The sequence below is a fragment of the Suricata suricatta genome, chromosome 17 (assembly GCF_006229205.1).
Source record: "Suricata suricatta isolate VVHF042 chromosome 17, meerkat_22Aug2017_6uvM2_HiC, whole genome shotgun sequence".
NCBI classification, from domain to species: Eukaryota; Metazoa; Chordata; class Mammalia; order Carnivora; family Herpestidae; genus Suricata; species Suricata suricatta.
Window position 1 is genome coordinate 33290609 of NC_043716.1, and position 66869 is coordinate 33357477.

At 54.8% G+C, this 66869-nt stretch overlaps 4 protein-coding genes and 3 long non-coding RNA genes across 13 annotated transcripts in view; 2 read left to right on the top strand and 5 right to left on the bottom strand.

The window, feature by feature from the left end:
- The window catches only part of LOC115281803, a 5570-nt gene extending 1082 nt beyond the window's left edge, over positions 1 to 4488 (top strand). Inside the window, exons 1-4 of one of the 3 annotated variants that reach the window (XR_003904408.1) lie at positions 1388 to 1444; positions 1900 to 1959; positions 3235 to 3428; positions 4198 to 4488. This is a non-coding gene — a long non-coding RNA (uncharacterized LOC115281803). Of the gene's footprint in view, positions 1 to 1374; positions 1445 to 1899; positions 1960 to 3234; positions 3429 to 4197 lie in introns of those variants that run through there. The other 2 variants (XR_003904410.1, XR_003904409.1) reach the window with 2 other exon arrangements.
- A 302-nt stretch (positions 4489 to 4790) lies between these two features.
- Positions 4791 to 12003, bottom strand: SPATA20 (spermatogenesis associated 20). Its single transcript, XM_029927826.1, has 16 exons — positions 11870 to 12003; positions 11552 to 11731; positions 11382 to 11446; positions 11074 to 11228; positions 10816 to 10959; positions 10484 to 10685; positions 10004 to 10134; positions 9808 to 9912; positions 9525 to 9599; positions 9219 to 9428; positions 8944 to 9136; positions 8474 to 8642; positions 7952 to 8163; positions 6432 to 6631; positions 5293 to 5373; positions 4791 to 5131 (listed from the first exon to the last, which is right to left on the bottom strand). Exons 1-16 carry the CDS (start codon positions 11944 to 11946, stop codon positions 4961 to 4963), a joined length of 2370 nt encoding a protein of 789 aa, XP_029783686.1. The 5' UTR covers positions 11947 to 12003; the 3' UTR covers positions 4791 to 4960.
- Positions 12004 to 15530: 3527 nt separating this feature from the next.
- On the bottom strand, positions 15531 to 26455 carry EPN3 (epsin 3). 5 transcript variants are annotated; one of them, XM_029928021.1, is made up of 10 exons: positions 26194 to 26455; positions 22378 to 23054; positions 21128 to 21246; positions 20424 to 20504; positions 20027 to 20155; positions 19075 to 19162; positions 18317 to 18586; positions 18021 to 18137; positions 17656 to 17886; positions 15531 to 17444 (listed from the first exon to the last, which is right to left on the bottom strand). In XM_029928021.1, the coding sequence occupies exons 2-10, from the start codon at positions 22913 to 22915 to the stop codon at positions 17110 to 17112; spliced, it is 1908 nt and encodes a 635-aa protein (XP_029783881.1). In that variant the 5' UTR covers positions 22916 to 23054; positions 26194 to 26455; the 3' UTR covers positions 15531 to 17109. The 5 variants fall into 5 exon arrangements, with proteins under 5 accessions (XP_029783881.1, XP_029783883.1, XP_029783882.1 ...); XM_029928023.1 differs by lacking the exon at positions 26194 to 26455 and adding an exon at positions 26144 to 26171; XM_029928022.1 differs by lacking the exon at positions 26194 to 26455 and adding an exon at positions 24868 to 24982.
- A 1276-nt stretch (positions 26456 to 27731) lies between these two features.
- On the bottom strand, positions 27732 to 47808 carry MYCBPAP (MYCBP associated protein). The gene is made up of 19 exons (XM_029928020.1): positions 47712 to 47808; positions 40827 to 40954; positions 39620 to 39776; positions 39372 to 39475; positions 37767 to 37956; positions 37385 to 37500; positions 36668 to 36818; positions 35616 to 35731; positions 35418 to 35533; positions 34878 to 34989; positions 34197 to 34386; positions 33531 to 33718; positions 32430 to 32576; positions 31561 to 31977; positions 31083 to 31204; positions 30340 to 30455; positions 29793 to 29941; positions 29440 to 29610; positions 27732 to 27910 (listed from the first exon to the last, which is right to left on the bottom strand). Exons 1-19 carry the CDS (start codon positions 47752 to 47754, stop codon positions 27809 to 27811), a joined length of 2835 nt encoding a protein of 944 aa, XP_029783880.1. The 5' UTR covers positions 47755 to 47808; the 3' UTR covers positions 27732 to 27808.
- On the top strand, positions 33426 to 34593 carry LOC115282169. The gene is made up of 2 exons (XR_003904535.1): positions 33426 to 33684; positions 34243 to 34593. It is a non-coding gene; the product is annotated as an uncharacterized LOC115282169 (long non-coding RNA).
- Positions 47809 to 62223: 14415 nt separating the features above from the next.
- On the bottom strand, positions 62224 to 63608 carry LOC115281805. Its single transcript, XR_003904412.1, has 2 exons — positions 63565 to 63608; positions 62224 to 62480 (listed from the first exon to the last, which is right to left on the bottom strand). It is a non-coding gene; the product is annotated as an uncharacterized LOC115281805 (long non-coding RNA).
- A 1389-nt stretch (positions 63609 to 64997) lies between these two features.
- The window catches only part of RSAD1 (radical S-adenosyl methionine domain containing 1), a 7517-nt gene continuing 5645 nt past the window's right edge, over positions 64998 to 66869 (bottom strand). Inside the window, exons 8-10 of the mRNA XM_029927008.1 lie at positions 66661 to 66715; positions 66224 to 66327; positions 64998 to 66032 (exon numbers count right to left, since the gene is read on the bottom strand). Coding sequence (XP_029782868.1) covers positions 65924 to 66032; positions 66224 to 66327; positions 66661 to 66715 — 268 coding nt within the window. The 3' untranslated portion in view covers positions 64998 to 65923. The remainder of the gene's footprint in view (positions 66033 to 66223; positions 66328 to 66660; positions 66716 to 66869) is intronic.

Below are 66869 nucleotides of genomic sequence, written 5' to 3' on the forward strand. Positions count from 1 at the left end.
CGAGGAGCCCGGCGCACACCACAGCTGGATCCCTCACTCCAACTTCAAGCCTCGGCCCCGCCTCTCCCCAGCCAGCCTCGCAGCCAATCGCTGCGCGCCGCCGGTCCTGAGCCCCGCGCCCATTGGCGGGCAGCCGTGGCAGTGCGGGCGGGGGCGCCGGGGGAGAGAACCACAGCTGGAATCCGGTTCCCACCCCAAAGCCCAGGCCCGCCCCTCTCCCCTCCCCTTGCCCCTGGGTCCGCTCCTGAAGGCCAGAGCCAATTAGATGGCTACCCAGACCGAACCCATTTTCCTATTGGCCGCTGGGGTCTCTGGGACTCCCCTGGAGGGAGCCCCGGGGAATCAGAGTATTAGGCGCCGGGTCCCGGGATGGCGCTGCGGGGCCCCGGGGCATCCTTTGTCCGAGACCCCTGACTGGGACCACAGCCGGAGGGCGGGGCTCAGCTCTGGGCGGGCCTGGAGCAGAAGAGAGGCTGGCTGCCGGGGCTCTGGCTTGTGACCAGGGTCCCAGAGCGAAACCCTGAGTGTCCACCTGATTAGTCGCCTTACCCTAGTGTCGAGCCTGGAAGCGGGACTGAAGAAGGGGAGTATCGGAGCAGGCTGTCCCGGGGGTGGGGGCTTCAGGCTGGAGGGGGGCGGTCTTGGAGAAATGGGCGGAGCCTAGGAAAGTCTGGGGCAAGTAAGGTCTAGGCGTGGTTTCCACCAACCTCCTTGTAGACCCCTCTCCCAGGGCCACTTCTGCGCCTTTGACCCTGACCTTCCAACGCTAACCCGCCGACCCTGACTTCACATCAACACTCCTGAGCTTCATCCTCTCTGCCCCTAGGGGTCCTCTGGGGGGCGGGAGGGGGAGGGGCGCTCGAGCTCTAACACGTGACCGAACAGGTCAAGCTGGTCCCAGAGCCCAGGCTCCCAAGATCAGCAGAGGAGCAGAAAGAAGCTCCTGCGAGGGGACCAGCGGGGGCCTCGGGTGTGTGGGTCGGAGTGGAAGCACCGAGCCGGGCTTTGGTGGCTCTCGGCCTGGAAGGTCTCACCAACCCCCCTGCCCCGTGTCTCAGTTTTTCCCTCCCGAGTTCCAGTACGGCTGGGGAGCCGGCCGCAGCACAGGAGCGTCATGTGGCTGCTCTTGCACACCTTGGCTACCGGGAGCGGGTCCTCTAGTGTCTGCGGCTCTCCACTCTCGAACACGCATGTGTGCCCCGGGGGGCCTCGCCCCGCCCCGCCCCGCCCGCGCGAGTCCCTGGCCTCAGTCAGCTCCAGCTCCCTTTCATCGCCAGCGTCGCCCCAAAAGTCTGTAGGTGCCTGGGGCGGGGGGGGGGGGCGGAGAGCGCTGCAGGAGCGCCGGGCGCCGGAGCGAAGTGGGGCGGGGAGGGCATCGAGAATTAGACGTCTGGAAGCACTTCCCCACCTTTGAGAAGGTGGACACGGCAGCGGGACCGAGAAGGTCAGTCAGTGCTGGGTCCCGGGACTTCGGGGCGCTGACGCCACTGCGGAGAAGCAGAGGCGTGGACGGGATGACCTCCGGTCTCCGCTCCCCTGACTCCCAAGGCTGAGCCACCCGAGCAGCCCCCGCGCGCCTCCGGCCTCCGGGCCGCCACGGGGTGGGTGTCTCGGCTCCCTCGAGGGCGGGTTGCAGCGAGTGCAGGGGGGAGGGCCAAGGGGTTGCAGCCTCCCGGGTTGCCCTTTCTCCAAATCCGGGCACCGACTTCTGTAAATGAGGCCGAGCTCATTTGCATTGCATGCTAATGAGCAGATCCCTTAAGTGCCTTTCCCTCCTGGCGGGAGTCTCTGCTCTCATTCCGCGTGTACCGCGCCAGGCTTGAACTCTCAGCGGTCTTCTGGGAGAGGGGCCTATTTATGGTTCACTCCACGTGTCTGACACCTTCATCCCTCCCGCAGGTCCACAGTCTGCCGGGTCTGCCTGCCTTTCCCCCACAGCGTCAAGAAGCCCCAGGGCTGGTAGGGACTTTATTCATCCCCTCTTTGCAGAGGGTACAAAGAGCCCAGAGAGGCTTGCCAAGCCCAATGGTCAAGTTTCCCAGTGGTCAGCAGGCCCCACACCTCCAGCCGTCATCCAGGCCACCCGTCTCTGGGCTGAACTCTGCTCTAGAACATACCCAGAAAGGTGGCACAGGGTGTGGGGCAGGCACACATTTACCTCCCTGGCCTCAGGACCTGGGGTGACCTGCCCCCCAAAGCATCCTGATCCCCGGGTGGGGACACCAGCGAACTCTGCCTCAGGTGCTCTCTTAGCCTGAGTGGGTAAGGGGAGAAGGGAGGCAGGACCTAAAGGGGGTGAAACCATCTTTAACTCCTACCTTCCAAGGCTCAGTCCCACCATCACCTCCTCAGAACGGCCTTTTTCGGCAAGTATTGCAGTGCTTACTAAGTGCCAAGGTGCTGAGGACACAGTACAAACTCAGACGAGAATCTAGAACCTTGAAGCCTTCACCCAGACTTGGATTATAGGTTTATGTTTACAGTAATGAAACGATTGTCCCCCCTCTAGGCTCTACGGTTCCCCCAGAGCAAGAGTTATGTCCATTTTGCTCACCAGAGCCTGGTCCCGTGTCTGGCACTAGTAGGTACTTAGTCACTCTTTGTTCGATGAATAACCTTAGGCAGGGAGGATAGGAGAAGGACAAGAAATTCCTTTTCTTGGGCCTCAGTTTCCTAACAAAGAAGTTAGGCCTAAGTGTGTCTAAGATCTCCTTTGGGTTGGAGGGGGAGCCTTCATATAGGACCTGCTCTGCCAGCCCCACCAACCCTCTCCCCTTTACACCTCCCGCATAGCCTGGCTGGCTCCCGCAGGAACTGAGCTAATCTTCCCATCTGTGATGCACTCTGCTCAGCGATGATACATCATCCTATGTAGTCACCTCACAGCCTTGGGAGTTGGGTGGTGGTTGTCCCATTTTTTCGATAAGAAAACTGAGACTCAGGGAGATGAAATTATGTCAGTGACTTCTCAAACTGTGAGGCCCTGTCTCCAGTGGCCCTGGCCCACAGTTCTTCCAGAACAGCTCTGCTGGCTGAGCAAGGAGCGGACGCAAGAGGGACCAGCAAAGGGTCTGCAGCAAAGAGGGACCAGCAAAGGGAGGGGAGGCTGCAGACTTTAAAAATCCCGTATCTGAGCAAGACTTATGTTCAGCTTTGTCCTAGTCAGAAAATGCTAGCTCTCCTGGGAGCCCTAACCCTTTAAGGCCCTAACTCCTTCCTTTGAACCTATTACAGAATCCCTTTCTCAAGCACATGCCTGGTACCAGGGGAAGGGAACTGAGGACACACACAGTCAAGCGAAGACTGGCTAGAGAGGTAGGAGACACCAAACGCACCCCCTTTCACAGCTGTGCCTGCACCTCCTGGAGGAAAAGGAAGGCTTGGCGGTTTTTATTGTACCCTGAAGACCCCAGAAGGAACCAGATGTGGTGAGTGGTCACAGATCCGTCCGTTACCCTCCCTGGGCCTTGGATATCTGACCATAAAAGGCCAAAGGGACCTGCCTTACCACCTTATGCGTCTGGGTCAATAAGACAGAGACAGAGGGTTTTGCAAACTGCCCAGACTTTCCAGAGCCAGGCCTGGGGCTGCCAAAAAGGCCACCTGTGCTTCACCAGGTTCCACCCTCCCTCCTCACTGCCCCCCAGACCCGGCTCCGTCAGCCCAGTCCTCAGACTTCCTGGCCAACGCTGAGCAGGCTCTAGCCAGAAAAGGGCCAGCTGACCTTGTTGGCCAGAGCCCTAATCCCCTCCAGATGGGCCGCAATGGCTTGTATCAAGGGCCCAGCTGCCCAGCCAAAGCTGACCCCAGTCCCACTGAGCATGTGTGGCTGGGTGCGACCATGTACAGACCTTGCAGCGACAATCCAGTCTCCCACTCCTCCCCGCTGCTGAGATCCCCACAAACAGTGGCCCCATTCCAGTCTCATCTTTCACAGCCTCCTCTGTCTGGCTGTACTGGGTGGCTCTGGGGCTGCCTCTGGGGCTGCCGTGGTGCCCAGGCTCCCAGACCCCTGAAGAGTGTGGGGAGGGAGAAGCTCCACCCCCTTTCCCCATCTCCCGCTGCCCCTGCCCTTCCCCAAGTGCCATTCCCATTGCCTTCACCGCCATGGGAGCTAGGAAGCTAGATGTGGTTTCTGGGGTCTGTGAAGATGTGGATGCCAAGGACAGGAATTGTGATCATCTCCCAACCATGAAGGGACAGGAGGAGGCTGCAGAAAAGTGCCAGCCTTCCATGCAGCAGAAAGGAATCAGATTTGGAGAATGACTTCCAGCCCAACAGATGTTCCAAATGAAAGAGGACTCTCCGTGAACTGGTTGGTGTGAAAGCAGGGGCGTGGACAATATGACCTCCTGCAGGAAGGGCCCCATACTGGTAAGGCTGGGGGGCTGGGTGGACACCCCCAAAATGAGCATCCCTGGTCCTAAGAATGGCAGCTCCCATGATGTACCAGAGCATATGCAAATGTTACCATTCCTTGAAAAATAAAGGCTCATGTAAAGCATCCCCTTCCTCTTCCCTAGCTTAAAACAGGAGACAATGGGAAGAAAGAGAGCAGGCCCCTTTCTTAACCCCACTGAGGGCAAGGACTAGCCCCTTCCCCTCCAGGACAAGTCCACACCCCAACCCCACCCCTGGTGGTCGTTACAGGCCCCCTTCCCTCGGTTTCAGTCAAGCTGCAATGACCGTGGATGGGGCAGCATCAGCCTCTCAAGGTGAAGAAGGAATTCGAGAAGGCAGAGGGCTCAGCTAGAGGCCCATCTCTCCCAAGCAAGGCCGAGGCCCTGAGATTACCATGGGACGCTGTTAGGTTTATTCCAGGGTGAGTGGGTGCCCATGGCAGGCCAGTGAGGATGTCCGGGGATGGCCACAGGGTGTGTGTGTGAGGCCCTGCTGGGCCTGAGTCTCTGGTCAGCGGGAAAGCTCTCCCTTCTGCCCCAGCCTGAGGTGGGCGAGCCAGTCACTGATGCAGCAGTTTCCGTAACTCACAGGGCTCGGTGATGGGCATGGAGCAGGCCTGATTCTCACACACGTAGGCCGTGGCCCGGTCTTCCAGCCGTCGCAGGGTATTCAGGAAGGGCAGCTGACGGGACAGGAAGCTGGAGGGGTCCCCGTTGGCCAGGATCAGCACCTGTGATAGCAGCAGAGTAGACGGTGACCTGGGGGCACTGGGACACCGGGAGGGCCCACCAGCGGGCTTCCCCTTCCAGGCCTACAGAAGAGGGGATATTGGAGAGCCATGTGGGGGTGGCAGGCTGGGGTCTGGGGGGAGCCGGGCTCACAGTCTCGAACCTTGTTAGGAACATAGGTGGAGTGGACACACTGCAACAGAGCCTTGGTGTCCTTGGCCTGGGGGTCTCCACAGATCACGATCTGGCCGGAACAGAGAGGTTAACTCCAGGGTCAGGTGCAAGGAGCTGGATCCGGACCTACCACAGCTTTCCGATCCTCCTTCCACCTCATACTCTATCCCCAGAAAGGAATGGGGGCTCAGCTCGGTATCCTCCAGACCCACTGCTGGGAGGCTGCCTCAGAGTCACTGTCACTCAGAGTGACAGTGCTGCACATAGCGGTAGAGATACAAACAGAGAGATGCACCCCTAAGCAGAGACGCCAGAACGTACACACACACACACAGACACACACACACATACACAGGGCTTGATATAGCGGAAGACAATAAATGCAAAGAGATCCATGCACAAGGAGACACAGGGCTGTCACATATACTCACAGCAGATACCCCCATACAGGCAGATGCCACACATTCAAATACCAGACATTCACACACACATACACACACACACACACACACACACACACACACACACGGGCAGAGAGATATAGGCAAACGTGCAAATATAAGCAGGCAACCCTGAATATGGGGCATCTGTGTGCAGACAGGCAAACACATACTGGTGAACACTCTCACCAGCCCACACTCGGCAGGCATGCAGACACACAGTCACACTCCTCCAGGGTCACACTCCTCCAGAGGGGTGCATACAGCAATGCGAATGGGGACATGCCTGCAGATAAACGTATAACTGCACTCACACTGGTAGACCCGACTGCACAGAGACACAGAGGCACACAGAGAAACCCCTCACCAACCACAGGGACCCATATTTAGCCCCTGCCTCCTGCCCTGCCTACTCTGAGAGCCCCAATAACACAGAGGCACTTGCCCATGCCAGAGGCCTGGCTCCCCGATGCATACTCACACAGGTACCTCCGCCGCCTAAAGCAGCCCGTATAGATATTATCCCTGGAGACATGTGCACACACACTCTTAGATGGCCACACACTCACAGACCTGAGCTCTGGGGGACAGCTCCAGGAGCCCCACCCCATGCCCCCGACCCCCACTGCAGCCCCCGATCCCCTCCCTCCAAGGGTCCTAACGCAGGTGCCCACACCCCCACACACACCTGCTTGAGGGTCTGCTGATGGGCTGAGAGGGCGCGGACCATCTCGGGCAAGGCCACTGGGACACGGCGCATGCGCTGGGAGAAGGCCGTTAACAAGCACACACACTTGTCCATCCAGTCCTTGTGGCCCGTGAAACCGTGAAGACGAAGCAGGTTGTGAGCCGACACGGAGTTGGCGCTGGGCTCCGAGCCATCCTGATCTGCAGGGCGCAGAGGGGGTGGGGGTCATGAGGGGGGAGGTCGCTGGGTCCCAGGACCCTGCCCCAGGACTGTGACCAAGGTGGTGGGGGATGGGGATGGGAAGCAGAAGAGTCCACCCCCCGCCCAGTCCTGCCCCAGCTCTGAGAGTAAGGCCACCACCAGCTGCTGGTATTTGGCTCAGCCACCTGCCCCAGGCTGCACTGTCTGTCCCCACCCCGCCTCCATCTTACTGTGGACTCTCCAATCCAGTCACTGAGCTGCTCAAGCCAGAGCACCATCACCTTACCCCCCCGCCTCTCGCTCACCCTCCCACTTCTAATCCACCCCAAGTCCACTGGGTCTGCAGCCAGAGTAGACCTGAATCCCACCACTTCTCCCCATCTCACACTTCCCGCTTGTCCAAGGCCTTTGCCAGCCCTTGAGGAACTGAATGCCACTAACAGTCTCCTAACTGGTCACCGTTTCCACCTTCAGTCAGAATGTCATTCCGAGACCTCACCAGACCAGATCACAGCCCACTTAAAGCCCTCCAGAGGTGTCCATGACTTGCCATGCCTGTAAGACCCTGCAGGGAACCAGCTTTGCCCACGTGGGCACACCTCGCCTCTGCCTCTATCCGGTCCTCCAGCCTCCTGGCCTCTCGTAGTCCTTGGCTAAAGGACACCTTTTCCAGGTTTGATCTGACCTCCCCTTAGCTGGGTCAGGCCCCACTGTTCTCTCCCCAGGTCCCTTTGTTCATTCAGCTCACATTTATGGAGACTCTACAACATGCTAGATCCGCGCACACACACAATAAAAGGAAAGGTCTCACTCCCAAGATGCTTACATTTGAGTCGGGGCACAGAGACCATGGACAGACATGTCCGGTGACGGTGAGCGCTACTGAAAAGGAAGGAGCCAGGCACCTATTTCTTTAATGGCACTCACGCTCAACCACCCATCTGCGCATGCACCTTTGTATTAGTTATTACTGTCGATTAGTTGTTTCCCCGGCTACCTGGGATTTCACGAGGATAGGGACCAGGCAGGCCTTGGCTGATACATGAATCGAAGCGTGGCAATTACTGCTGCCAAGTGCATTCGCCTAATAGCTAAATTCATCTCTTTAGCCACCCTGTAAGTACCAATGTTAAGCTGTTTCACATATCAAGAAGCCGAGGCTCTGGAATTTAATGAGACCAACTCAAAGTCAGTTGGGTAATGAGTGGTAGAGATGTGAACACATGCTGGCTCTTTACGACCACCCTGTGCTCGTGCCCCCCGCAGGGCATGCCAAGCCCTTCCTGGGTCCCCAGCCCAGCTCCACGCCCACCACTGACCGTCCTTCAGTCGCAGGGGCAGACTGGCCCCCCGCTCGGCCTCGCTGCAGAAGTAACCACCGCCTTGGGAATCCCAGAAGAGTCTGTCCTGGGTGTCCTGCAGCCTCAGAGCCCACTCGAGCCACGAGCTCTCCTGCGAGGCCTCGTATAGGTCCAAGAGGCCCCGCACCACAAAGGCATAGTCCTCTAGGAAGCCCCAGCAGGGCGGGTTGCTGCAGGGAGGGGTGGGGGGAGGTGGGGACAGACATTAGGGAAGAGGCTGGGGACAGGCCCAGGGAGACAGGGGCTTTCCCAGAAGAGGCCCTTTGCACACATCCTTTCACTTAACCCTCAGAATCAACCTCTTCATTGGGTACCATTAGCCCATTTTCTGGATGAGTAACTGAGCCCAGGGAAGTTAAGAGCTCACAGTGCACAGATAGCAGAATCAGGGTGGGGGGCTCACAGGAGTTGAGGAGAGGGGCAGAGATCGGCCTGGGATGCCCAGGGAGATAAGCCTTAGCGGGCTGCCTGGCCCCCGACCTGTGCTCCACGGTCCCCCCGGAGCCCGCATAGCACGTCCGCATCAGGCGGCCGCTGGCCACGTCAAACATATGCCGCTTCAGGAACTTGGCACCACTGGTGGCATAGTTGATCAGCCTCTCCAGGCCCAGGACAGCTCCAGTCACAGCGAAGCCAGATACCATCAGTCCTGGAGGGAGGAGACACCGGTGGTTGTGAGAAGCTAGCCGGGAGCCTCCCAGGTATGTCCACCCTGACCCTTGAGCCCTGACCTCTCTGGAGCAAGCGGGTGAATGGGTAAGAGCTTCTGGCCCCTGTGTGTGACGTCGGGGGGGGGGGTCCCTTAAGCTCTCCAAGCCTCGGTTCACTCACTGGTAAAGTGAGGACGAAACACAGCATAAAGGGGGAACTGATTTCTAGCAGGTGCCTGACACACAGGAGGGGCCTTGTAGAGAGAGGGCGACCCTGTAAATGGGACCAGGTCGCCCCACCGTTCCAGGCGGCCAGCATCTTGCTGTCCGGGTGCGGCTTCGGACGATGTTTCCGGGCCTGTAACAGCTTCTCCAGCCCCGAGTTGAGCAAGGTGCGCACAGCATCCACGTCCAGGCCGAAGCGGGCGGCGGTCAGTTCCAGCGAATACCGGACGGTCAGCACATTCTGGCCCTGCAGCTCCCCCTTGGGGTCCTGGGGAAAATGGCCCTCGTGAGAGGGCGTCCCCTTGCCCGCCTGGCTTTAGGACCCCTCCCCCAACCCCAAGCATCCCCACCTGGCTGGGGCTGATGTTGCCTGTCTCCGTGAGCCCGTAGTGCTTGATGAGGAGCTGGCCCGAGGTGAGGGGCTCAGTGGCACCCAGCACAGGCTCAGGAAGCAGCTGCTGGATCTCTTTGACCGTCCACACATAAAAGGCACCCTCTTTGGGCCGCATGCCCCGCGCTGGGGGTGAGTCTGCATCCTCTGCGCTGCAGAAACCTCCAGACTGTGGGGAGAGGAGATTTGGCTGGCCCTGGCCCTTAGGGCATGGGGGCCCGGAGTCCTCCCGCAGCCCGGCCCACCTGCCTCGGTGGACACACACCCGATGGGCCAGGTTCCGAGCCACGTACTGCAGGATGCCTCTGGCTACATCCGAGTAGAACTCATCACCGGAGATCTGCGTGGGGAGGGAGGAGACTGTAAACAGTGCCCGGCCACCACCACCTGGGGACAGAGAGGACAGTCAACATCGTCCCAGGAGGGTGGGGAGGGAGCCTGGGCATATGGGAATTAAGAATGAAGTTGAGGAGGAGCCCCAAGTCCCCGAGAAAGCCCTGAGAGGGGCAGCCGGAGGGAGGTGGACAGGCTAGGTGGTCGGGAGTCACCTGGAAGGCCTGTGAGTAGGCCACCGCGAGCTGCGCCTGGTCGTACAGCATCTTCTCGAAGTGAGGGATGTGCCACTGGCGGTCCGTGGAGTAGCGATGGAAGCCCTGTGGTAGGAGGGACACAGGGCTGGCGGCCAAGCCCAGCCCCGCCCACCCCCGCCGCTGCCCCCTCCCGGGGATGCCTGATCCCCCTCACCTGTCCCACGTGGTCTCGGATGCCCCCGTTAGCCATCATTTTGAGGGTGTGCAAGGCCATCTGCTGGGCCCGAGAGCCATCCTGGGTGAGTCGATGGCCGAGCCAGTAGGAGAACAGGAAACTGAGGATCACTGTGGACACCAAATGCACTCGGGTGAGGGGGCGGGGGACACACAGGGCAGGGATCTGGGCGATCAGAGAGCTGGCCAGGCTGGCGTGAGGAGTTCACTCAACAGGTGAGGAGGTCAACGGACAGCACGGATGAGCAAAGACCGTTATCCAGGGCAGTGTCACGGCGCTGCCGCTAAGGCCACAAGCGAGGTCCTCACTGGGTAGCTAGTGACAGGCTGGGGTAAGGAGGTCGCTGGCCACTCAGGACAGTGGGAAGTTAATGGCCAAGCCAGAGGTCAGAAGCTGATGACCAGGACAGGTACCAGAAAGCTGGGAAGGGGAGGGGGCAGGCACGGCAGGGACACTGACCCGGCGTGGGGAACTTGGGGGACTCAGCGAAGCCACCGTACTCTTCATCGTAGCTCTCGTCCAGCTGCTGGAAGCAGCGGCTGTTCATGGTGGCGGCGGAGGGTGGCAGTTGGCGGTCCCCCGTGCTGATTTCTGAGCGGGCCAGGAGGGCTGTGGTGACACGCTGGCTGTTTTCCAGCAGGGTGTTCTTGTTCTGTTTCCACTGTGGGAGGGCAGGGGCAGACCTGGAGGTCAGTGTGCGGTGGGGAGGGGGCGGGTGGGCCTTGTTTCCTTGCCCTTGACAGCCCCCTCCGTCCCCATCCCCCTCCACTCCCTGGGGAGCCTATACCCACCTGCTCCCGTATCCTCAGCAGCAACGTGCGGAAGCCAATTCGGATCAAGCCATCCTCAGGGGGAAAGTAGGTGCCCCCCACAAAGGGCTGGAGGTTAGGAGTCAACCACACATTCATGGGCCAGCCCCCACCGCTGCTGGTGGCCTAGCAGAGAGAGAGAGGGTGGGAGTGAGGGGGGCAGCCGGTCCCCTGCGCGGGGACAACCTCCCCCCCACTCCCGCCGCCACTGCCCGCCTGATTCGTGGACAGACCACTCACTTGTATGAAGGTCATATACGTCTTGTCCACATCTGGCCGCTCCTCCCGGTCCACTTTCACGCTGACAAAATCCTCATTGAGCAGGCGGCTGATCTCCTCATTCTGGAAGGACTCCTCCTCCATCATGTGGCACCAGTGGCAGGTGGAGTACCCCACTGGGAGAGGCCGTGGTGGGCCAGGCAGGGGAGGGGGGACCAGTGAGTGGCTGGAGGGCTCCTGGGAGGCCCCAGGCCCAGAGGACCCTTCTTTCCCTGCCCCAGTCCACTACCAATCTCTTCCTCCCATCCCAGGGAAGGTGGCTGTGTTACCTGAAAGGAAAATGGGCTTGTTTTCTTTCCTGGCCTTGTCAAAAGCTTCCTGTCCCCAGGGGTACCTAGGCGGGGCAGGGCTGGGCATCACTCACTGACCTCCAGGTTGGGAGGAGGGGTTGAGGGCCCAGCTGCCCCCCCGGGAGAAGGGCATCCGGAGCGGTACTCACCAGTCCACAGGGTTGTAGGCATGTTGTAGGAGGTACGGTGACTTCTCATTGATCAGGCGGTTGGGGACCTTCTGGGGTGTGGATGGGGAGCAGCTGGTTCGGCTTCCCTTCCCTCCAACAGGCATGGGCACTGAATTGCTGACCGTCACACTTCGGTCCTTGTCTCGGGAGGAGCTGCCCCTGGCACAGGCAGGTGGGGTGAGTGAGGGCTTTCCCACTCACCTCCTCCCTAGGTCTTCCCCAGAGGCCCGCCCAACGCCACCCCGCCCTCTGGCACCTCTCCCCCACACCGAACCCCCTGCTCCCAGCCTGACCCACCTTTCCGAACCACGGGGGAGACCGCGGGCTTTTTGCTCCCCCTTGTGTTTTTGGGGAGGTGAAGGAAAGTGATTCATTGGGGGCTCCCTGCCAGGTTAGTCCCCCCCAACCTTTCAGACCTGGTGGTGGGAAGGCTGATGACTGTGAGGTCAAGGTGAGTCACAATGGACAGAATGGTCCTTCAGCCTCCATTCTTTCCCCCCAACAGGGCCCCTCCCCAGGGAGGCTGAGCCAGAGGGGTCTCTCTGGCAGGCTTGGCTTGGTGGTCTGGGCAGGAGGCTGCATGCTCCTGGTGGCTGGACTGGGCAATAACTGGATCAGGGACCAGCCCCTGTGAGGGACAACCAGAGGAAAATTGCTCCAGGGGACCCTCTCATTCAACATCCACGCCCTGGACAATTCCATGAGGCCAGACTCCTAGAACCTCTAGGGAGTCAGTAACAGGCTCAGATCTCATAGGGCTCAGCCTGGGAGCCTGGTGCCCGGCGGTGGGGTTGCGGGGCAGACCTAAATGACAGGCCCCCGAAACCATGAGGACTGTGGCAGATCAGCCCAGGGTGCTGCTAGATAAGGACCCATGGCCCAGCACTGGGATTCAAGGAAGGCTTCCTGGAGGTGGTGTCTCAAGAGACCTAAGGGAGCGAGCCCTGCAGTCGGAAGGGACTGAAAGGAGTAGAGGGAAGGAGGTCATTACTGCCTGGACCAGGTCTCGAGCGCAAACTCTGTGGGGTGGAGTTCGGGAGGAGGAGAAGGTAGGGGCGGCTGGGCAGGCACTGGGGAACCCGCGCAGTGACTACCGGCCCAGGGCCGCAGCAACCCACTCACCCGCCCGTACCTGGGGCTTGCGGCGAGGCCCGCCAGAGCGCAGTGCAGCAGGAGGCCGCAGCCCAGCCAAGTCCGGGCGCCCAGTATGGCTGCTCCCGGCCAAGGCCAGGACGCTGCGGACTGCGAGGGGCGGGCCCGGGCACCCACCGAGCCGCAGGCGCGTCTTCGCGGAGACTCCTGGCCGCGTGGCTGGTCTCCGCGCGCCGCCCGGTGGCCGAACTTGGAACTGCAGACCGGACAGTCCGGGCTTGGGAGGACCAGAGTCTGTACACAAAATCGGGCAGACTTAGCTAGAATAACCCTCATGAGGAGAACATGGACGGTTGTGAGGATGCCAGAGCCTCAGGTCATTTTGCCAAACTGCTCGTTTGACAAATGAGAAACGAGGCATGGCTTGCCCAGGGCCACCTGGCCAGTGAGCTTTGGCTCTGCCTCTCCACCTCAAGCATGCGCTCAAATCCCACCCACCCACTCCAAGAAGTCTTCCCTGAGTAACGACGTGCCAACTTCGTGTCCTGTCATGTACTTTACACACTTGTCTCATTTGCTACATTTCGCCAATATTTATGAGTGCCTACTGCCTGCCAGGCACTCTGCTTAGGTACAGTGGTGGGTGGAGAGAGACCAGGATCCAGCCCTTGGGTTGCTCACAGTCTGTTGAAGGAGACGGAAGCTAATCTGACAGCCATACACATGAATGTACAACCACCCACTGTAAGAAGTGCAATGACTAAGTCTAATGAGGAGCCCGGTCTGGTGGGAGAGGCTTCCCTGAGAAAATCACAAGAGGATGGGGTGGGGAGAGGGAGTGGGGGAGAGTGCTGGGGAAGCAGGAGGAACATGTGCAAAGGCCCTGTGGCATAGTGGTGAGTTAGGGCTGAGGAACTACGGAAGGTCAGCCTGGCTGCAGGGCAGAGAGCAAAGGGAAGAGAGATAGTAGGTGACATTGTGAGGCTGGAGGAGGGCAAGCATCCAGGTCTTGGAGGGACTCCAGAACTGTGAGTAAGACTTTTGGTTGTTGATGAAACAAGAAAGATGTTGAAGGGCCTTGGTCAGGGGAGTGATCTTGCACTTTGGAAAGGTCCCTCGGGCTTCCTAGTGGAGAATAAATTGGAAAAGGGGCAAGAGCGGAATCGGGATTGGTTAGGAGGTCACAGCAGGACCCAGGGAAGATGGCAGAGGTCTGCACCAGGTGGAGGTGGATTTAGTGAGAAGAGTCTTTGAGGTTTGTAGAGGAGGAAACATCCTCAAAATTGGCAGTGAGGGCGAAAAGTATCAAGAGTGGTGTGCAGAGAAGGGATTATGCTGGGTGAGGAGGCCATTGCTGAGGAGGGGTCACTGAGAGCCTCAGGTGGGGATCTGTGAGGTCATTTTTGGATGTGTTGGTCTGAGGTGCCCTTGGGACTCGTGTGTGGAGATAACACGGCACTGGAACACAGGGGAGAGGTCAGTGGGAGGGATCGGGGTGTTCGTTGTGGAGACAGTACGGGCAAGGAAGGGACCATTTGGAGAGGAGCAAAGGGAGAGAAGCAGGCTCAGGCCTGAACTCAGGAGTGCCCCCGTGAAAGAGGAGCACTAAAGGGTCAAGAAAACACCAGGAGAGGGCAGTGTCCCAAAGGCAAAGGAACAGGAGGGAGGATCCTCCGGGTTGGATTATGGAAATAAAGGTCTATTGGCTTCAGCATCATGGAGGCCATTGGGTAGACTTGGCAGACAGGGTTCCAATGAGGCAGGGCTGACAGCAAAAGTCAACTGGAGTGGGTTAGGAGGACCGGAAAGAAAGGGGACATAGCGGGGCACCTGGGTGGCACAGTCAGTTGAGCTTCCGACTTCGGCTCAGGTCATAATCTTGAGTTCCAGCCCCGCATCAGCTTGCCACTGTCAGCACGGAGCTCATTTTGGATCCTCTGTCCCCCCTCCCTCTGCCCCTTCTCCACTTGTGCTCTCTTTCTCTCTCTCTCTCAAAATACAAACATTTAAAACAAGAAAGGAGACACAGGGAGGTAGCATGGGCGTTTGATAGGAGGGGAAAGATTCTCATGATGGATGAGGCTGATTATGATACATATCAAGGGGAAGGATTTGGTTGAGAGAAGGCAATTGATGATGTCAAGGTTGGGGTCATGGCAGAGAGGCTGGCAAGCTGGAGGGTATGGTGGATGCCAAGGAATGAGATTAAGATCAGAGAACAGGAAGCCTGCCTTGAATGGGGAGGAATTTGGGGTGACCACAAGCCCAAAAATGTGACCATGGGTGGGAGGTCAAGGTCAACCTCCTGAATAATAGAGTCTCATGGGGTTAAGCAAGATCTGGATGAGAAGACAGTGAGCCAAGACTGAAGCATGATGAGAATGAGGCAGGGCACAGCCCCAGGCAGAGAGGTGGCAGGACAGCCAGGTGGCTTGAGCCTCCAAGAAGGAAGGCTCTCATTAAAGAAAAATGGTCCTGTGGTAGCTACAAGGAACAAGGCTACCAATCTCTTCTTTGTAGGGGTCAAGCAGGACCCCCTGGGGGTCCTCAGGAAAGTAAAGTCCACAGGGAGAGTAGGTTTAGATGAAAAGGAGGGCCCAGGTAGGGAAGGGGTGACAGGTGGGACAGTGGCCAAGAATGATGGAGACCTCCCAGGTGGAGGCGTGCATGCCAGAAGACAGACGGACTCGGCACCGCCCGGCAAGGCCAGGAATGAGGGGTATGATGGACTCATTGCTCAGGCTGTCTCTCTGAAGAGGGTAGGCCCTGGGCCAAACGGACACTGGCTTGGGAGGAGCCACAGAGCACCCTCATAAGGAAGGAATTCTTATTCCCATCTGACAAGTAAGGAAACGGAGGCACAGAGTCATAGAGAGGTTAAGTAATTTACTCAAGGTCAGGGAGCATAACCACTTATTACTAAGTGATTATGATTATTAAGTGCAAATCTTGGAGCACAGTTTTGACTCTATAGGTCTGACTCCTAGTAGGTGCTCTTGTCCATCACGCCTGTAACAGCCACAGTAGACCTCCCTCCCTCCCTCTAAAAAAGACACCAAAACCAAAACACTGCAGCTTCTCTCCCTGCATTTCCCTTCCACTTAAGAAAAAGAGCAGCATCCTGTCCGCCCCCTGCCCCCCCCCCGCACTTTTCTTCTGGCCTATGGAAGGCCATTTTCCCTCTGTGACCCCAAAATGAGTGGAGGCCAGTAGCAGGCAACTTGCAGGGCCAGACCCTGAACACTGAGGACGAATCAGTGTCCAGTGGTCCAGTGGTGGGAGAGCATTGAATGGAGGAATGGGGGTGACCAAGTTGGCCCCAGGATGAGGCACCAGGCCCTGCCCTTCCCCTTGGTACCCCGCATAAGCCTTCAGGAGGGGTCAGGCTCTCTCAGTATGGCTGAGATTGAATTTCTTGCCCTGGTGAAGAGGGGGAGAGGGTAGACCTAGATTTAGGGTGACTGATTCAGTAAAACAAAAGGACATGAGGGCTCCTGGCTTGTCTCCCCACTGAGTTCTGAGCTCCTGAAGGCCGTGGGTTTAGCAATCCTTGGGTCCCTCCCAGGCGAGCCCACCACTTTGTTCTGGGCAGTCAGTATTTTGCAAATGAAACCTGGGGTCCAGCCTGGGGTGCTCAGGGCTGTGGAGCCAGACAGTCTGAATCCCAGCCTCAGTGTGGGTTAGCTTTGTGACTTTGAGCATGCCACTTAATCTCTCTGAGCCTGTCTCCTCACCTCTAAAGTGAGAGCAGGACCTAGGCTTGTAACTTGGTTTAATGCCCTTCTGCCCTCATTTTGAAATTCTTAATTTGGAACAAGGGCCCTGCATTTTCATTTTGCACTGGCCCCCACAAATTACGTAGCCAGTCTTGAATGGGAATAGTATTATCTACCTCCGACGGCTGTTGCAAGGATTAAATTAAATAATCTGTCTAAAGTGCTTAGCACAGAGTGCGCGATGCATGGGAAAAACTGCCTATTGTTCCCTACCATTAGATCATCCCCAGTGCTGATCTGGAGTAAACGAATGAAATGAGATACTGAGCCAAAGCCAGGTGAGCATCTGGAAGCGAAGGTGCCGGACCGAGGGGATTGTCCGGGAAGTGCGGGCATTTTTGTGCCCCACATAGCGGAGCACTTGTCCCCTCGGCTGTGATTTGCGCTGTGGCCCCGACACAGACACCACGCCTCGAAACAGTCCACTGGGTGGGAGCTGAGGACATGGGCGTGGTCTCGGCCCCGGGAAGTCCTTAGAGTCAAGGTCCCAGAGCTGCGTAGGGTTGACTGGGGTCAGTTGGAGCGTCCGGGCGGGACTGGGGGCGGAGTCAGCCCTTCCGTCCTTCCCGGGGGCGGGTCCCGGGGTGACAGCCCCGCCCCGCGCCTGGGGGCAGGGGTAGATGGGGCCTCGCGCATGCGCCGGCCAGCCGGGGCAGGGCGGGGCTGCGCTCAGAGGAAGGGGTTGGTGCCGGGATTAGGGGGCGGCTGGAGCGGCCCGGCGGAGCCCGACGTGGGCAGCAGTGGCTGTGGCAGGCTCGCGGGCGGCGGCGTGAAGGCCCCGGCCTGTGGGAAGACGCTGACAGAGGCGGGGAGGGTCACGCCGGCTGGCACGCTGCTGAGCGGGAGAGGCAGGGAGGCGCTGTAGGTCATGGAGCCCAAGGGCGCCCCGACCGGCCCGCCGGCCGCCAAGCCTAGCGCGGGCGACCCGGTGCGCATCTGGTTCAGGGTTGGCCTGGCCTGCTCGCCCCTACCGAACGGGTTGGTGGGGGATGGAGCGCTGAGACCTGCGGGAGGAGAGTGGATGGGGAGCTTGGAGTGCGCCAGGGGACAGAGCCCTAAGCGGAGGGGGGGGGGGAGACAGAGGCACGATCTAGGGTCCCAGAAATAGGGAAGAAAGAAGAGTAAGATTTTTAGGGCAGGTGCTGGGCTCTGAAAGGAGTGGAGAGAGAAGGGGCCCCCAGTGCTGCGACCCGGCAGGGATGAGGGGTGTCCTACCTGTCAGAAAAGGGTTTCTCGTCTTTGCAGCCTGGGGCGCCTTGACTAATGAGTCAAGGTTGACCAAGGAGGAGGCCGAAGGGCCAAGGAAAGACTCAGGAGTCCGGCAGGCGCGGGCCTCCTTACTGGGCTGGGTTAACCCTTCCTCAAGTACACCCAGGTCAAAGGCATCTGGTTCCTTGGTGCCATTTTGCTTAGAACTGGGAATGGGGTCTCCAAACAGGTCCAGCTCTGGAACAGAAATGGTTGAACTCATTGGTTAGGGACAGAGAGTGGTCACAATGTGGGAAGAAGGCGGGACAGAGGCCACCTCTGGGCAGGTCCCTCATTCCCAAGAGCTTCATCATCCAGTGCCTCCTGCTTACCCACAGGACTGCTGGGCTTCTCAGAGGGCAGGGTCTGGGCACCCTCCGACCCCTCCTTGGTCTCTGTGGATGCTGGAGGTTTGGCAAATGGGTCAAAAGGTGAGGTACCACCTAGAGCTAGTCAAGGAGAAAGAGGAAGATGAGATGGGCTGGCAAAAAGGTCAGGCACTGGTCTGAGCCCTATTAGGCAAGCAGCCGTCTTAACACAGACAGGATGTGCTGCCCTTTGGCACTGGAGGGAGGGGACCCAGAAGTCCTCCCAGGCCCCCACCCCCACCCTCTGGCCCTCTGCGTACCAGGTGCATTGGAGGTCTCCACTGAGGCTCCCCAAGGGTCAGCTCCAGTGTTGGGGAGTTGGTGATGGGGGGAGTTCTGTGCCCAGAGGTTTGTGGATGGGGGTCTGGCAGGCAGCACTGGGGTCCGGCCCCAGGGCTCAGAGGAGGAGAGCATAGGGGGCAAGTCCCAGGGCTGGCTTCTCGACAGGGCACTTCCTGAGGGGACAGGAGACCAGGGATCTGCAGAAGGCCCCCAGGAGGAGCCACTGGGCTCTGTGTTCGGCCTGAGACCTAAAAGGGGAACAGTACAGACATGACCCCAGGCCCGCCTTTACACCCAGCCCAGGGCCCTTCCCAGCTACCCAGACCAAGTTGGGAGGCCAAAGGTCCCATTTCACAGATGGGATGCTGACTCAGGACCACCCAGTGAGCTGGAGCCCATATTCGACAAGTTCTGCCAGGAGCGTGGAGTTCTGGGCATGGGCAGCTCAGGCCATCTTCCCAGTCAGGGCAGGGATGGGCTGGGGGCAGGAAAGCCAAGGTGTCGGGGAAGGGGGTGAGGGGGAGAACATCTCTGAGTTTTCCATGAGCTGGGCTCTTCCGATGTGATCTCCCATCCCTCACTACAACCCCATGTCCCAGAGGAAGCTGAGGCTCAGAGAGGGGAGTGTCTTGCCCATTGGCCCTCAGCTGTGGAGAGGGGGGTACCAGCAAGTGGCTGGAAAGGAAGAGGCTTTCTGGGGCCAGCCTGGAAACCTCCTGCAGCCCTGCGTGCCCACCTGGGATGTCCCATGGATCGGCAGAGCAGTGTGTGGAGGCCGGGGCCGGGGCGGGTGCGAAGATGTCTGCCAAGTCCAGGATGGAAGACTGCGGAGGGGGAGAGGCAGCTTTCGCTCAGAAGTGGGTGAGAGCAGAAGGGCGGTCCCTGGCCTGTCTTCCTCGGTCCAGCTCGTTCTCTCCTTTATTCACTTCACAGACATCTACTAATGATCCCTCATCTCTGTACAGTGCTTTGCAGTTCAACCCTGTGCAGTAGGTTAGTGGTGTGTCCATTTTATAGATGCACCAGCTGAGGCTCAGGAGAGGGGAAGTGATTTGCATGAAGTCGCAGAGCTGGGATAAACCCAGGCCTGCCTGACCCCTTCTTCAGTCATCCTGCTCCCCAGCCCATCGGTGGTAAAAGACAAGTCTGCCTTTGTAAGTCAGAAACTAGCCATAGTGAGCATGGGCAGAAAGGGGATAGAGACATTCTCGCTCCATGCACAGCTTTCGAGGGTGGCCTTGTTCCCAGAAGCTACCCACTCCCCTATTCTTGGAAAGTAAATATGTGAGCCCAAGATATTGTCAGTACCATGTGCCTGAGCCCACCTCCCCCATCCCGATCTGGATCCGCAGTATCACGTAATCCTAGAATACCAGGGGTGGAGGTGCCCAACTACAGGAGGAAACTGAGGCCACAGCAGTGATGTGCCCCAACTCAAAGTAAATGACAGCAAGTCCAGAACCCAAATCCAGCGGCAGAGGGGAGGGGATCGGGATTCTTTGTATCGCACTGTGCTCTCAGCTCAGTCATCAGCCCATGTGGTCTGGCCCGGGGGCTGCTGCACCCCCTCTCTCCCTATTTTCATTGAATAGATGCTTAAACAGTGCTTACTATATATGAAGTTCAGTGCAAATATCAACTCAGTTCTCCCAGGCTCAGTCAGCCCCTGCAGCCCAGCCCCTCCCTACCTGGCTGGTTTTCAGCTTCTCCTCCTCCTTTCTGTCTTCTCTCTCCAGTTCTTTGTCTTGCCAACACCGGACTGTAGCCCCAGTACCATTGGCCACAGGAGAGTCATCTCCCCGCCAGGACCTCACCTCCTGCGGAAGGCACAGGGGAGTGAGGACCGCATGAGCAGCCCAGGCTGGACTTGAGGGGACCGGAGCTGGAGTCGAGAAGAGTGCAGCGAGAGAGGTTAGGCACAGCAGGACCACTGGGTCCAGCGGGCGGAGCCTGGTTAGTGCCTGTGTAGCACCTGCACCCGTCTGCATCTGCACCAGCACCTACATCTGCACCTGCACCTGCACCAGCACCAGCACCAGCACCTACATCTGCACCAGCACCTGCACGGGAGGCTTGGCCTGCTACCTTCTCATGCTCCTGCCGGCTCAGGCGCAGAGCCAGCTGCAGCTGCAAGTCCTCATCCCTGTGGGAGGCTGGGGGGACAGGCTGCAAAGGAGAAGAAAGGGGTGAACTGGGCCCAATGCTCTCACTCCTACGTGGGGGCAAGAGAGGTGGATGGAGAAGGGCCCACCCTGAGTGGATGTGAGCATCCTGACCCCAAGGCATCAAGGTGTGTATGGCCTCCTCCCTGCCTGGATCTGTGGCGCGGTTTCCAAAATCAAGGAGATTGATCCTTGGCTTCTGGATCCCCTGAGCATCCCCAGGCCCTGCTGTGCGAGGCCCAGCTGCTTCCTGCCCAGGCTACCTGGATCCACAGAGGTGATGGCAGAGAGGATGATAACGGGGGCTGTGGCAACTGATGGCAGGAGTTGTGGGAGCAGCGTATCTCTGGGTCTCCCAGGAATGCGTCTGTCAGCACACTCACCGCTTTGCCTTCCAGGGGGCCTCGGTGTGCCCGTAAGACACACATGCACCCTCAGCCCCCTCGGTATTCACTGCCCTTTGCAGGCCCAGCTGGAGGGGTCTGCAGGCAGGGAGGTGGTCACTGCCAGGACAGTCCCAGGGGCACGAACAGGCCCTGTGCTGTCCCAGAGTAGAGGAGCCTAGGAGTCCAGGGTGTGGGGCAGCAGTTCCCTCACCAGCGCCCCCCGCCCCCCGGGGGTCCTCACCTTCTCAGCCTCCTCGCGGCTCATGGCCAGGGCCAGCTGCAGCTGCAGCTCCTCTTCTCCTGACGTCTGGGGCCGGGCCTGTTCCAAGTCTGACGTGTAGCGGGGGGAGGAGGACGAGGCTGCAAGACCATGGACCTTCGGCCATCGTGGCTTCTGTGCCACGCCCCTCGCCTGCCCCCTCCCCCACCACAACCAGGAAGCTCTAAGGCTCAGAGGGGGAAACTGAGAAAGGAAACGACTGGCAGCCGGGGCTCCAGGGGGCCTGGCAATGTGCTTGGCACTCTGTGTGAGGCTTCCCATGCCACCCCCAGTAGAGACTCCAGTCCCTCCTTTACAGACGTGCCAATAGCTGAGGGTTGCCCGGCCCAGGTCCTGAGGTACAACTTGAAGCCAGGTCCCCTGACTCTGGCTCCCGAACTCTTTCAGTGGGGGGCTCCATCCTGCCTGGGGTCATGTGAAGTGGGAGGGGGAGAGTTCCAGTCAATCAAGGCCACGGCTGTCAAAGCCCTCGGCACACTGTCAAGGGCTTTATGAAAGGAGGACCATCCCGAGTCCCCCTCAGATCCAGGAAGCCCATGCTGGGGCAGGGAAGAGAGTCCCAGAACTGCTCTGCAGGGGCGCAGGGTGCGGGGGCTCAGTCAGTTGAGTGTCCAACTCTTGATTTCAGCTCAGGTCATGATCTCATGGTTCGTGGGATTGAGCCCTGTGTTGGGCTCTGCGCTGACAGCACGGAGCCTGCTTGGAATTCTCTTTCTCTGCCTCTTCCCCGCTCACATTTCTCTCTTTCTTTCTCTCAAAAAAAAACCAAACTGCAGCACCCCATTTTCAGGGACAGTGCCCTTGAGCAGGGGGTCATGAGGAATGCCGCTGATGGAGCGCACCTTGTGCCCTGTGTCTGGGCACAGGGCCAAGGGCGTTCCTGAGCCCCATCTCATTGATTCTCACATCCAACACCTGAAGGATTTTCCCTGCCTCACAGATGAGGAAGCAGAGATTCAGACAGGCGGCCGTCTAGATCCTTCACTCCAAAGGGACAGAATAAGGAACGCTGCTGGACACCCGAAGCCTGAGCGTCTGCCACCACCCCAGCCCCCCAGGCACAGTCCCACTGTCGTCTATGCTAACTTGTGGGGCACCTGCTGTACCAGGCGTCCTGCCTTCTGCCATCGGTCACCTTCCTGAATGCCCAAGGCACCCCCCTGACCTCGGGCTGCCTCCTGACCCCAGCCACAGCCCCGGAGCCCACTCACAGTTGTAGGAGGATGGGGAACCGTGGCGACGGCTCAGGCCCAGCTGCCCACTGCCAATGCCCATGCCCTCCAGTGCCATGCGCTCCTTGGTCTTGAGGGCGTGGGTCCGCTCCTGCCGGAGGCGCTCCTCGTCCCTGAGCAAGGCCATCACTTGCTTGACCTTCTCACGCACGTTGACGCCCTGGTCCTTGCCGTCGCGGTCGATGTACTGGAAGTCCTTGAGCGTCTGGATGGTGTAGAGGTTCTCGCGGCACTGGTGGGCCACCCGCTCGGAGCCCGTCTTGAGCAGGTAGTCCAGCAGTGTCAGCGCCTTGTACACGTGCCGCCAGTTCTTGCCACTGTCGTTGAGCCGCCGCCACAGCATGCCCATGACTTCTGCGAAGGCCACCGTGTTGAAGGTCAGGTCGGCAATCTCCGACATGAGCGAGCTGGGCGGGCCCCACGGGTCATTGCTGGTGGCCTCGCGCACCTTGATCTCCGCCTCCGAGTAGTTGTGCACGATGTTCTTCACCTGGCGCCGCAGTGCTGAGGTCGTCATGGCCGGGGGCTTGGAGAGGGGCAGCCCCCGCCCCAGCCGGAGGTGAAGGGCCGAGGGCCACCGTCTCCAGGTCACAGTCTCCAGGGATGGGCCACCGAGCTCTCAGCAGGGCAGCTGCGTCCTTGGGGTCCACATGAGTCTGAGGAAGAGAGGGACCGGAACTCAGGACCTTGGGGGCAGTGGTCCCCCTCGGCAGCCATTCAGCCACGGAATGAAGGCCTGGCCAGGGGTCCCCGCTGCCAGGAACAGCCACTCACAGCGCTGATTCTTATGTTTCTTATCTTACATATTATTCTCGCAGCTTTGCGTGCTCATTGCCATTTTACAGTTACACGACAAAGACGAGATATGATGATTATTATCTCCATTCACAGACCAGGAGGTGAGGTAGAGAGAAGGAGTTCACAGAGCTGGTGCGAGCCGGGAGGAACCCAGGCAGCCTCGCTCCCCAGCCCTCGCCCTTGGCGGGAGACAGGAAATGCCTGCTGACCTCCCTCCTGTTTGCCTACATCTCCCATTTCGGCCAGGATCTAGCTTAGGACCTATCGCTTCAGCTCCTTGGTCCCCACTCATTTCTCACATCATTAATTTGTGCAGCTTAATTCATTCAGCACCTAGTACTTGGGCCCTTTGTTGAGCCCAACACTGTGCCAGACACAGAGCGCAAGTCCTGGAATGCACACATCCAGATGCAGGGCACAGACGATCCAGCCTACCATGGACTTGAGTAGGAACACCTAAGCTAGGAAAATCAGGGGAGACTTCCTGGTGGAGGCGACAGCCTGAGATCTGAAGGGGAGGGTGAGGAGGAGCAAAGCCTCAGGGCAAGGAAGGACAGATCAGAGGGAATACTTGAGCAGGGCCAGAAGACCAGAGAGGGAGATGAAGCAGGAAGAGGGTGTTTCCCTCTCTCAAAGAGACCTAGCCTCCGCCACCCCTGTCGTACTCACACACACACACACACACACAAGAGCACTAAGGCCAGGGAGGGGGCGCGGCCTGCCCACCATCTCACACTGTGGGTGACAGAGCTGGGACTAACACCGAGGTCTCTAGAAGACAATCCAATACTCACTGTCAGGGCTACTGGTTTTGCAATTAATTCATCTGATTGCTTTATTGTTTCAGTTTTACCACCAGCATGTAAGCTCCCTGAAGGCAAGACTGCTCTGGGCTCCCCACACCAGAGGCCCTGGGTACAGGGTAGTTCCCTGATACCCCAGCGGAGAGGGAATCCAGCCCCTACCCTCCCCACAGCGTCAGGACCAAGCCGTCCGGGGAAAGCAAACCCAGGCTCAAGACTGAACAATGTTCTTCCAGGGTCCTTCCAGAAACCAAACCCAGAATCCCGCTGCCACGGCTGTTGCTCTGGAATGGGTATGCGCACGCGCACACACACACACACGCGCTCGCACACACCAGGCTGGACCCACAGAACCTCCCACACCACCTGGGAACCCCCACCCCACATACATACTGGGACTCGACAGGAGTCAGAAGCTGCCTGCGCTGCTCTCCCCCAATCCGGGCTTTCCCTCTACGCAGCCCTGCCAACCCTGGGCTCAGTTCAAAGCAGCCAGCAGGCCTTGGCAGGAATCTCCAGGGCCCAGGTGCCTGGGAGAGCTTGGGCCCCGAGGAGGGGATCCTGTGGGAGAGCAGGCGGATGGGGTGCTGCCTGAAAGGCTGCCTACCTTCTGTCTGCTGTCTGTCCGTCCAGCCGGGCAGGCCTTCTGTGGGGATGCCACGGCCAACGCTTCTTTCACTCCTGCCCTCCTCCTCACTAGTGACTCACACCTATCTGTACCTCCCCAACCAGTGGGCTGGAGGGTGGCAAGAGTCAAGATGAGAAATAATTGTGCCCCACAGCCCGCCCTGAGCGCACGCCCCTCCCAGTGCTGGCCACGGAAACCAGCAAAACCAGTCAGGCATCCTGACTCCACCAGCAGCCCTACCTGAGCCTGGCGGCCCGAGCCCTCCAGCCCAGCCTGGGGTAGTGGGAGGGGTCCTGAGTGCGGACCCAACCGGGTGGCCCTGGCTGGACTTTCCTTCTAGAAGCGGGAACGGAGGAAACTCCTTTGCACATCTCTGCTGGAGCTGGAGGAAGAGCCGGGTCAGAAACCCCAGGGAGGTGCCTGGATCTCCCTTCCCTGAAGTTAGAAGGGACGAGGTGGGGGGGAGGAGGGAAAAGGGGGCAGGGTGAGGCCCAGGGAGCACGGAAGGGAGGGAGGAGGAAAGGAAGGATCACGGGAGGGAGCCGCTGGGAGCCCTGCCAGCGGTGTTACAAGCAAAGGGTTTTATCGAACACAATATGCCCAGAAATAAAAGGGACTGAAACAGAAACCCAGCAGCCAGTGGCAACAGCGGCAGGCCCCGGAGGCCGGGTATGGAATTACTGCAGTGACCTTGAGCCAGACCCTGTCAGGTGGAGGGAAGGACACTAAGAAGGCAGAGCCTGAGAGGCTAATTCAGAGATGGGGTGGGGGGGCAGGAGGCAGGAGGGGGTGGGGCGGGGGGGTGGGGGAGGTAGGGCACAGAGCACAAGTACCTGCTCTCTCCTTTACACGGGGCGCCCAGGAGAACTTTACAGGGGGTTGGGGCGGGGAGGGGGCTCCTTTTCTCAGCACTAAGGGAACCTTCAGGGCTGAGGAAGTAGATGGCATCCCCAGAGTGGGGATTCAGGGAGAAGGAAAGAGCCTAGATGGGTCGAGTCACACGCAAGAGTTTGTCCAAAGTGTGTGTGCACCCCACCAGCCCACAGCCCCTCCCATCCACTGCTAAGGAGCCCTGGCCCCTGCCCTGCATCAGATCAGCAGCCACCACAGAGTGGGGGGGTGGGAAGGGAGTGGCGGTGCCCTAACACTTTCCCGCAGAGGGACAGGAGTGAGCTAGAGCTCAAAGCTGAATTCAGCCCCCAGGTGGCTGAGTTCTGGGGCCCTGGAATGGGGTGGGGGCTGCCCTGATGCTAGAGATGTTGGGGAGGCTGAGGGGGAGGGGTAGGCAGAGGAGAACGGGAGTCTGTGGGGGATGCCACCAAAGGCGTTAATCCCAGGGTGGGAGCCGACCTTCTTGGGGGCTGCAGGGCAGGAGGAGGGACCAGCAGCAGGCAGGAAGCCTCCAGGATCCGCTATGGCCCTGCCCTCCTCACCCCTCTCTGCGGGACCTGAGAGGGAGCCCAAGCCCTGAGCCTTCCATAAGAGGCAGCACGGCTTCAGGGAGGTGCCAGCTTACCTCCGGTGCAGGCTCCCTTGGCCCCAGCCTTCAGGGAGGTGCCAGCTTACCTCCGGTGCAGGCTCCCTTGGCCCCAGCCCCGGGGACCACGAGCGGTCTCTGCAGTGACCTTCCGACCTGCGCGGCAGGGGGACAGCACAGCCACGGGAGCGTCCCCAGAGCCATCCACCGCGGACCCTCGTCCTGGAGATACCCACCCTCTCCCAGGAGGCGAAGACCCCTCGGAAGGGTGGAGGCAGGGTCCCCAGAACGGGCTGCAGCCCTGCCTCTCGCCCCCGTGTGTCCTAGCCGCCCAGCCAGCAGGCAGGCAGCACTCGGAGGAAAGTTGCTCAGCTGGCCGGGCAGGTCTGCCTCAGCAGTAACAGGACACAGGAGGACGTGCAGGCTTGTTAACCCCTTCCTGCTGGCTGGGCAGGCGGCTCCGGCCGAGGTGGGAGGCCTGCCTGCCGGCTGTCCCCAGGACAGGCACACCCAGAGCCAGGGCCGGTAGCCCACTCCCACTCTGCTGTGAGTTAACCCTTCCCCTGCCTCAACAGGACATAGGGAGGAGAGGCCTCCCACACCTGTCCCAGCCCCGCCCCCATCTCTCCTGAGCTGGGAAGACCTTTCCCAGGGGCTGGCCCTTTAGTGGTGTCTTGTTTTCTGTGGGCTCCTGCTGGCCCCCTCAGCCACCACGGAGAGGGGCACGCTGGCTCCGGGCACAGCCTCTCTTGGCCCCTCTGAGTGACCTGCTCTCTCCAGAACTCCTCCAGCTCTCAACTAGAGGACGCTGAGGGCCACGAGGTCCTTATCAGAAGCACCGAATGCAAAACCCAAGGGGGCAGGAGGCTGTGGCCACAGCCCCATGGCCCACTCGCACCCCCACTCCACCAGCACTTAAAGCAATGAGCCCAACATTGCCAAAGCTGTTCTTCAAACTCTGGGAGCCGGGTCCTGGAGCCCACTTGCAGAGGAGCTCTGGCCCAGAGTGGGGATTTTGGACAGAAAACCATTCGGGGTTGTGAGTCTGAGCAGAGAACACTTTTATTTCCAGGGGCCACCTCTTGTCCACTTCATACAGCTCTGAGCACGGGGGTGAGGGTTAAAGTCCAGAGGCAAAAAGTGGCTCAAGGAAGCCAGCTTGTCTGACATGAGGAGGGGCAGAGCCAAGCTGCCAAGGACAGATTCTGGTCTCTAGGGCAGGACGGTCCCATGAGCATGATCCCCCTGGGACTGGGACACGTCCCTTGGGCCAACTGAAGTGGGAGGATGTCAGGGAGCCAAGCCCCATGGGGTCTCATTCTCCTGGCCTCATATTGCTCATACTTGGTGATGACACTTGGGAAAGACCTGACTCCAGGAAGTGTGACCCCAAAAGTCTGGGCCAAGGAAGATCAGAGGCGGGGATTGTGACAGGTGACGTTATCCTGTCACCTGATTCATTCCTTGTCCTGCTACCAACTTGCTCTCCGGCTCAGCATCCCACATATCCCCTTCCAGGTGTGTTTCCCCTTCCTCCTGTTGGGTGGCTCCCGGAACCGGGAGGAGGGGGATCTGAGGCCGGTGGGACATTGGGAGACCCAGGTCGTGACCTGACCTCATCAAGATCTGACACAAAGGCCTAAAAGCTCTTTATTGACTTGTGCGTTAATCCATTTTCCCAGAAAGGCACCTTGCACACGTGAGTCAGATACAAAGATGCAAAGTCTCTTCGATGTTCTTTATAGGTCTGAGCTCGTCAGCTAGGACCATGAGGTCAGTCACTAGGGTGTCCAGCAGCCCGTAGACCTGGAAGAATGGGACAAAACCACAGGCCGGGGTTTGCTCTGTGGACGGCACCTACACAAGGGAGCAACCGGCATCCTACGAGAGGCATGTCTACACCAGCACAGAGCAGCTGGGGAAGGGGTAAAATCAAACTTGGGGAGATTTCGTAGAACTGTCATTTTTGCAGAGAGCTTTATTTTTCAGACCAGTCTGGGGAAGTCATCTGGCACTAGCCCCTTGGACCCATGGGGGCCCTGGAGCCTGGGGTGGGTGAAGGAGCAATTCCAAGGAATAGTGGTGTGGTCCCATTCTACCCTGGCCACTGTGGGCTAAGAGCCTTCCTGTGAGATCACAGATCCACAGACCGAAATTGTCTCCAGCACCAGGCCTCCAGTGGGTCTGGACCACATGAGCCTTGGCAAGCTGATTCATTATTTCATAGAGCCCTATGATTTCTCTCTAAATCCCGTCAACCTGCAGAAATCACAGTGATGTCGCCAGCGGCAAATGGAACTTCTGATCAAATGAGATCCGGAGCGTTACCACAATGTATGTGATGCAATCCTGGCCACCTAGCCGTCCACACCCGAGGAGGATTTGTCCTCGACACAGGGATAATTGGATGTGGCTTCGCGGACCTCTGCTCCCAGATAACAAAGCACAGGACACAACACCTGGGTGAATCTCTAAGGATTTACGGCTCAAGAGTACACCATTATGCTCAGGTCATGATCTCATGGTTTGTGAGACCCAGCCCCACTTTGGGCTGTGCATTGACAGCGAGGAGTCTGCCTGCGATTCTCTCTCTCCCCTTTTCTCTCTGCCCCTCCCCTACTCGTGCAGGTGCCCTCTCTCTCAAAATAAATCAACGTTAAAAAAGAAGAATATTCCATTAAGAAGTCTCCAGAGTGCTTCATAACCCTCGCCCCTGCTGGAAATTCACCCTGCACAGTGCTCCCCCCGTCTGCCATGACACACCCCACGCAGAGAGGAAGTGTGGGTGGCAGAAAGGAAGGGCCTTCTGCTCTGCTCCCCTAGTCTGTTTTCCAAACTACAGCCACAGTGACCTTCTAAAGCCTAAGTCACACCACATCACTCCTCCATTCAAAACCCTGTGACTTCTCATTTCACTCAGAAGAACCCCAAGGCCACGCAATGGACTACAAAACCCCATACACCCTCAGACCTGCTCCCTCTTGGTGACCTCTGTCCTCCCGGCCACTCCCTCCCTTGCCTTAACTGCAAGGATGTACACATGGCCGCCCCTCACCTCCCTTTAGGTCTGTTTCATGCCCCAGGGAGGCTTGCCTGCTCCCACCCAGGCCTGCCCCACCCCCTGCCCTGGTCACAGCTGGTCACCGAATGTGGCAGGCGTGTCCCTCACACACGAGGATGCCCTTGCATGGGCGGCTCTGCTTCCATCTTCCACCACCACCGACATGCCAGGCGTTTATCGCTCGAGGAATGAACAGGATGAATGAGGGAGGGGAGCACGGCACCCAGAGCAGGTGTGAGTGAGGGGAGCGCTGGGCATGGGGCTGTGCCCTCACCTCCGTGTGCAGCCTCTGGGTGTATTTCTCCATGACCAGGGGATCTATGGGCTCCTGAGAGGCCGTGGTGCCGTCAGGGGCAGTGTCCTCCAAAGTAAGCCTGTCCCGACTTGAAGATTTCATCAGTTTCTTGTCATCCTTTGCTTTGGGCTTCTTGCTGTTTACACGGTCCTGCTTGGAGAGATGGAGACTCGCACAGCCTTCAGGAGCCCCCCGGGGGCAGGTCCAGGGCTTTCTCAAGAGCAGCTCACTGGGAGGGCCAGGGCCTGGCGCCGGAGTGACCACCTGCCTGCTGCAGCCCCTCAGCTGCCTCCCCAGCCCTGCCCGAGGCCCCCCACGATGTCCCAGCATGCCTCTTTCCCGGACAACTTGGCCAGTTTCCTGTCCTCTTTCTCTCTCATTCCCAGCTGCTTCTTCTCCTGGGCTGCCCCTTTCCGGTCTTCCTTCCCGAACTTCCCGACAGTCGCTTTCACTTCTGCGACGACAGGAGGGGACTTGCGTTCTAAGGGAGGTGAGTGGAAGACAGCGTGACCTGGCCCCGAGAACCCCATGGGCCAAGGCTCCCAAGCCACTGGTGCTCAGAGACAGGAGCAGGACTGGTTCAGGCACGTGGCCTTGTGGAGCGGGACTGTAGGCCAGGGGCGACCTCGGCCTCTGCCGCATCTATGGCATGGGGAAGTCACCGGACCTCTCCAGGGCTCCGCCTGTGAAACCGGGGGACTGAGCTAAGGTGCTCACTCAGGTCGCTACTGGAGCCCAAATCCTGGCAGCATTTAGAAGGGTAGCAGGGCCAATGTGGATCAACCCGACGGAGATTGCCACCAGAAGGGTGCAAATGGCCGAGGCGGCCAGCTGGGCGGAGGGGTAGGGAGGCTGCACAGTGCATGGCTGCAGTCTGACCTTGCTCTTCCAAAAGCTCCAAATAGACGGTCTCCTTCTCCGGCAGGCCCAGCAGAGCCCTCAGCCACAGGGAATGGCTCACCAGGCCGTCAATCACATCCCGCCAGAGCTGCAGACTAGAGAGCAAGGCATCCTGGAGAGAGCTGTCACCCCATGTCTGTCTTTGAATGGGCAGGGGGGTGTCCTCCCCTCCTGGGATCCCCGTGCCAAGGGCCAGCATGGAGGGGCCATGCCCTGTCTAGCCAAGCAGCCTCACCAGGACCCGTGCCAGTGCTCAGATGGGGCTCTGGCTCCCTTCCGGCGGCAGCTGGGAAAGAGTGGCCTGGGACTAGGATTCGGTCACTCTGGGCTCCGGCTTGAGACTGTGGCTAGACTAGGGTGCGGTCCTGTGGGAGTGGGGTGAGGGAGGGGACTTTTGCGAGGTTTCCTGAGGGCCCCGCTGAAGGTGCGGATGCATAACCAAGTAAGGTCCAAACATGAAGTGAGGCTTTTTGTGGCCTGAGCTCCTCTTCTCACTGCCCTCTGGTTTCCCCTCGGCCCATTCCTCTGCTCATTGAGAAGGAACCAGGAGAGGGGCGGGGAAGGAGAGGCCAGCTGCTTCCTCTGCTCAGAAGAGCAGCTGGTGCCCAAGGGGGCTGCTGCAGCTGGCTGGAGCGTCCGCAGCCCCTCTGTGCAACGGAGGACTGCGTGCGCAGAACCGCAGGCCGTCAGACGCCACCTCGTGGGGGCCAGGAGACACCTACCACATCTGGTGCAGGAAGTCAGACTGCAGGGGCCTCTGCTCCTGGCACAGCTCCAGGGCTGCTCTGTTCAGCCTGATCAAGGCATCCTCCCTCTGGCTCTCCTCAGGGAGTGTCATCACTGCCTGGCAGGGGTGTAGGTCACGTGAGCGGCCATTCCGCCCATTACACCAAGGGTCCCTGTGTCCTCTAGTGATGGGCCTTGTGCAGTGGGGACAGAAAGCCATGGTGGGACCTCCCCCAGAAATATGTAGCCATGAACTGCTTCTCCAACATGTGCCTAGGTCAGAGAGGGAACCCCTCCTACTCTGTGGTGGCCTGGGCACCCAGGACAAAATGAGATGACTCAGGACACTGCTTTCTCTGGGCCTTCAGAAGAGTTTGTTTCTTCACCCACGGGGGGCAAAGGGCCCTTCCTCAGTGCACTGGTACCTCTACCAGGGCCGCCCTCCTACCAACCCCTTCAGAGCAGGGGCAGCACCTTTCTGAAGTCCTCCAAAGAGAGGCTCCACTCAGATGGGGGAAGGCCATCCAGCTCACAGGGGCTCTTCGCACTCCCCAGGTCTGGGTTCTCCTCCACCAGGATCTCCTCCATAATGCTCTTCCACTGAGAATTCGGAGCCCCTGCTCCAGGCTTCCGGGACCCTAAAGCATCTCGGGAGTCCCTGAAGGCCTCGCTCTCCTGCTGGGACACCTGGGATTCTGAGACCGGCCTCTTAGAGAGCGCAGAGGGCTCCACGTTCACGGACACTTTCTCCAAGCAGGCAGCCCAGGCCTGGGAGATGGGGAGCTCTTCCGCACGGGGCCCCGCCTCCTCGGCCTTCGGGGGCGGGGCCAAGTACTGGCGCCACATGCTGTGTAGGTTTTGCACTACTTGGTGCTGGTAATGCAGCTGCAGCTAAGGCAAAGGGAAGACCCGTGTAGGGGAGGCCAGGTCGTGAGGCACCCGTAGCCCCAGCGAGCCTGCTCCTGTTTCCCTGTTCCCTCAAGGGCATTGGTGGGGGACTGTAGGGAGGAAGCCAGCAGGAGCCCTCCCTCCGGTGCCATCACATCCCCTTCGGCCTGCACATTCCCAACATAAAGCTTGTGTTCGCATTTGCAATTCCAAGTAAGATCGGGTTTCAATGAAGGAGTTTGTGAAGCTCTGTCCTGACCAAGCATCTGCTGAGCTGCTAAGTTATCTTGGGCAAATGACTTCACCGCCCTGGGCCTCAGTTTCCTCACTGTAAAGCCACGATGTAAATGGTACCCCCCATCACAGGGCTGTGTGGTGAGGAGAAAGGGAGTTACTCAGGGAAGATTCTGGAAAGGGTCTTGGGCTTGTGTGGGGGGCTGGTGCTGGGCCTGTACCTGAGGGTTCCTGTGGTAGAACAAGTCCTCCTCAGTGAGATAGGCATCCACGGGGGACCGTGCACGCTCTGGGGTCAGGATCCCACTCAGTAGCTCCCACAGCACGCTCTCCACGACGGTGACCGCCTCGTGGGCAGCCAGCTTGTCCTGGGGACGGGAAGGTGGGACAAGATGGTGGCTCAGCCTTTCCGTAACCACGCTGCGCCCTCGAGGGGAGCCAGAGCCCTCAGGACTCCGTGCCTGCCTAGGGGTTGAGCTCTTTCCATCTGTCTGTCCCTCTCATACAGACGTACACTCCTGTTTCCGAACTCAAAACCCCCTCGGTGTCTCCCAACATCCACGGTCCCTACAGTTCGCTGAAAGCATGTAGAGGGTAAGCCAGGCCCAGAGAAGCTGCTGCCTTGTGGGGGCCAGAAGGTCCCACAGTCAGCATTTCTCCCAGATCAGGAAGAAGGGCCACATGGTCTGGGCCCTGCTGGGAACATGGCGTGGCCCCACTGTTCGTGTCAAAGAAACAGCGGAGGGGCATCTCGTGTGAGAGGTAGGTCCCACAGTCGGCAAGCCAAACAGACGTGACATTTATCAAAAATACCTGTGTTCGCCGCGGCTGAGCCCTGCCTAAAGTAGTTGGCTTATATTTGGGGGCCACGGTTAAAAAAAAAAAAGGCACCGCTTTCTATAGAAAGCCGGGAAGCACAGGATCAGCCAAGCGGGTTCTGGAACGGAGTGAGGGCTGAGCTGGCAGCCTCCCAGCGCCCAGCTCACTCTCCCTCCCAGAGACAGCCCCACTGGGTAAGTCGTCCTCTCTGGTTCTGAAGGCTCACCAGCTAAGTCCAACCCCACTGGCCAGCATCAGTACTTCAAGGAGGTCAGCTTGCCTCCAGGCAGGGTGGGGCACAAAGCCGGTCTCCCCCACCCCATCTTTCACATCACAAAGACCTGGGGAGTGTTTGTCTCCAAAAACAGCTGTCTGTCGGTGAAAAATGCACCTCTTAGGCTGGGAGAAATAAGAGCCCTGCAGGCAGTGCCAGGAAGACCAGGGGAACCTATCTGGTGTCTACGGGAAGAAGGGGAGGGAACCCAACCAACATCCTGGGTTACCTTCAGTAACTTCCTCTCTTCCCGAAAAATGTCCTGAGTCAGAGAGACTGCGTGGAGATTGACCTGCAGGAGCGCGCCTCCTAACAGGGTGGGGTGGGTTCCAAACTCCCAGCATTCCCTGAACATGCCAGCATTCAGAGACTTGAAGAAGAAGGTGAAGGTTTTCGTCTCTCCAGGCAGAATCACACCTGAGAGGGACAGAGGCAGAGGTTTTCCCCACCCAGGAACTAGCGGAGCCCCAAGCCTGCCTGTATTCACTGTGCGCCCTAAGCCTTTGCAGCCAGTTCACTAGGCCCCAGGCAGGATGGTGACTGGAACCAAGGGTTTTCCTGGGAATTGGGACTTTTGACTTCCTGTGCAAAAACTGGCCAAGTACCAGGCAAACAGGGATGGGGGAGAGGGGGGTCCTAGCCTCAGGCCCGAGCATATAGGTAACTGAACCCCCTAGAAAGTTTCTGCTCCCTGGTGAGTGAGTCTCTCTGTGTTCTCGAGTTCCATCGTTCCCCCAGCAGACCTGAACAGTTAGGATAGGACATGATTCGCAGAAGAAAAGGAAGGGAGGAGGCGGCGGAGAGGGGCTCAAAACTCAAGGAACCTGAGCTAAACTTTGGCTCCTCACAGACCACCGACCATCAGAAGGGAGCCCGAGATAGGGGGGCGAGGTACCTTCTCGGTTGTTAAAGTAAAAGCGCTGCATCCTGTTTCTCTTCAGGTCTTGGAAGGAGTCCAGCTGTGAGAGTCTCCGCCAGTCATACCGAATGGCCACGGTGCCATTGTTGACCACGGTCAGTTCCGAAGATGTCTTCTCCCTTTCTAGAGTTTCGAAGGTCAAGCGAACAGCAATTCCAACAGGCTTCTGGGGGAGGAGATGTATGAGAAACGTCTTTGAGGGAGGTTCTGGCCGAGGGTGACCGATTCATCCCTGTTGGCGAGGGACTGTTTGGGTTTGGCCCTCCAGGGCCTGGCTGCTCTCAGGGTGCTATCCCCATACTCCGACCATGGCTGCCTCTGAGGCCACTGTCCACGGCAAAAAGAAGGAAGAGAAAACAGATTTTGCCTCTGAGGAACAGTTCTGCTCCTTTAGAACCTTCTCGAAGGTTCGAGAAGTTTCGCTTATTTACCCGCCCCGGGGTGGGGGGGTTGGTACAAGCTGCGTGGCTTGTGACAGTCTCTTTTTTTACAGTCTTGTGATTTCACTCCAGCTTAAGTTAGTGGTGCTGTTACCATTTTCAGACGTGCTGAATGCACGACCAGATAAAAATGCAAATAGGTGATTGTAGGGGCTCCTCGTGACTGTGCCTGAGGGAGGCCCTTCCCGCAGGGAGGTGAGGGTGAAGGTGGGTTTACCTTGTCCCCTGGATTGCTGCCTCTGATCCAGCAAGCTGGCTTCCCACAGAAAAGCAGGGAAGGGCCAAGAACGGGCATGGGGGCCATGTCAGGGTAACTGACCACTAAGTCTCTGTAAGAAAAACCAAGGGCTTATTTTTTCCGAGACTACTGCAGTCTTGCCATGTACAGCCCACAGAAACGGCTGCCAGGCCTGAAGAGATGCCCAGCTCTGCCCTCCGATGGAGCATCATTGGCTCCACTTGGGTTCAGCTTTGTCCTGCTCTCTTCCTGCAGGTGGGCACATCCTGGACACTCTTCGCGCACAGCCTCTGGGCACGCGCAGCACTTCCCAGCAAAGGAATGTCTGGGAAATCCCCATTAGGGGCTGGTTGCTGGAAGGGAGCAGATGGTCACAGAAAAGCTGGTGCAGGTGTTGGAAAGGGGCCCACGGAGCGGCTGGGTGGAGGCCTCAGCCAGATTTCAGGGCGGGGAGTCTGCCCTTTTCTATTGTGGGTGCTCGTCCCGCAACCTCTCTCCCTAGGGCCCAGTCCGACTCACGAGAGCACCGTGTCTTCAGAGGAACTTTCCTGGCTCCTATTAAACAATGAATAGTCTTCCACAGTGACAGTTGAGAAAGGCTGCCCTCGGCCCACCACCTCCAGGCCATCGATATCCTCAGAGAGACCAAGAAAGGGACAGTTAGCTGGCTGAAGACAGGCCCACCATGAAGGGTTCCAGACACAGAGGGGCGCTGACCTGCTGGCTGAAATCCAGCTCTGCCATGAGGCTCTGCAGCTCTTTGCGTCGGTAGATCAGGAACAGACTCCGGTCCCAGGTGTAGCGGTACCAAGCATCCTCCTGGGCCGGCAGGCCTAGAGCGGCAGGGTCCAGAGACCCTCAGCACAGTCTGGTGTGGTGGCCTCCCCGCCCCCATCCCCGCACTGGCAGGGCTCTGAGAGCACCTGGCCCGGGAAAAGGGAAAATACAGCCTCCCTGGGCTGCTGGACTCTGGCCTCCGTACCTACCGCATCCCCAGCCCTGGAGGCCCACAAAACCAGCTGGCAAACCCGCAAACCTTCCGATTATAATAACAATAGCAGCTGCGTTTGACTGTCTTAAAGACCGGCCCAAGACTCTCAAATACATGTCCTGTGTCATTTAACATTCTCATGTCCCGCGGTGCTTTATAGCATAGCATATATTATATAGCATATAGCATAGGGGAAATGGAAGGACCAGAGAGGTTAAGTAACTCACTGGAGCTCACAAACCCAACACAGCTGGGGTCTGAACCCAGGCAGCCCAGCAGCCTTTAGAGCAGCGCAGTCACATAGAAATACCATGCACACCACACATGCAAACCACCAGTGTAACCTCAGAGCTCCTAGACGCTACACTGAAAAAGGTAAAAACGGGTGAAATTGACTTTAGTAACCTCGCTCCACCCAATAAGTCAAAAATAGTATCATTTCAATATGTAAGCAATATAAGCATGATTGGTAACACATATCTAATGTTTTATATTTTATAGTAGGAGTAACCTTCGAAACCCAGTGTGTTGCTGACACTTGGAGCGCACTCGAGTTCACGCGAGCCATGTCCTGGGTGCACGATGACCCCAATGGCCATGGGGGCCGTGTAGACAGAGCTGTCCTACGGTCCACGCTCCAGCTCGCCTCCCCATCACTGTCTTAGTTAGCAGGGAGACTGGACCTCCATCCCAGGCCGCTCTCACTCCAAGGCCACGCTGTCCCCCGGCCCCGGCCCGTCCCACACTGCTGGCTTCCACCCCGTTCCCCAACCCAAACCTGTCTCTTCCTGGATGCAGCGAGGCTTCCTGATGCGAGTGATGGGTTCCAGGAGGCCACGCTGAGCTTTCGTCGTCGTGATTACCAGACCCGTCATTTCGTCTCCCAGGTATTCCAGTCGACTCCAGAACCCACTGGTCTCCTCACAGCTCTGGCAAGGAAGGACACATGAGTCAGGCCACCTGGACATTTCGGAGAGAGGCTGGTGGAGGTGGGGGGGGGAGTCCCGGGGTGACAAGAGTGCCACAGGCTTCGGATGCTCCCTCTGGGGGATTTGCTGCTGCCCTGAGAGCAGGGAAGAAGCACCGGTTTTGTTCTCAGAATGCCCCGCTACAGCCCCAGACGGACGGTGCGGGCCGACACAGGCCACTGCATGGACGAACCAGAAACTGGAGCGGTGCCTGGGTCATCAGAAAGTGGGAGCCTCAGCTTTTAGGAGGCAACACTGAGCCTGTTCTAGTAACTCAGTACCTGTGTTATCTTTCTCCTCAAGCTGATTACCACTGACCACCACAGGCTGAGTAACTTAGCTCACCAGGCCCTGAATGCCGGTAACAGAACCCATAATGAGATGTAGAAAAGACCCTGAGGGCTTAATGATGCCTTTCGAACAAGCAGATTTTTTTTTTTTTTTGGCTCCTGACTTGTGCAACCAGAGGCAGCCGTCCCTGTGTCCAGACTGCCTCCTCCCAGAGCACCTGGCGACTCTGCCCTCACCTTCCCATCATGCTGAGTCGGAAGTGCTCGGTCAATGAGCTCCCGCTCTTCCTGGATCTGCCTGTAGGTCTCCCCCGTGTGCATGAGCAGCTCGCCCACCGGCTTCTGCAGGCGTTCTAGATGGGGTGAGCCAAGAATGCAGCCCTCCATCGAGTCAGAGCAAACGGGCCCTCTCACCGTGCACGGGCCAGGCTCGTCTCTGGGGGGCTGATTTCAGGCCCCGCTGACCGCAGGAAGCCCTCAGGAGCGGACGGCACCCATGTGACCAGCCTGAACCCGGGCTCTGGCCCGGGGGAGGGACAGAAAAGCACAGCAGCGGAGCCTTGACGGTGGGTGAGGGAGGTGAGGGAGGCATGGCAGGAGCCCTGTCCACTTTGCTCACCACTCAGGGCTTCCTGCTGCTTCTTCCGCAAGGCTAGGTGGCGCTGCCAGTTTCGGAGAAAGTTGTGCTGAGGAGGTGGGGCCCAGGGATGGGGCTTCTCCTTCTCTTCTTTTGGGGTTTTCTGCTTTGGCTCTTCTTTCGCTGAGATGAGGGTCACCAGACAGGGAGGGGTATGTATGAGCTCAGCCAGCTAAAAAGGACACCGAGAGGGACGCCTGGGTGGCTCAGTTGGGCAAGCATCCCACTCTTTGATCTCAGCTCAGGTCACAATCTCATGCTCGGTCAAGAGATCGAGCCCCGCGTCGGGCTGGCGCTGAGTGTAGAGCCTGCTTAAGACTCTCTTGCCCTTTGCAGCCACGTGGGTGGAGCTTGAATGTGTTCTGCTGAGAGAAATGGGCCAGTCGGAGAAAGGCAAACACCACAGGATTTCACTCATGTGTGCGGTTCGGGAAACAAAACGCATGAACATATGGGAGGAGGGAGAAAAAAAAAACAAAGAAAGGGAACTGAACCATGAGAAACTCTGCAAGATGGAGAACAAACTCGAGGGTTGATGGGGGGGATGGGCTAGATGGGGGATGGGTACTAAGGAGGGCACCTGTTAGGATGAGCAGCGGGTGTCGCACATAGGTGACGAATCACCAAATTCTACTGCTAAAACCAATAATGTACTGTATGTCAGCTAACTAGAATGTAAATAAAGTTTTTTTGGGGAAAAAAAGTCTCCCTCTCCCTCTGCCCTTTCCCCCTCCTCCTAGAAAGAGATAAATAAACAAATAAGTAAGTAAGAAGTACACAGAGAGCACGTGGAGGGTGGCAAGGAGGCAGTGAGCCGGGCTGAGGAGAGACGTCTTCAGGCCTAACCTCCTGCCCTCCCCCAACCCTGCTCAGAGTCCCTCCTCTCCTGGACCCCAGGGTAGTAAGGGACAGAAGGAGGGGGCCTTGGAAGCCCATGTCAGTTCACTCTCTCCTGGAGGGGAACCTTTACTCTGAGACTCTGGTTAGCAGCTCTTAGTGTAATCTGTCCTCACGAGTGATGCTGATGGGGGGGAGGGGACACACCTTCACCTGCAGGGTGACAGAGCCGTTTTTATAGGACCCCGGGCCCCTTAGCACCAGACTGATCCTAGGTGTTTTGCCTACAACCAGGGAAGCAAAGGAAGTGAGAGAGGGTGGAGCACCACAGGACAGGAAAGTCAGACACACAGACGTGCCGCGCAGCCCTGGGAGCTGCCGGGAGCCACGGTCCTCCACCCTGTGGAGGGGAGAGGAGAGCAGGCCAGCCTTTGGAGAAGGGAAAATGAGGCCGGGGCACAGGGGAGTGAAGGGCAGCGAAGGAGTCTGAGCCCCGAGCCCGAACGCCTCTCAGGCATCGCACTTGCTTCGGGGTCCCTTGCACCTCTGTATCCTTACAGTGACTTCAGCTGAACTAGCTTAAGGTGGCTTCGCTATTTCCACGAGGGAGGTTCGCTATCACTTCAGATTCTGGGGCCCAGAGACTGAACTGTCTCTCTGGGACCCCGCTCCTGCTTGGCTGTGCCAGGTGGTGAAGACCGAGATGACTTGGCTGACTTCTCTCGTCCCAGCAGCTCTGTTCACACAAACCTGGGTGTTCCCTTGAGCGGCTGCAATCCTCTTAAAGTCCTGGAGAGTCCCCAAGATGTGGTGAGGCAGAATCTGGTCACAGCCCTGGAAACTGTCACCCGGGCCTGGGGGGAAGGGCAGGGGAGAGAGCAGCTCCTATCAACGACTGGGGTGGGGGTGGGGGTTACTTTCTGATGGCAAGTCCGCTTTCCCTCAGGGCCTCTCCATGCATGCAAGACTGGTGAGGCTAGGGTCAAGACGGGGCATACCAGAGTAGTCCAGGGGCTTGGTGGCTGCATCTGGGGTCGCGGGATGTGCTACGAAGTGACAGACCTTCTTATGATCCTTGGGTTTGAGTTTACGGATGAAAAACTTCTGGGTGACGACAGGTCTATCTTGGGTCTCAATAAAGCGAGGAATGTGTTGCTAAAAAAAACCCCCCCACAAAACAAAAGAGGAGAATTCCACTTGAGATCAGGAGGAGGAAAATGCCACCCATCTCCTCTGTCCTAATTCTGGTGGAATTCCTGAAGGCTGACAAATCTGTTTCCCCAGCTCTGGCCATATGTTCTCTCGAGGAAATGCCTATGAAACAGACTTACGACTTAGTAATGTCCTGGAGGAAAAAACAATTACAAAACATCTAATGCCTCCAGACAGTTCAGGTGAGAAGTGGTTGTCTCTTCCAGGTAAAGCGTAGGGTTAGGGTTTAGCGCCTTCATCCACCTCTCTAACATGCTGCTCAAAATCAATTTTCCTTCTGGGAAATGGGGATCATAGACACTGGCCTCCAAGGGAAGCAAGACACCTCAACATCTCATTTCTCTGGGGCTCTAGCTCAATCTTAGAAACAAACAACATAGTAAAATTCCTTTAGATGCAGAAGTCAGGGCGCCTGGGTGGCTGAGTCGGTTAAGTGTCCGATTCTGGATTTCGGCTCAGGGCAGGATCTCACAGTTCATGAGTTTGAGCCGCGAACTGGGCTCTACACTGAACAGTGTGGAGACTGCTTGGGATTCTTGCTCTCTGTTCCTCCCCTGCTTGTGTGCACGCGCGCTCTCTCAAAATAAATAAATAAATAAATAAATAAATAAATAAATAAATTAGAGGGGCGCCTGGATGACACAGTCAGTTAAGCATCAGACTTTGTCTTAGATCACCATCCCACGGTTCGTGGGTTTGAGCCCCACATCGGGCTCTGTGCTGACAGCTCATAGCCTGGAGTCTGCTTCAGATTCTGTGTCTTCCTTGCCCTCTGACCCTCCCCTGCTTGCATTCTGTCTCTCTCTCTCAAAAATAAATCTTAAAAAAAATAGATGCAAAAGTGAAAAGATTTGTGCTCAACTTCTCCATGGAATTGGACGCTCCCTCTTAGTAGGGAGGTGCTAGAAAGACAGCGGACACGGTTGATGTTCTAGACCACCCAGAACCCAGTCTAGTTCCTGCAGCGAAGGGATCCCTGCACTTTATTCTTACCTTCTTCAAGTCTTCCTTCTTGATGGCTAAGGCCAGGATGTCACCCCCTTGGAGGACACTGCTAACAGGCTCAGGCTCTTCCTGAACAGGGGGTGTGGTCTGTTCAGGTAACTTTGCCCGTTTCCTTTCTGAAGAGAAGCAGAAAAGTACAAGTGCTGAGATAGATGTGTATTTCTAATATACAACGTATATTACAACACAGCTGTATAACATATCCTAACGTATAGTATCTCTGTTAGATTTCATGGTGAGAGGCAGAGCTCTCGGCACCTGCACAGACAGCAGAGCCTGCCAAGGTGGCTCGAGTTCCCTCCTGAAGGTCCCCCTGCCTGTCCCCCCCTCACGGCCTATTACAGGGACTGAGACTTCCGAGTGGAGACCAGAAGATACCCCATTCTGAGCTGTGCTGCATATAAGCTGAAAAACTTTGGGCACACACATCGCTTCCCCTCTCCTGGTCTCCTTTTTGTAAAAAGAGAAAGCTGGACTAAATCAGCGGTTCCCAAATATTAGGCAGATCTCTGCCTGACGATCTTCTCGGGAGTTTTACACATACAGCTTCCTGGTTACTGCGTGGAGCCAGGGCCGGGGTGAAACCGTATATATATTTTTTAAACTCCCTAGGTGGTGTTTTTTTAAAGGTAATCTTTTTTTCAATTTAACGTTTTTTTTTTTTTTTGATGTTTATTTTTGAGAGAGACAGAGTGTGAGCAGGGGAAGGGCACGGAGAGGAGACACAGAATCTGAAGCAGACTCCAGGCACTGAACTGTCAGCACAGAGCCCAACATGGGGCTCAAACTCACAAACCGTGAGATCATGACCTGAGCCGAAGTCAGATGCCCAACTGATTGAGCCCCTTCCCTAGGTGGCTCTCATGTATGGGGGTTTGGGACAACAGGACTAGATGCTTTCTCAGCCTTCCCCCATTCCTGGCACTGGTGTGCTCTTCTAGGTGAAGGTGTCTGGTTTTTTTTTTCTTTTTAAACGTTATTTTATTTATTTTAAAATAAATTTTTTAATTTATTTTTTGAGAGAGAGAGACAGTGTGAACAAGGGAGGGTCAGAGAGGGAGGGAGACACAGAATCCGAAGCAGCCTCCAGGCTCTGAGCTAGCTGTCAGCACAAAGCCTGATTCGGGGCTCAAACCCATGAACTGCTAGATCATGACCTGAGCCGAAGTCAGACGCTTAACCGACTGAGCCACCCAGGTGCCCCTAAATGTTTATTATTTTATATTGAGAGAGAGAGAGAGAGAGAGAGAGAGAGAGAGAGACAGCGCTTGTGTGAGAGCAGGGTAGGGGCAGAGAGAGAGAGAGAATCCCAAGCAGGCTCTACACTGTCAGTGCAAAGCCTGACTCGGGGCTCGATCCCACAAACTGTGAGATCATGACCTGAGTTGAATGCTTAACTGCCTAAGCCGCCCAAGTACCCCGGCTTAGGTTTCTTAAGACACTGTCTAAAATGCAGATGCTCTGGGGAAAGCAGAACATTCCCCCTGGAGTATGTATTTCATATTCTTTCATTTAATAAATACTTTTAGCCAGGCATCTTCTAGCTAGGCTCTGTGGATATATGGCAGAGTCCCGGGCCTCAGAGAGCACAAGCCCATGCGAGACAAGGCTGTCAAACAAGGTCACTGGACTGGGGTCACCATGGAAGCATCCAGGGGGACCCCAGCCCAGTGTGCAGGGCAGTCTGGGAGGGCTTCCGGGGGAGGTGATGCTTAAACCGAGAGCTAAAGATGACAGAAGTTAGACAGGGAAAGGCCCTGGGGAACAGGCATTGCAAAGGAAAGAGGCCTAGAGGCAAGGGAACAGTGTGTGCATGGGGAACTCATAGCACATTTTTTAAATAGCTGGAGTGCATCAAGGCGGGGCGGGGAGGGGCTGGTAGGAAGCAGTGCCCGGAGAGGGGAGCGGGCGCATGCCAGGAAGAGCTTAGTGAGCTGTGTAAAGGACTTCAGTCTTTAACTGTGGGCCACTGCATAGCAAGGAATGGATTAGCGCGTGCAAGGGTGAAGATGGGACTGGTTAGGAGTCTACTGGGGGGATGAAGGGGTTGACAAAAGAGGCTCATGGGACTGGGGAAAGTGGAGAGGTCTGAGCCTATGTCCCTTAAGGTGCCCGGCCCTGAGCACTCAGGGGACAGAGCGAGCCATTCTCCAGTGAGGACGCACTTGCTGCACACATCAGGAGATGTTTAATCATCTTCCTTCCACAGAGGTGAGTTCATGGGTTTCAAATGCATCTCGTTTCTCTGGCTTGGGCCCTCCTGCCTGCTGCCTCCTAGGTTAGAATGGTTTGATGTAAGGCCCGATGCACGAATTATCATGATGACCTAAGTCCTGACTTCAGGGACTTTGAAAGAAAGCTTGGATTTGTCCACTGCTACTCAGAGTAATTTTTAAGGGGCAATAACACTAAACCATCAAGGCAGGTATTCTGATTGTCAGAATCAAGTGGTTTTTTAATTAAAAATTTTTAAACATTATGTTTATTTATTGAGAGAGAGAGAGAGAGACAGAGTGTGAGTGGGGGAGGGGCAGAGAGGGAGACACAGAATCCGAAGCAGGCTCCAGGCTCTGAGCTGTCAGCACAGAGCCCGATGAGGGGCTTGAACTCATGAGTATGAGACCATGACCTGAGCCAAAGTCAGACTCTCAACCGACTGAGCCACCCAGATGCCCCTAAAATCAAGTGTTTTTAGGAGATGTCCACATAGTAGCCAAAACTCCCAAATCAGAATAGTTCCACAAGAATTCTAAATCCAGCCTATCACTCAGATTCTGTCTCCTCAGCAACTAGGTCAGCAGAAACCCAGGTGTATCTGTCAGTTAAACCACATGGCGCTGTGTGTGTGTGCGTGCGCGCGCACACACACACACACACACACACACACACACACAGCTGAACAGCTGGACCCTGAGTTCTGGTCCCATCCACCACTGTGTGTAGAGATGCGGACTTAGGTTATAATGTCCACTTCCTCTCTCCCTCCTTTACAAACGCAGCAAAGTTGCTGGTAGCCCAAGAGAGAATGGGCAAGAGCTGAATGTCTGCTTTTATATTTTGGAATTTGGGGCGCCTGGCTGGCTCGTTGACAGAGCATGTGACTCTTGATCTCGGGGGTCATGAGTTTGAGCCCCACACTGGGTGTAGACATTACTTAAACAAAGACTTTAAATAAATAAATAAATAAATATTTCAGAATTATTTCTATTTTTCAGGACATTTGCTTCCTTCGTCTGTCACCTAGGCTGGCTCCACATCTTCCCAAGGGATTAAACATCTCCTGATGTGTGCTTTTTACTGGTGGGCGTATAATTACCATCTGCAAATTTATAAGCCTTCAACCTTGCTAAAGATTTCCAAAGTATTGAAACTCAGGTCTGAGGTCTTTCTGAGGTTATCTCGGATACAGTTCAATATGTGCTCTGTTGCTGCATAAGGTCAGGGAGGGGTGTGTTCTAGTTAATAAAGCATTTGATATATACATTTTAAATTTCAACTCAGGGAGCCTGGGTGGCTCAGTCAATTAAGTGGCCAACCTCGGGTCAGGTCATGATCTCACAGTTCATGAGTTAGAGCCCCACGTCGGGCTCTGTGCTGACAGCTTGGAGCCCAGAGCCTGCTTCAGATTCTGTGTCTCCCTCTTTCGCTACTCCTTCCCCACTCATGCTCTGCCTCTCTCTGTCTCAAAAATAAATAAACATTTAATAAATAAATAAATAAATGTCAACTCATCGTAGCAGATATTGACCAAGCAACTTCTTTGCCCTATAAACTACAGAGAAGATGGTGGAAAAGGTTAAGAAACTGAAAACTATGGCTGACATACACACCCCAGCAGAACATAAGGGCTTAGTCAGTGGCACAGACAATGTGTTTGGTTACTCATCAAAGAAGGAACAGATGGACATGGCTCATGTGGTTTCAAGGCTGTAAAGAAAGGTTCAGGAGAGTAGCACAGGGGTCAGAGACAGCTTCCCAGGCTAAGTTAGGCCTTGAAGGAGTGGAAGGCTTTGCCCAGGCAGAGCAGCAAATAGGAGTGCTCCAGGTGATGTCACAGAACGAAGGTGGGAGCGGGGCGGAGTCTGGTGTGGTGACACAGAAGGCTCGTTGGGGAGGGGGCGGTGATGTTGGGGATTCGAGAAAAACCAGAGTGTGACAGCTTTGTAAAGTTCAGGCTGATGCATCTGTCTTCCTGCTGGCAGGAAGGAGGATTGGTCCAGGAGGGTGAGTTGGTGAAGCCGCATTTCAGAGCGATACATCCAATGAGGGTAAGCCAGGTGAATGGGGATGGAGGGCGGAATCTGGAAACCCATGCTGAATGGGGCTTCTGTCTAGCATTTTCCCTTGATCCCTGCAGCTGCAAGGGGCTCAGAGGCCAGTCAGGTGACACATCTCTTCAAGAGCCAGGCCAGGCAGCTGGAAGCAAGGTGCTCAGGCCAGGTGGAGCGGGGGCCAAGGGAGAGGCTGTCCCTACCATGCCTGAGCTTTAACTGATCAGGGAGGGGCTTCTGGTACTGCTGGGAGTCTTCCTAGTTTCTTTTCATTTTTTGTTTTTAATGTTGTATTTATTTTTGAGAGAGAAAGAGGGACAGCATGAGCAGGGGAGAGTCAGAGAGAGAGAGACACAGAATCTGAAGACAGGCTCCAGGCTCTGAGTTAGCTGTCAGCACAGAGCCCGACGCAAGGCTTGAACCCATGAACAGTGAAATCATGACCTGAGCCAAAGTTGGACACTCAACTGACTGAGCCACCCAGGCGCCCCAGTGTCTTCCTGGTTTCTTAACATGAGCAGAGAGAGACCTGGGAGTCCAAAAGGGCTCACGTCTCTAACCAGGTTGAGTCCCGGTATTTGCTTGCCTTTTTCCTTATAATTCAGAGACCTTGAAGAAACGCCGCATGAGATTACATGTGTTGATTAGCTGTATTGTATTGGGGGTGGGAACTATTGTCCTACTAGGTTACATACGTCCCCTGAGATATTTAGGGGGATAAAAAGGAATCTTGCGTGCTAAACACTGGTTTGTTTCCTCCTCGTCCTGGTGCGTGTTCTCAACTGGAGGGCTCTTGAGCAAACTGAATTTTCCCTTCTTTAAAATAAATACGCAGTGATAAATCTTGCCTTGATTTGTTTACCGCAGAAAGTTAAAATCTGATAAGATCCAGAAAGTAGGTGTACAGGAGGCAGTAGCTAGGAAAGCCCTTGACTGCCCTTGGGAAAGGGGCCCCACTATTGCTCTCTCTTTCTCTATCGTTAACAACTAGATCATGAAACAACACCTCAATCCAGCCGTCATCTGACTTTTATACCTTGAAGAGCGACTAAAGCCAGTCGGACTGAGAAAGCAGGCCTCCCAGGGGCCCCTGCTGACCGCAGACCTGCCCTTCCTCTCACAGTCACTACTTACCTGAGGCTGGCTCTGGGTCTCCCCAAGGCCTGCAAGAGCATGCCCAGGCTTTCTGACCCAGCACGGAAAGCCCTTGCTTGGTGTGCCCCCTGCCTGCTTGTGCAGCCCTCCTGTGGCTCCCTTCCCACTCCTCCACGCTCACCACTTCTGTCCTGGCCACCACGCTCATCTACATTTTCAGTTCCATGCCTCAGCTCATGCCATTCCTTGCTCCCTAGACCCGGAGAAGAAAACTGCCTTTTGGGGGGGCTGTGCAGTGTCAGCCACAGATGTCACCTGCTTCAGAACACCCCCCCAAATTCTAGCATCTAAGACCTGGGTCAGGTGCTCTGAGCCCCCTTAACCGTATCACAGCATTGATCTTTATCTGGTTCTCTTCTGCCAGTTCACTAGATTCTGAGTTTCTCGTGGTCTGGGATCACACAGTTAATACTGACACTGCTGTTGTCCAGCATGGTGCCTGCACACAGCAGGCCCCCAATAAATGGCAACAGCAAAAGATGATGGAAGAGGGGGTGCGTTGCAAATGGGAACGTGTTCAGGGGGTCAGTCCGCTGTCAGACACACCGGGACTCTCTCACCTGCAACCAGAGGGTAGCTGAGGAGGCCAGGGAGCAGTCAGGTCTGTGACTGTCTCCAGATTACACAAATGGGACACGTGTCATCCAGCCAGAAAGCGTGCACGGGAGGTAGAACTGGCCGGGTTAGCCATTTTGCCTGGGTTTTTCCAGCAGGCCTTTTAGGTAACACCCTCCAAAGAATCTCCTCAAATTGTTGGTTTCACAGCCCCAACATGTGTGTTGCATTCTTTCTGGAATTTCTTTTCTCAAGGACTCCTGTTCCCCGCCCTGCTGAAACTCTTTCCTGACTCTTCTGCATCTCATCCAGTGGAGGAGTCCCACCCTAAGACATGGTTAGAGGTAGAAGTCCCCTATGCCTTCCTGCCCAATGTCATCTCCCCAACAATGGATCCCCAAGGCTTCTGGCAGTCCCCTACCTCCTAGTCCCTATCCCCAAGACCCTGAGCACCGGGTCCTCCTCCCTTAGGGCGTCGCTGCTTTGTACATCATCCCTGAGGTATGGGGTACGCCTTGTTCCATACCCCATTCCCCCATGATCTTTACCTCCATCCTGGTGTCACCCCCGTTCTCCAGGCCCCGTGTCGTGAATCCCATCCAAGAACCCCAGCCCCTGTCGGGTTCTCCTGAGCTCCCAAGGCAGCCAGCGCCAACCTTTAATAATTTCTGCGGCCTCCAAGAATCTGCTTGAGGGTACTCTGAGGCGGGAATCCTTCTTGACAGACTTCATGGTGAGGCCCAGGTTGTGAACGCGACCCTGCGCCGCGGGGACCTGAGATAACGAGGCTGTGCGGCACCCTCCCGAGACCCCGCGCGCGAGCGCGCCCGCCAGCCAGCGGCCGCCAATGCGTCCATAGCAACCAGGGCCCCGCGCGGGGGCGCGCACCCACCGATCAACTTGGGCGGGGACTGCTTGGTCGCCACCTTTTTCATCTGGCCACGCCTACACGCCCGCCGCGGGGCCTCTCCTCCCGCGAGTCGACTCGAGAACAGCGCCCCGCCAGGAGTGTGACGTCACAGGGACGGCGGCGAGCGCCGTGACGTCAGTGACCCGCGGGGGCGGGGTGAGGCCCCGCAGAGATGGGGCAGGTGAGAAGGGGGGACTCTCCCTGGCTGCCGCGGCCGCAGGACTTTTTTTTCCGTGCCTCCAGACGGCAGCCACGGTTACTTTCATGCCCTGCCGAACCCTCCTGCATGGCTTCCGGTGGGTTTCAGTGACCTGGTGGCCCCTGCCCGCGCTCCTGTGACCCGCACCCCCCCCCCCACGCTCGTTACCGGCCCTCCATTGCTTCCCAAACATTCCAGTCTTTTACCCCGACTTGGGCCCTTCTCTTCCGGCTGGTTTCAGTCCTCTGCCCTTAACCCCTCAATCTAAAGTAGCCCCTTTGTCATTCCAACTTTATTTATTTATTTTTAATGTTTATTTATTATTCAGAGACAGAAACAGGGCGTGAGCATGGGAGGGGCAGAGAGAGAGGGAGACACAGAATCTGAAGCAGGCTGCAGGCTCTTAACTGTCAGCAGCACAGAGCCCGATGTGGGGCTCGAACCCACAGACCGCAGATCCTAACCTGAGCCGAAGTCGGACTCTTAACCGAGTGAGTCACCCAGGCGCCCCGTGATTCCAACTTTATAATTGCACCCGGGTTAATTTTTTCCCCTAGAACCCAAATGCATTTTCAAATTATTCTGTTTGTTTAGGGAATTGCCTGTTGTGAAGTTTGCTGTGAGATTGTAAATTCCATAGAAACATGGAAGGCTTGTCACTTGTCCCCAGCCCAACCCAGGTTTAGCACATAGTGGTCACTCAAACTGTGTGGGAGAATGAAAGGGCTTTAGAGCCAGACTGCTGACTTGCTAGCTTAGTGTTCTTAGACCTGTCCCTTGCCGTCTCTGAGCCACAATTTTCCCCCTTATCGGATGGAGGTCATATTGCCCTCCCACACGTTTCAACTTGAAGGATTAACTGAGAGTATGCATTTGAACTACGCACCATGGGGTCCTTCATAAACTGCAAAATCTTTCCAGTCAGTTCTCAAAATCATGCTAGGGTTGGGGGTGGGGGGAGAGGCACTCTAACCCAGTTTACAAATGAAACCCTTGAGATCTACAGAAGAGAAGAATGTAGTCATCTGACTACCAAGAAGTACAATTTGAAACTCCCAAATCCAAGTTCAGGGGTCTTTGCGCCCTGTCTTCTAGGCTAGTTCTGAGCTTTGCCGCAGTCTGCCCTAGACAGGGGAGAAACTATGGAGGGTGCCTTCAGGGCTGGTCAGTCTCCAGGCTCCGTGGGTGTTCCCCGTTACTGGGCCTCTTCCATGCCATTCTACATGGTCTCTTGTGGCTGAGCCATCCTCCGTGGGCGGCCTCTCTTCTGCTCCGGGAGGCCCAAGCACCAAACGCCTTCCAGTCACTCCAGTAACATTTACTGAGCACTTATGATACACCAAGCTGAGCACTGTGTCATCCGGGCCCTCCAGGAAGCAGACACTGAGGTGGGGTTAGGAGCACAAGATGTTTATTGTGGGGAAGAGTAGGGGTGTGGTAGGGCCTATGAAAGATGGAGAGGGAGGAAGCAGGACTGGGAGAGCCTCAGACTGTGTGGCGGATCTCACAAAGTCATGGACATTTGGGGCAAAGAACGTTCATGAGTGGCTGTCCGCTAACTGTGCTCCTTGCACGTGAACAGCGAGTTCTTTCTTTCTTTTTTTTAATTTTTTCTAATGTTTATTTATTTTTGAGAGAGAGAGACAGACAGAGTGTGAGCGGGGGAGGGCCAGAGAGAGGGAGACAGAATCCGAAGCAGGCTCCAGGCTCTGAGCTGTCAGCACAGAGCCTGACACGGGGCTCGAACCAACGAACTATGAGATCGTGACCTGAGCTGAAGTCAGCTGCTTAACCGACTGAACCACCCAGGCACCCCAACAGTGAGTTCTTTCTTGAGGGAAGAAACCTGGAGCTTTTCTGGCAGAAAATAATCATTCCCTCTTGCCCTCTAGGGGCTCAGAGTCCACTCTAGAGAGAAAGACAAACACTCATGAAACTTATTCCAGGAGCCCAGCTTCCGGAAGGCCTTTTAACATTGAGGGGTTACACAGCTCGTGCATAGCCTGGCTAGGCACAGGACAGAGCGCTGGAGGCCATTTGGGTTTAGCAGAGGTTTAAGGACAAGGGAAGGAGGAGGTAGGAGAGATGCAGGGCTAGGCTGAGCTCTGCCGCCGTCCTCTGACTGAACGTGGACAGGCCTCATCCCGTCTCTGTGCTTCAGTATCACTGTCGGCTTCATGAAGGTGTCACACCAGATCAGAGCTGCTTGAACTTTGAAGAATCTAAGCAAAGCTAGGAAGTTTTCCCCCGGATATGTGCATTTGGATTGTTTTTTCCTATGGTAAAATGCACATAGGAAACATAATATTTGTCATTTTAACAAATGCAATTCAGTTGCATTTAGTGCACTCACAATGTTGTGCAACCATCACCACTATCTGGGTCTAGAACTTTTTTTTTTTAACATTTATTCATTTTTGAGAGAGAGAGAGAGAGAGAGAGAGAGAGACAGAGTGTGCATGGCGGGGGCAGAGAGAGAGGGAGACACAGAATTGGAAGGAGGCTTCAGGCTCTGAGCTGTCAGCACAGAACCTGATGCGGGGCTCAAACTCACAGACAGTGAAATCATGACCTGAGCTGAAGTTGGATGCTTAACCAACTGAGCCACCCAGGCACGCTTAGAACTTTTTAATCATCCTCAAAGGATCCTTGTGTCCCTGAAGCAGTCACTCCCAATTCCCCTCTCTCTCCAGCTCCAGGCAACCAATGATATCCTTTCTGTCTTTATTGATTTGCCTATTCTGGATATTTTCTATAAATGGAATCACACAGTATTTGGCCTCTGGTGTCTGCCTTCTTTCATTTAGCATAATGTTTTCAAGGCTCATCCATGTTGTAGCACATGTCAGTGCTTCAGTCCTTTTTATGGCCAAATTATATTCCCCGGGATGGCCGTACCACATTTTGTTTATCCATCATCTATGCATTTGGTTTTGCACATGATTTTGCATTCAATTCCAGGAACTCCCTGGAGTTCATTCATGTGTCTCTGCGGTGAGCTGGGCTGAGGTCAGTGTGCCTTAGACATGGAGCTGAGTCATCTCAAAGTCGATTTCCAACTCTAATGTATGTGCTCAGGGGGTAGTGATTAATCCCAAATTGGGAACAGCAGAGTGAATATCAGGAGAGCCTTCCTGGAGGAGGTAGCATTGGAGGCAGGGCTGCTGAAGGTAAGAATGAATAGGCAGGGCCTCCGTGAGAGGACACAGCAAGAGCTGAGGCCCCAACAGGATACAGCTCTGGGGTGGGGGAGATGAATGGGGTAAAGATGAGAGCGTCATTCAGCTACTGCAGCTGTGGCAGTCTCCTCCCCCTGAGCCACCGCCTGGAGCCCCAGGGAGGAGGCGGTGGCTGGGTTGACAGAGGGCACAACCTCAATTATTGCCTCGTGTCTCTGTTTATTTCCACCCAGCCAGGTGCCGGGAATGTCGTCAGCCATTCTTTGCAGAGGCTAACTAGCCTCCTGAAATCGAAAAAGTGTTTCCTTCCCAGCCTGCACTGCCCTCTCCCAAGGCTAGAGGCTGGGGCAGCTGGTTCTCCAGCCCCTCACATCTTGCTGGCCACCCTCCCCTTCCCTCTGGCTCTCTCCTCCCAGTTCCCACCACTGTTTCCACGCCTGGCTCACTCTCCATGTCTGGCTCCCTCCCCTCTTATCTGGCCTTCCCTCTGAACCTACTGATCACCTCCCCCCTCCTCCCTGGACCCTTGCTCGGCTGGCCCTCAGCAGCAGCGATCTTCTGTTCTCCTGGACCCAAAAGTCAGGCCACAGCTGGACTCAGTTCCCAGGAGGGATCGACTTCAGTGTCAGGGGTGGTGCAAAGGCTCCAGGCACCACCCCCAGGCTCCACCTGCCCTTATTCCCCCCACTGGAGAAGGAAGGACAAGGGGGAGACTTTTAGGAGCCTCCACAGAGGTCAGGAGCAAGGGGAGCTCTGGAGTAAAACGGGCGTTTGCATCTTAACACTGATCTTCCTGAGCCATCTCTTCCTTCTTTGATGTGGGGACAGCACTGGCCTCAGAGTCGCTGGCATCCTCTGTCATCTCTCTCTCTCTCTTTTTTTTAATGTTTATTTATGATTGAGACAGAGAGAAACAGAGCATGAGTGGGGGAGAGGCAGAGAGAGAGGGAGACACAGAATCTGAAGCAGGTTCCAGGCTCTGAGCTGCCAGCACAGCTCAGCCTGACGCAGGGCTCGAACCCACGGACCATGAGATCATGACCTGAGCCAACATCAGACGCATAACCGACTGAGCCAGCCAGGTGCCCCATGTCATCTCATCTTTACCCCATCCTTCTCCTTAATCTGTTACCGTCTGCCCCCTCTGAAGTGTGAGGGTCAGGGCAGCTGGTGCCCATTAGGCTCCTGGCAGCTGCCTTTCAGTGTCTCCGGGGCAGGGAGAGAGCCTGGCTCCGGGGCAGCAGTGCTCAAAGGCAAAACCACAAACTACAGGGACACATTCCCAGGAGGTTTGCTGCAAGACTTGTCTGAGAACCGGAGTGCACCTCTGGTTCGGGAATTGCTGGGGCCGTCTGTCCGGGCTGCTGTCAAGGTCATGCCCCAGGCGAATGGACCTCAAGTTCTGGGGGCCCCTGAGCTGAGATTCTCCCACAAAAGTAGGTTTTCTGCCGGTTCCTTCCTTCTCTCACTCCCTTCCTCCTTGTCCTGGTCAGAAGGCTGTTTGCTGAGGCAGGAATCAGGGCCCTTAGGGAGCTGTCTCTTCTTTCTCTAGATTGTGGGGAGGGCCGCCCCCCTCCTCCAGTGAGAACACCATTCTAGTGGCTCTCAGCCTAGAACTGCGAGGGAAGTTGCTGGTGAAGGGCCCTGGGCCAGAGTCTTTTCTTTTTAATGTTTATTTTTCAGAGAGAGAGAGGGAGACACAGAATCTGAAGCAGGCTCCAGGCTCTGAGGTATCAGCACAGAGCCTGAGGCAGGGCTCGAACCCTCAAACCCACAAACCCCCTCGAGTTTATAACCTGAGCCTGAAGTTGGATGCTTAACCAGCTGAGCCCCCGAGCCCCCTCAACCCCCACCCCCAGACTCTTTCCAGCTGAGTGCCTCAGGCTCTGTGTCTCCCTCCTCTCCCCCCCTTACAGAATGGGCTCCATACTGCCTTCCTCCATCGACTTCCCGGGATCAGTACAAGGAGAAGAACAAAAGTACTCTGTGTATAAGTACTCTGAAAACTACTGATGAAAGGGATTACAGTTAAGGCCCAGAGCACTCCAGTCCACTAGATAATTTCTCTCTTAGACTGAGCGGGAGGCAATGATGGATCCCCGAGGATTTCCACATCCTTGGCCCCAGAAGCTGTGAATTTGTTACCTTAACACAGCAAAAGGGACTTCGCCGATGTGATCTGCAGATAGTTTTGAGAAGGGGAGATTATCCTGAATGATCCCAGGGGCCCAGTGTCATCGCAGGGTCCTTAGAGAGGTGGGGGGGCGGGGGGGGTCAGAGTCAGAGAAGGAGACGGGAGGGCAGAGGCAGCATTGGCATGATGCCACAGCCTTTAGTCACCAGGAAAGGGAAGGAACATCTTTCCTGGAGCCCTAGGAGGAACCCGGCTCGGCTGACACCTGGATTTTAGCCATTTCAGTCTTGTGACCTCCAGAACTGTAAGATAATAAATTTGTGTTGTTTTAAGCCACTAAATTTATGGCAGCAGTAGGAAATTAATACAGACAGGGCCATACAGACACTGCTTCAGATTTGGTTTTCTAACACGCTTTTTCAACATTCCTCCTTAGTCAAGGCTCACTGCTGTCATTACCAAGTGAGCTCCTGACTTCCGTGTTACCAATAAGTAGATCACTGCTCATTGGTCTTGAGTTCCATTTCAGCAGAGCATCCAAATTCCACACAGCCAAGTTCAAATACCAGCTCAATAATTTTCTAGCAGTGACCTTGAGCTAGAACCTCTCTGAGCCTGTTTGTTCAATGGCAAAAATAGGGAGTTGTAAGAATTAAATAGGATTCCATTCAAAAACTTACTTTTCTCAGATATTAAAGAGTCATGTTCAAGACTGCCAGAGTAATACAGAATGGCCAGTTCAATTAGAATTTCAGATAAAACACGGGGCGCCTGGGTGGCTCAGCCGGTTAAGGGCCTGACTTCAGCTCAGGTCATGATCTCGGGGTTCACAGATTTAAGCCCTGCCTCTGGCTCTGTGCTGACAGTTCAGAGCCTGGAGCCTGCTTGGGATTTTGTGTCTCCCTGTGTCCCCACCCCCGACCCCCAGCCCTTGTTCGTGCTCTGTCTCCCTCTCTCTCAAGAATAAATAAACATTTAGGGGCACCTGGATGGCTCAGTTGGTTAAGCGTCTGACTTCGGCTCAGGTCATGATCTCAACCTGAGAGTTTGAGCCCCACATCAGACTCTGCTGACAGCTCAGAGCCTGGAGACTGCTTCTGATTCTATGTCTCCCTCTCTGCCCCTTCCCTCCTCATGCTTCCTCTCCCTCTCTCTCAAAAATAAACATTAAAAAAATTTTTTTAAGAATAAACATTTTTCTCTGAACTTCAAATGTAACTGGGTGTCTTTATTTTTATTTGCTAAGTCTGGCAACCCTAGTCTTGTCCCAGGTCACGTAGCTTGTAAGCCACAAAGTGAAGGGTGTGGCTTTGAGCAGATTTTCTGAGACACCTGGCAGCCCGGCAACTCACAATTCAATGGAGGCTTCAAAGACAAATGCAATTTGAGCCTTGGGAACCCATCTCAGATCTTAAAAATATCTAAAATGACCATGAAAATCAAGTTTTATTTATTAATTTGTTTTTTAAGTACTCTCCATGCCCAGCGTGAGGCTCAAACTCATGACGTTGAGATCAAGAGTTGCATGCTCTCCAGACTGAGCCAGCCAGGTGCCCCCATGAACATCACATTTTAAACCACCACACAAATAAATGTTTATATCTGTTATATGTATATATGAACATGTATAAAGCATATAAAATCAAAACTGAGTACAAAAATAAGTGGAAGAAGAAACTGAATGCCAAGAAATGCTTTAACGTATACTATGTGAATTTGATCTCTAAAGGTCATGTGCATTTTAGGAATTTTTTTCTTTTAGCCTGAGCTGGACCAACCCACAAGTCCTGTGGAGTTTAAGCTAAATAGTGACTAACCTCACTGAAGGCTCACCATGGCCTGGGGTGCCTTCTACATAAGTTAGGTGTACAGACTTCTTTAAAAAACTGAAAGAATATTCACATGACATTTCATAGACCACAGAATTCACCATTTAAGGGCACCTTGCAGGCTCAGGTGGAGCGTGTGCTCTTGATCTTGGGTTGTGAGTGAGTTTGGGTCCTGTGTTGGGTCCTGTGTTGGGCATAGAGATTATGTAAAGAAAAATAAAATCTTAATAAAAAAAAAAAGAATTCACCATTTAAAGTGTACAATGCAGTGTTTTTTTTTTTTTTACCATATTCACAAAGTTGTGCAATAATCACCACTATCTAGTTCCAGAACATTTCTATCACCCCGGAAAGAAACCTTGTATCCATTAGCAGCCACTCTTCGATCCCTCCCTGATCCGTTCCTTGGCAAACACTAATCTATCTTCTGTCTCTATGGAAGTGCCTCTTCTGGACATGTCGTGTATGAGGTCATACAATATGTGGCCTTTCATGTATGATTTCTTTCACTTAGCATGACGTTGTCAAGGTTCATCTGTGTAGCATGGATTGGTGCTTCGCCTCTTTTTATTGATGAATGATATTTCTTTTTTTAAAAAAATTTTTAATGTTTATTTTTGAGAGACAGAGAGGGACAGAGGATGAGTGGGGGAGGGACAGAGAGAGAGAGACAGAAAATCCAAAGCAGTCTCCAGGCTCTGAGCTGTCAGCACAGAGCCCAACATGGGACTCAAACTCACAAGCCATGAGATCACAACCTGAGCCAAAGTCGGACGCTTACCCGACTGAACCACCCAGGTGCCCCGACGAATAATATTTCATTGTATGAATAGACCACATTTTATTTCTCCATTCATCAGTTGATGGGCATTTGGGTTGTTTCCATTTTGTGGCTATGTGATTAATGCTGCTATGAACATTTGCATATGAGTGGTTTTGTGATTGTCTGTTTTCAGCACATACCCAGGAGTGAAATGGCTGGGTCAAATGGTAACTCTACATTCAACTTTTTGAGGAAAAAGTTTGTTTACCACTCAGCTGCACCATGTTACATCCCCACCAACACCAACGGGGTATGAGGGTTTCAATTTCCCCACAAACTCACCAACACTTCTTATTTTCCTTCTCAGGAATAATTATAACCATCCTCGTGGGTGTGAGGTGACATCTCACTGTGGTTTGGATTTGCATTTCTTTAATGGCTGTAATGATGTCAAGCAGGTTTTCATGTATATCTGTCTTCTTTGAAGAAATGTCTGTTCACATCCTTTGCCCGTTTTTTTAAAGTTTATTTTTGAGAGAGACAGAGATGGTGTGAGTGGGGGAAAGGCAGAAAGACAGAGAGAGAGAGAGAGAGAGAGAGAGAGAGAGAGAGAGAGAGAGAGAGAGAACCCCAAGTAGGCTCCACAACATCAGCACAGAGCCCAATGCGGGGCTAAAACTCATGAATAGTGAGATCATGACCTGAGCCGAAGTCGGATGTCCAACTGACTGAGCCACCCAGGTGCCCCTACGTGTGCTAACTTCTTTAATGCTTAACAATAACCAAAATGAGGTGGAGAATCTTATTAGCATTCCTGTTTTACAGATGAAGAAACTGAGGCACAGAAAGGTGAAGTCGCTTGCCTGAGATTAAGCGGTGAACAGGCGACAGAGCTGGGATCCAAAGTGTTCACACAGCAGGGCCCCAGAAGGGAACCGTTCACCCTGTGCTCAAGCAGGGGTGCATGGGTAGGATCCTTAAATTGTCCCTGGACCAGGGTGCCTGGGGGGCTCAGTCGGTTGAGCATCCCACTCTTGATTTCGGCTCAGGTCACAATCCCAGGGTCATGGGATTGAGCCCTCCCTGCGTTGGGCTCCATGGTGAGCGTGGATCCTGTTTGGGGTTTTCTTTTTTTTCTCTTCCTCTCAAATAAAATTAAACAAAAAATTGTCCCTGGACCTTCAGATCTTGTTCAAAATCTGCTGGACCGTTCGCAGAGCTCTTTTGTATTGTCCGTGAATTACCCTGAAGGGTCAGTGCTGGGTGGGGTTTGGGAGAAGGGGGCATTTGTCTCCTCCTTGATGCAGAGCTGATGTCCTGCCCACCTTGTCCCCCACTGGTGGTGCCGAGTCCCTCAGAAAGGCAGGTAGCCTCTTATCGGGGTCTTAATCACAACAAGAAAGGTCATTGAAGAGAGTGAGGCTTGTGTAAACTAGTCAGGTTCAAGGGCAGTGGAAGCCCAGGCTGAGTCAGGAACAGCAGGAATGGAGGTAAGAAGGCCCAAGGTCTAGGAATGAGAGGCGGTGGGCACCATGAGAGACCCAGTCAGGAGCTGGGTGCAAAGAAAGGTGCTCTGGGAGTGTGTCTCAGGGGTTTGGGAGGCAAGGGGGGGCAGTCCCTGCCTGCATAGGTCAGCCACCTGAAGAATGGGGCCATTCCTGTCTGACCTGCTGGGGGGGGGGACCACTAGTATAAAAAGCCACCAAGTTAGGGGCCCTTCCTTCCACTGTGGGTGATGCTGCCTGGGGGCTATCATTCTGCCCTGTGGCCCACACCCTTCCAGCCACCTGGGAGGTGGCAAATTCTACACTGGGATGGCAGGAAAAAATTTCTAAGGTTACCTACTGACAAGTTTTGGCATCACAGAAAAATGACGCCTGTCTCATCAGGCACCGGGAATTCCTGCTCAGGACCTGCCTTCCTCACGGCCAGCATGCCCAGGGTGCAGTAAATCACAGGGCAAACACTAACAGTGATCACTACTGCATTTGTCAAATGTGCATTTTGTGCCAGGAATTGCACTAGGCTCTTCCCAGCCAGCTAACCATTCATCTAGCCACCCACTCATCCATCCACCCATCCATCTGTCCATCCATCCAACCATCCATCCACCCACCCATCCATCCACCCATCCATCTATCCATCCAACCATCCATTCACCCACCCATCCATCCACCCATCCATCCGTCCATCCATCCAACCATCCATCCACCCACCCATCCATCCACCCATCCATCTATCCATCCAACCATCCATTCACCCACTCATCCATCCACCCATCCATCCGTCCATCCATCCAACCATCCATCCTTGCTATCCTTATAATAACCTTGAGAAAGGCACAGTCCCTGCCTTCAGAGGTGAGGAAATGGAGACTCACAGACTGAGCAGCTTTATTAAGGTCCCCCAGCTAGCTTACATTCCTTTGGTTTTCTGTCACGTGAACTTGAACCTGACTGAACTTAACTGAGAATCACATCAAACCTCTGTGGAAGTATAAAGGGGACTATCACACCTTGCCTTCTATGCTATAGTATTGCTGGCAGTATAATTACTTTTTGACAATAAGAATGTATTCTTGTATTCTTCGTATACACGTCTATTTCAGAGCCCCAGAGAACGCCCCACCACTTCCTACCTATGTGACCTTGGGCACTCGGTTAACTCTCGAAGTCTGTTCCCTCATCTATAACATGGCCATAACCCTCATCTCTAAAACCTATCTCGTTGGGTTGTTGTGGAGCTTAAATGCGCTAATGCAGATAAGATTCTTGGCATCATGCCTGGCTCACAGCTATGATTGAACGGCATAATGCTACCACACAGGCACTGATGGTGGCAAAACCAAGGAGAAAAACCCAGAACATATTGTTGAGTAAAAAAACAGCTTGCAAAATTGGCACACGAGTGTGATCCCTTGGGTGAAAAATTATTTTTATTTCTACATCTATCTGTATACGTAGTGCATCAAGACATGTCTGCAGGGATGGTTGTCCAAATGTTAGTAGTGGCAACTTCTGGGTAGTAGAATTTTTGCTTTCTTGTCTATGGTGGAAAAAGAGCATTATTATTTCTTGAGCAGGAACATGGGGGAAAGAAAAAAGAAAAACCCTTTGGAAAACAATATAACGATTCACAGCAAGAATCATTAGAGCATTCCTACCCTTTGACCCCGCTATCTCGCTCTTGGGAACTGACCCGAGGAAATCATTCAAATGAAGGAAGAAGCCATATCCATAAAAGCATGCACGGTGGCATTATTTATAGTAAAAGAATATGGGCTTAAGTGGCTTCCACGAGGGTAATAATTATTAAATTATTCACCCATTGGAACACTGTGCAACAATTAAAATGAGAAAGATGATAGCCATGTAAGAACATGGAAAAATGCTGATGGCCGAATGAGAGCTGGGTACTCGGCCAATGGGGCAAAAACCTTGCGTGCATTTGAATGAGGACTCCAGGGGAACACACGCAAATAAAAACCGCTGAATTCGTTGGACCATCGATTGCCGGAGATTTGTTTTTCTTTTTCATTTAGAATTCTACTGTTCCTATAATGCTGCTTGTGTAATATTTTTTATCCTGTTTTTGTTGTTGTTAAAGTAGACTTTAGGCCCCATGGGGAGCCTGGCCACGGGGCTTAAACTCACGACTCTGAGATCAAGACCTGAGCTGAGATCAAGAGTTGGACTCCTAACGAACTGCACCACCCAGGCACCCTTGTGAAATAATTTTTAAAATGGAGATAGGGGTGCCAGGGTGGTGCAGTCCGTTAAGCATCTGACTCTTGATTTTGGTTCAGGTCATGATCTCAAGGTAGTGGGATCGAGGCCCGCGTTGGGCCCCGTGGTGAGCATGGAGCCTGTTTAAGATTTTCTCTCTCTCTCTCTCTCTCTCTCTCTCTCTCTCTCTTCCTCTGCTTCTGCCCCTACCACTGCTCTCATGTGTGCACCTGTGTGTGCTCTCTCCCTAAAAAGAAATAAATATTAAAAAAAAAATAAAAATAAATGGAGATGGGCTAAATGGGTGATGGGTGTTAAGTAGGGCACTTGTGATGAGCACTGGGTGTTATATGTAAGTGATGAGTCACTGAAGTCTACCTGAAACCAATATTCCACTATGTTAACTAAATAACATTTTTTATTTTTAAAAATTTTAATGTTTATTTTTGAGAGAGAACACAAGTGAGGGAGGGGCAGAGAGAGGGAGAGCAAGAATCTGAAGCAGGCTCCAGGCTCCGAGCTGTCAGCACAGAGCCCAACACAGGGCTCAAACTCACAAACAGTGAGATCATGACCCAAGCCCAAGTCAGATGCTTAACTGACTGAGCCACCCAGGTGCCCCACTAAATAACATTTTTAAAAGTGGCTTAAAAATCCCCTTGGGGAAAAGAAGGGGAGGCAGGGAGAGGTAGATAAGTGGGATGGGCTCTGGAGAAGAGAAACACAGAGGCAATCAAAATCCGGGGCAACATTTCCAGCGTGGCCCTCTACCTGGATGGCTCCCAAGGTCGCATCGACTTTGCTCCCCGACTTGAGAGTGATCACATGGATGGCAGAGTTGCCCAGGTTAGGAAGGCTGATAATAAAGTTAGGGCTGAGCGCTCTTCAGAGTGGGGTCCTTTGGGAAAGTCCATCATGCTTGCTATTGACGAGATTATAGAGAAACAAGCACTAGCTTAGGAGGGTGAACCTGGCAGGTTTCTTGGAGGGTAGTTTGGTTCCATGTGGCCAAAGAATGTGCATGTCCTAAGGGTGAGCAATCCCGCATCTTAGGACTTACCCTAAACCTAAGGAAATGAGCAAGTCGATGCACAGAAATATTTACATAAGATGTTTGTCAAAGAGTTTCACCAAAAATGAATTGGTAAACCAAATTTTGTCATAACCATGCAATGGTACACTATGGAGCTACACTAAAGTAGAGATAACAATTTGTTTTATTTATTTATTTATTTATTTATATTTATTATTTTTTAAATAGTTTATTGTCAAATTGGTTTCCATACAACACCCAGTGCTCTTCCCCACAAGTGCCCTCCTCCATCACCACCACCTCTTTTCCCCCCTTCCCCTTCAACTCTCAGTTGGTATTCAGTGTTCAATAGTCTCTCAAGTTTTGCATCCCTCTCTCTCCCCAACTCTCTTTCCCTCTTCCCCTCCTCCTGGTCCTCCATTAGGGTTCCCCTGTTCTCCTGTTAGACCTATGAGTGCAAACATATGGTATCTGTCCTTCTCTGCCTGACTTATTTTGCTCAGCATGACACCCTCGAGGTCCATCCACTTTGCTGCGAATGGCCATATTTCATTCTTTCTCAGTGCCATGTAATACTCCATTGTGTATATACACCACATCTTCTTGATCCATTCATCAGGTGATGGACATTAGGCTCTTTCCATGTTTTGGCTATTGTTGACAGTGCTGCTATGAACATTGGGGTACATGTGCTCCTGTGCATCAGCACTTCTGTATTCTTTGGGTAGATCCCCAGCAGTGCTATTGCTGGGTCATAAGGGAGTTCTATGGATAGTTTTTTGAGGAACCTCCACACTGGTTTCCAGAGCAGCTGCACCAGTTTACATTTCCACCAACAGTGTAGGAGGGTGCCATCTCTCCACACCCTCGCCAGCATCTATAGTCTCTTGATTTGTTAACAATTTGTTTTAATGTTTACTTATTTATTGTGTGTGTGTGTGTGTGAGAGAGAGAGAGCACAGGAGAGGGGCAGAGAAAAAGGGAGAGAGAATCCCCAGCAGGTTCCGTGTTGTCCGAGCAGAGCCAGACACAGGGCTCTACCCATGAACCATGAGATCATGACCTAAGCCAAAATCAAGAGTCAGTTAACTGACTGAGCCCCCCAGGCACCCCTAGATAGCAAATTTGACATTGTAAGATGCTCACCACATATTAGGTGGAAGGGTGCACAGCAAGACATATGTTATCCCATTTTTGTAAGATTATGTATTATAGGGGTGCCTGGGTGGCTCAGGTGGTTAAGCGTCTGATTCTTGGTCTCAGATCTGGTCATGATCTCACAGTTCATGAGTTCAAGCCCTACATGGAGCTCTGTGCTGACCACATGGAGCCTGCTTGGGATTCTCTCTCTCCCCTGCTCATATTCTCTCTCTCAAAATATATAAATAAACTTTAAAAAAATCAATTCATTAAAAAAAGATTGTGAGGGTGCATGGGTGGTTCCGTCGGTTAAATATCTGTCTTCAGCTCAGGTCATGATCTCACGGCTTGTGAATACAAGTCCCAGGTGGGGCTCTGTGCTGACGGCTCAGAGCCTAGAGCCTGCTTCGGATTCTGTGTCTCCCTCTGTACCTCCCCATCTCATGCTCTGTCTCCCTCTCTCTCTCACAAAAAATAAACATAAAAAAAAGATCATGTACATATGTGTGTTCATTTGCATGCACGAATTTTCACAGTGATTAACTTGAATGGTGGGATTATCAGTTGCATGGGCCAGTGTGGTCTCAGTTATGCTGTGGTAACAAACCACCAAAGATAAGTTCCCCCTCGGCTTCCTGGCTGTTGTGCTTGGCTGCTTCTCTGCCCCCATCTTCACTGCAGGGCCTGGGGTGAAGGCCTCTATGCTGGAGCCTCTGCAGGAGGGAGAAGAGACGCCACGTCCAAGCGACCTGGAACCAGGCACAGAGAGCAGCTTCAAGCCTGAGGCAGGGAGGCCTGAAAGAAGTCAGAAATCTGCCTAATTGGGGAGATGGGTTAATCAACCTGGACCCAGGGTAAATATAAGACGACGATGTAACAGAGTTCTGGATGTCCAGAAGTGTTATGCCAGGTCTGCTACTTCCTACCCATATGACCCAAGTCCAGAATCTTTCCGAACTTCCCCATGTGTAAAATGGAAATGGAAATATTTGCCCCAGGGGCGCCTGGTTGGCTCAGTTCGTACAGCACGGGATTCTTGATCTCAGGGTCTCAAGTTTGAACCCCATGTTGGGCATAGAGCCTACTTAAAAAAAAAAAAAAACAGGGGAGCCCAGACCGGCCTGATCATTAGAGCTGCTCAGGAAGCGTTTAAAAACGAGCTTCATGGTTTCCACCTCCCAGAGATTCTGGTTCACCCGGTGAGGATGGGACCAGGCTGAGTCACGGAAGGCGATCCGTGCCGCCCCCACCTGGTCCTGGCTCCCGTCCAGGCCCTCTGCACAGGCCTCGTGAGGTGCCCCGGCAAGGGAGGGCCCAGACATCTCAGGTGGCACGAGCCCTGGCAGCTGGGAGAAACCCGAGTGCAGCTGGGTTATCTGATGGTTCACCTGCACCAGCCCAGGGCTCACTTCTTGAATATCAAGATCAGGGGAAGGCTCTGGAAGAAAGGGTCCCCCACCTCCACCCCTCACACAGGTCACCTGGCAAGTTGCCCCTGGGGCCAGAGGGGCAGTGAGAAAACATATTCCCCCTTCTTGCTCCCAGCCCTTCAGAACCAAATGCATGGCAGGCTTCCACATGCCGCCGGCACATCTTTACAGATAACCTGGGAATTTATCTCTTGACACATCTCTCAACAGGGCAGTGAGTTCCTCGAGGGCTGGGACAGGTCTTTCCCTCCCTGCGTGCCCTGCGCAGCGCCGAGCACCCCATTAGTGTGCACTGAATATTTCATGAATAGAGGAGAGGCAGTAACACTAACCATGTTACCACAGGGTCAAAGAAGGACAGACATTCACACCCACTAGGCACCCAGGGGATGCACGTGCTCACCTCTGAGGGGTGCAGGAACCCCATCCTTAGTCACCCAGCTAGAGGCTGAGCTTAGCATGCCCAGATCTGCAGCAGCAACTAAATTACTTTTGACATCATAGTACCCTTTGATGTGATAAGGAATGAAAGTTACAGAGCCTCTACGCAGGAAAAATGCCCCTTTCTCTCTCCACCCCCCAGCCCCTCTCTGCCTGTCACAGGCACGAGCACGTGCGCACACACACACACACCCTGCATACAATGTCTAGGTGAAGAGTTTCAGCCCTTCAAAAACAGGGAAAGTTGGGACCCCTGGATGGCTCAGTGGGTTAAGCGTCCAACTTTGGCTCAGGGCACGATCTTACGGTCCATAAATTCAAGCCCCCGTGTCAGGCTCTGTGCTGACAGCTCAGAGCCTGAAGCCTGCTTCAGATTCTGTTTCCTTCTCTCTCTGTCCCCTGCCCCCTCAAAAATAAACACACATTTAAAAAAACAGGAAAGCTCTTTTATTAAGTAGATGAATGCGAGTTAATGAATGTAGATGGAATATTAGAGTCAAAAATGAATATTTTGCATCTCATACTCCAGTCACTGATTTAGGCAAAGGATCATCCATGAACGCTAAACTCAGTGGGAAAATGATTGTCAGATTGGACATTAGCCACCTTAATCAAGTGATCAAAATTAGTATTATTGATAGGGGTCTGACCTGGCATTATGTACCTTGAGCTACACAATATCTGTATGTATTCTTGCCAAACATACTCTGTCTACACCCAATCATTAGCAAACAGGTACACTCAGAATGTGGGACATTCTGTAAGACAAGCAGCCTTGATTCTGAAAAAGCCAGTGTCATAAAAATAAGCAAAAAGGAAGGAGACTTAAAAAAAAAAAAGAGGGACGCCTGGGTAGCTCAGTCGGTTGAGTGTCTAACTTTGGCTCAGGTCATGATCTCACGGTTCATGGGTTCGAGCCCTGCTTTAGGGTCTGTGCTGATAGCTCAGAGCCTGGAGCCTGTTTCAGATTCTGTGTCTCCCTCTCTTTCTGACCCTCCCCTGCTCGTGCTGCCTCTGTCTTTCAAAAATAAATAAAAACATAAAAAAAAAAAAGAATGAGGAGGCATAACAGCTAAAAGTAAAGTAGAAAACTTCATCAGAGTCTGTGTTCTTGAGGCCCCCCACCCCAGTCCCCAAAAAGGGTTACGGCGTTTTGGAGACATTTGGGAACATCTGAAAATGGACCACACGGTGTTGCACGAACATACACTTTCTTAAGTTGGTGACATTGCTGTGGCTATATTGGACAATGTTCTTTTTCTTAGGAGATATAAGCTAAAATGTTTGATGTCTACACCCTTCTTTCAAATGGTGCAGCAAAGAAAAAGAAAGAAAGAGCTAGCTAGCTATTCAAAGGTAAAGTAAATGTGGCCAAAGAGTAGCAAACGCTGCCTCTACAAAGTCTGGAAACATAGCTGTTTTATTTTTTTACAGGTTGAAGATGTCCTTGATGACATTATGAATACTTCCTCTTCCCGGACTGTGCAGACACCCTGCCACGAAGGCTATGTAGTTTACATTGAACTCCGCTTTCAACTTTCCTGTAGGCTTGAAATCTTTTAAAATGGCATGTTCGGTGGGGGAAGGAATCTCGGCCCTGGACTAAGCCTGGAGCCTCCATATCAGGATTCTACTCTCCAGGGAAGGAGACTGGAAAACGGAGACGGTCAAGGTCAAGGCAGGCTCCCTCCCTGGGCTTGTGAGGCTGTTTAAATAAAAGCGGCGATGGTTTCTGCAGGTAAAAGGCCAGGGGAAAATTACCAGGCTCTGGGTCTTTCCTGAATTCTTCTCCCCGGTCCCCTTTCCCTGCTTAGCGCCCCCCTGACCTTCTCTATCTTGAGAGCAGTAGAGAGGAGGGGGGCGGTGCAGGCAGGAGGGTCTGTGAGGCTCTGGCACTCCAGACATAACCGGGTTGCAAAGAGCGAAAGGGGAAGCCTTGCTCTGATCTCTCCCAGTGTCCTCAGAGTCCAGCTGGTGGCTGTACTGGTTACGGGCATGGGTCCCTCTATGTCCTGCCCTGTGTGGTAGGGGCTAGAAGCCTGAGAGCTAGATTTCTCAGAATCTTCTTGCTTTGGAGCCCACAAATGAGAGTCACCTGGTGAAACATTCACTCGTTCTCTGGCAGTGGTGGGCAGACTGGATGCCAGTTTCCAACCCAGAAAAGTCCTCCCATGTGCCTCACGGTAGCCATACCCCCGGGGGGATACCAAGGCCGGGCACTGACCAGAGCTGGGGTGGCACCTGTGAGTGGAGAGCATCAGTTCGGCCCCCAGAGCCCACCTGGCCCTGTCCTGGGGTACAGAAACATCTGGTCATTCTCCTCACACAGGGGAGGGGGCTCTCTGCAGCCAGGCCTCTTGGAGTCGAGGCAGGAGGGTCAGCAACAGAGAGTCTAGCACAGCCAGGCCCTCCCAGGAACACCGAAGACCCCTGGAAAACCAAAAAGCCCGGATGTGACTGCCTCATCTTACCAATTTCAATTTTCACTCTCTACCAGTATGAAGCCCCCGGCACCCGCAGGGCCCCTCCTCGTCGGTCTTTTGCACTTTTCCTGGGTCTGTGGATATACAGCCAGGGCTCCCTGGGACTCCTGACATGCTCCCCCAAGTTCCCCAACACACCTGCGGTCCAGCAGCAACAGGCCCTGCATCAGCAATGCCTTCACCTCCTGGCTTGATCCAAACACCTCCCACAGGCTCAGCTGGGACTCAAACCGCTGCCAGTGCTGGGAACCCAGAAGGGTGAGAGGTGCAAGGGACCACAGGGTGGGTGTGGCTGGCTGGTCTGGGCACAGGTCTGGGGGTGTGGTAAAGGGCAAGGGAGTGTCCCATCCACACAGGGGACTCTGCGACTGACTCATGCACACCTCGAGCTGGGGTGCGGGCGGGGGTGCCTGCAGCCCTCGTCCAGGGTTCCCACCGCTGCCCCACACTGCCCACCCCGTCTGCCCCTCGAGCCTTGGGTATGTGTGTCTGTGTGTGAGCACAGAAGGGAGAGTGGTTCTGAAAAACTTAGGAGAAGGAAGTGGTGTGCCACAGCCCCACCCCCAACCCCTTACCTGGTGAGTGATCCCCATGTCTGTACGTAGCCCCATGGCCAAAACTTCCTCTAGCCTGAGAGAAAAACCATCATGGTGTCTTGGAGGGGAGACCTGGCCACACCCCCATTCTTCAAACTGTTTGCTGGGATGTGTGGATGGGGCTTATGAGAACATGCAGGACGGGGAGGGAGGGGGCAGGGCAAGGCAGGAAATAAAGTTGCACTGGT

What these genes read in the sequence shown, in the direction of transcription:
- EPN3 (XM_029928021.1), bottom strand. Translation starts at nt 22,915, where the DNA reads ATGACGACCTCAGCACTGCGGCGCCAGGTGAAGAACATCGTGCACAAC. An exon ending in GCCGGCAGGAGCATGAGAAG is followed by an intron (nt 20,156 to 20,423) that starts GTAGCAGGCCAA and finishes TGCCTTCCGCAG; the next exon opens with GAGGTGAGGTCCTGGCGGGG. An exon ending in GAAGCCCAGCAGTCCTGTGG is followed by an intron (nt 17,887 to 18,020) that starts GTAAGCAGGAGG and finishes TTTCTGTTCCAG; the next exon opens with AGCTGGACCTGTTTGGAGAC.
- SPATA20 (XM_029927826.1), bottom strand. Translation starts at nt 11,946, where the DNA reads ATGAATCACTTTCCTTCACCTCCCCAAAAACACAAGGGGGAGCAAAAA. An exon ending in GGGGGGACCGTGGAGCACAG is followed by an intron (nt 8,164 to 8,473) that starts GTCGGGGGCCAG and finishes CCCTCCCTGCAG; the next exon opens with CAACCCGCCCTGCTGGGGCT. An exon ending in ATCAGCAGACCCTCAAGCAG is followed by an intron (nt 5,374 to 6,431) that starts GTGTGTGTGGGG and finishes TGTTCCGGCCAG; the next exon opens with ATCGTGATCTGTGGAGACCC.
- MYCBPAP (XM_029928020.1), bottom strand. Translation starts at nt 47,754, where the DNA reads ATGAAAAAGGTGGCGACCAAGCAGTCCCCGCCCAAGTTGATCG. An exon ending in CTTTGGAGGACTTCAGAAAG is followed by an intron (nt 31,205 to 31,560) that starts GTGCTGCCCCTG and finishes CACCCCTGCCAG; the next exon opens with GCAGTGATGACACTCCCTGA. An exon ending in CCCAGAGGCTGCACACGGAG is followed by an intron (nt 27,911 to 29,439) that starts GTGAGGGCACAG and finishes CCATTCTTCCAG; the next exon opens with GTCTACGGGCTGCTGGACAC.